The sequence below is a fragment of the Aegilops tauschii genome, chromosome 2 (assembly GCF_002575655.3).
Source record: "Aegilops tauschii subsp. strangulata cultivar AL8/78 chromosome 2, Aet v6.0, whole genome shotgun sequence".
Taxonomy (NCBI): domain Eukaryota; kingdom Viridiplantae; phylum Streptophyta; class Magnoliopsida; order Poales; family Poaceae; genus Aegilops; species Aegilops tauschii.
The window spans coordinates 67,196,098-67,266,506 of NC_053036.3; the positions used below are offsets into that span (position 1 = coordinate 67,196,098).

Sequence of the window (70,409 nt, forward strand, 5' to 3'; positions counted from 1 at the left end):
CCTTCATGGCCAGTTCGGCCACCCTATGCAGCTCGACCAGCTGTTTCAGCTGATCGGTAAAGGGCACTGGATGTTCTGACACAGCGTACTGCGTCTAGAACAGCATCTCCGTGGAGCTCCCTTCTTTGGCTCGGAAGAACTCCGCCGCATCGGACACGCTGCATGGTAGATCCGCAAAAGCCCCTGGGCAACTCCGAATCCGGGTTAGTAAAAGGTACTTCCTCTCCGCATATTTGCTTTGCATGTTAAATGCCTTACCCGCTGCGATCTTCTTGGCCTCCTGGATCTCCTGGAGAGTGCCGTGGGCCTCATTCTGTGCGGTGCTCTGGTGAGCCTTGGTAAGTTCGGTCTCTCGAACCGACGCTTCGCGCTCCAAAGCCTCACACTTTTTCACCGCATCCTGGAGCTCCTGCTGGATCTCGTCGACCCGGGCCTTGAGCTTCTTACGGGCGGCTTGCTACTGGATAGCCTTCCCCTCGGCTTCGGTCAAGGCATTTTTCAGGGCCTCGACCTCGGTCGCCGCCCCTACACATATTATGACACTCCGGTCAATACTCACCACTTATTCTTTCCGAATACACAGCAAGTCGTTACTCACCTTGCTTCTTGTGGAGCTAAATCTTCACCTCGCCGAGCTCGTTCTCGGTCAGCTCCAACCTCTGCTTCAGTTCAGAGACTTCGGCAGCATGCGAGGTCGCGGCCAACAGCGACGCCTGCTCATTCATATATATCAAGTTAGTCTCCTACAAAGGGTTGATCCCCTGTCCGGCCTTTCTTTCCGAACACCGGACAGTGTCTCAGAGGCTACTGTCAGCATGGGGCGTTCTCTTTTTACGTGACTTACCTCAAAACCTGTCAACAAGGTGTGGTAGGCCTTGTTTAGTCCGCGCTTGACGGACTGAACTTTCTTGATCACCGTACCCATAAGGACACGGTGCTCGTCCACAATGGAGGCACCTCGTAGTGCCTCCATCAGGTTATCCGGTGCCCCTGGTTGGACAGGGGCCATCGGTGGAACTGGCGCACCCCCTCCTTCGAAGGAAGGTGCGCGCCAGATTCCGGGGCCGTATCGGTCCCTGGGATCGTATTCGGCTGAGGGCCAAATTGAATACGTCCCCCTTCGCCAGCCTCCATGGGGATCTGTTCCCCCATATGTCCAGCAGCGGAGGTCTCGCCTTGCGGCGCCTCCTGGACAGCGTCCTGGGCCCCTCCCCGGCTCGGGGCGGTCCTCCGGGACAACACTTCGGTGTCGTCCTTGGCCTCAGGGGAGTAAGCGGGCGGCGGCAACATACTGGCCATTTCCGCCGGATCCAACGAACTCCCAGATGAGGATCGCTGGATGCTGCCGCGGGCCGGACTGTAATGGCACAATTAACCATGTCAAAACGATAAAAAGGAGGGGCCGGGTACACTTATGTACGGGAGTCATAGTACTTACGATGCGGCCCGGGGCTTAGTGCGGAGCCGTCGCTCCGGACTGCTGTCAACGTCCCACGCGGTGTCGACCGCAGGGGCGCCCTTCCCCTTCTTGGGCGTTCCCACCTCCAGATTCGTGGAGGCCCCCCTCTTCTTCTCCTTAGGGGAAGGTTTCTTCTACTCCTCCCCCTCCTCTTCCTCGTCGTTGTCCTCAGGGACGGAGGAATGGGCTTCCTCGTCTTCGGACGTCACGTCCGAAGTGCCCTTGCGACGGGGACCACTTTTGGCCCCCTTGGCCTTCTTCTCCGGTGCCTTATATGGCGCCGGCACCAGCATCTTCGCCAAACGCGGGATGACCGGTTCTTCAGGCAGCGGAGCCGTACACTGGATCCGCTTTGCCCTCTCCATCCAGTCCTGAAAAAGCAATGATAAAACTCAGACATCATCCTCGAAACAATTAAGTTGGGGATACGTCAAAAATAACATACCTCGCTGGCGGGGTGTTTGCAATCGTGACCACGGTCTGAATCCGTGCCCGGCGGTTTCTCGTTGCCCTTAAAGTGCAACTTCCAGGCACCTTCGTGAGTAGTTTTGAAGAGCCTCTCCAGGGTTTGGTGCTTCTTTGGATTAAACTCCCACAGAGGGCGACTTCTGCGCTCGCACGAGAGGATCCGGCGAACTAGCATCACCTGGATTACATCGACAAGCTTGACGTTCTTCGCTATCATACTTTGAACGCGCGTCTGCAGCGCTATCAGCTCATCGGGCGAACACCAGTTCGGACTCTTCTCGACCCAGGAGGTGAGTCGCATGGGAGCACCAGAGCGGAATTCGGCAGCTGCGGACCAGATGGTGCCGCGGGGTTCTGTGATGTAGAACCATTGTTTCTGCCACTCCTTTACTGTCTCCACGAAAGTGCCTTTTGGCCAAGAGACGTTTGACAGCTTACTCACCATGGCTCCCCCGCACTCCGCGTGCTGGCCATCCACCACCTTCGGCTTCACATTGAAGACTTTAAGCCATAGCCCGAAGTGAGGTTGGATGCGGAGGAAGGCCTCACACACGACGATAAACGCCGAGATGTTGAGGAAGGAGTTCGGGGACAGATCGTGGAAATCAATCCCGTAATAATACATCAGCCCGCGAACAAAAGGGTGGAGTGGGAACCCTAGTCCGCGGAAGAAATGAGGGAGGAATACCACCCTCTCGTTGGGCTCTGGCGTGCGGATGATTTATCCCTCGGCCGGCAGGCGGTGGGCGATTTGCTTCGCCAAGTATCCGGCTGCCCGAAGCTCAGTAATGTCCTCTTCCTTGACGGAGGAGACCATCCACTTGCCCTAACCTCCGGATCCTGACATAGTTGGGTGCTAGCTCAAGTGGGAAGGAGATGAGAACTTGGGCACTGGAGCTCGAAATGGCAGAGATAGAGAGAAGGCGTGGGAGAAGAGGGGCGAGTCCTTATCCCCTTATAAAGGCAGTAAATGTTGAGCGCCTCCCCACTCGCCTTAGAATTCGCCTATTCCCAAGGGCTATATAAACGGCACGGTTGGGTTACCCATACCCGCATTGATGAGAATCCCGCAGTAGAGGGACACGATCTCTGCTTTGACAAGACGTGCCAATGGCAACCGCATCTCGAAACATGGAACGATGAACACAAAACGGTCCGATTATGACCGGGCTGACGTAATGTCATGTTGTAAAAAGCTGTCAGCGGATTGGACTCGTGCAAGTATTATATTCTCTCTGCGGTTGTGTGTGGTACGTGTTACAGGTCCAGATACTATCGCCGCATCCGAAGACTATCTTGGAGTATGGAAAAAAGGGGAACACGCCTTGAAATGCCGAAGACAATCTGCGCGCCGGACTCCTCGTCATTGAAGCCAGGTTCAGGGGCTACTGAGGGAGTCCTGGACTAAGGGGTCCTCGGGCATCCGGCCTGTTATTCATGGGCCGGACTGGTGGGCTGTGAAGATATGAAGACCGAAGACTCTACCCGTGTCCGGATTGGACTCTCCTTGGCGTGGAAGGCAAGCTAGGCGATCGACTATGAAGATTCCTTCTTATGTAACCGACTCTATGTAACCCTAGATCCCTCTGGTGTCTATATAAACTGGAGGGCATAGTCCGGATCGGAGAGACTCATTACCATAGTCATACAGGCTAGACTTCTAGGGTTTAGCCATTATGATCTCGTGGTAGATCAACTCTTGTAACACTCATATTCATCAAGATCAATCAAGCAGGAAGTAGGGTATTACCTCCATAGAGAGGGCCCGAACCTGGGTAAACATCGTGTCCCCCGTCTCCTGCAACCATCGAGCTTAGACGCACAGTTCGGGACCCCTACCCGAGATCCGCCGGTTTTGACACGGACACAAACCTCTGCACTTGGAGGCCCAACAACATCTACAAGAAGAAGGTTGCCTAGTAGACATCAAGCAGTTTCCGGCGCCGTTGCCGGGGAGGTGAGTGCTTGAAGGTATATCTTTAGATCTTGCAATCGAATCTTTTAGTTTCTTGTTTTATCACTAGTTTAGTCTATAAAACAAAATTACAAAAAATGGAATTAAGGTTGCCTCATATGCTTCATCTTTTTAATATCTTTCGTGAAAATGATGGGAAGGAAAATTGTGCTCAAGTACTAGAAGAAGAATTACATAGAATGCTTGGCATAAAATATGTGAATGATGAGCATGATTGCAATATTGTTAGTATGAACTCTTCGAATACCCATGATGCTAATGATATGCAAAGCCACAAGCTTGGGGATGCTATGTTTGATGAAGATGATATGTTTAGTCCCCCAAGTTTTGATGAGCAAATTTATTATGATGAAAGCATGCCTCCTATTTATGATGATTATTGTGTTGACACGTATGCTATAAAGAATAAAGATAACCATGAAACTTGTCATCATGATTTTAATTTTCAATTGGATTATGCTTCACATGATAGTTATTTTGTTGAGTTTGCTCCCACTACTATTCATGAGAACAAATTTGCTTTTGTGGAGAGTAATAAAATTTCTATGCTTGTAGATCATGAAAAGAATGCTTTATGTGATAGTTATATTGTTATATTCATTCATGATGCTACTGAAAATTATTATGAGGGAGGAACATATGCTTGTAGAAATTGCAATATATCAAGTTTCCTCTCTATGTGCTTAAAGTTTTAAAGTTATCCTTGTTTTGCCTTCCTATGCTAGTTGATTATTGTTCCCATAAATTATTTGTTCAAAAAATCCCTACGCATAGGAAGTGGGTTAGACTTAAATGTGCTAGTCATATTCTTCATGATGCTCTCTTTATGTTTCAATTCTTATCTTTTATGAGAGCATCATTGAAATCATCATGCCTAGCTAGGGGCGTTAAACGTTAGCGCTTGTTGGGAGGCAACCCAATTTTATTTTTGTTTCTTGCTTTTTGTTCCTGTTTAGTAATAAATAAATCATCTATCATCTGGTGAGATGGGGTTTTATGTTTTAATTAGTGTTTGTGCCAAGTAAAACCTATAAGATCTTCTTGGGTGATAATTATTTGATCTTGCTGAAAAAGACAGAAACTTTCTGCTCACGAAAACAATTGTTAAAAATCACCAGAAAGTGATAAAATACTGATTCCAATTGCAGTAGAACAATAAATAAATTATCTAGGCCTTCCTATTTTGGTAGATGTTTCTGAGTTACGGAAGTATTCGAATGATACAGATTGCTACAGACTATTCTGTTTTTGACAGATTCTGTTTTCTATGTGTCGTTTGCTTATTTTGATGAATCTATGAGTAGTATCGGGGTGTATGAACCATAGAGAAGTTGGAATACAGTATATATTACATCAATATGAATTCAGAATGATTTCACAACAGTACCTAAGTGGTGATTTATTTTCTTATACTAACGGAGCTTACGAGTTTTCTGTTAAGTTTTGTGTTGTGAAGTTTTCATGTTTTGGGTAAAGATTCGATGGACTATGGAATAACAAGTGGCAAGAGTCTAAGCTTGGGGATGCCCAAGGCACCCCAAGGTAATATTCAAGGACAACCAAGAGCCTAAGCTTGGGGATGCCCCGGAAGGCATCCCCTCTTTCGTCTTCGTTCATCGGTAACTTTACTTGGAGCTATATTTTTATTCACCACATGATATGTGTTTTGCTTGGAGCGTCATTTTATTTTATTTTTTTACTTGCTGTTTGAATAAAATACCAAGATCTGAAATTCTTAAATGTTAGAGATTCTTCACATAGTTACATAATTATTCAACTACTCATTGATCTTCACTTATATCTTTTGGAGTAGTTTGTGATTTGCTCTAGTGCTTCACTTATATCTTCCTAGAGCATGGCAGTAGTTTTATTTTGAAGAAATAGATGAACTCTCATGCTTCACTTATATTATTTTGAGAGTCTTTAGAACAGCATGGTAATTTTCTTTGGTTATGAATTTAGTCCTAATATGATGGGCATCCAAGAAGGATATAATAAAAACTTTCATATAAAGTGCATTGAATACTATGAGAAGTTTGATTCCTTATGATTGTTTTGAGATATGAAGATGATGATATTAGAGTCATGCTAGTTGAGTAGTTGTGGATTTGAGAGATACTTGTGTTAAAGTTTGTGATTCCCGTAGCATGCACGTATGGTGAACCGTTATGTGATGAAGTCGGAGCATGATTTATTTATTGATTGTCTTCCTTATGAGTGGCGGTCGGGGACGAGCGATGGTCTTTTCCTACCAATCTATCCCCCTAGGAGCATGCGCGTAGTACTTTGTTTCGATAACTAATAGATTTTCGCAATAAGTGTGTGAGTTCTTTATGACTAATGTTGAGTCCGTGGATTATACGCACTCTCACCCTTCCACCATTGCTAGCCTCTCTTATACCGCGCACTTTTCGCCGGTATCATACACCCACCATATACCTTCCTCAAAACATCCACCATACCTACCTATCATGGCATTTCCATAGCCATTCCGAGATATATTTTCATGCAACTTTCCACCGTTCTGTTTATTATGACACGCTCCACCATTGTCATATTGCTTTGCATGATCATGTAGTTGACATCGTATTTGTGGCAAAGCCACCGTTCATGATTTTCATACATGTCACTCTTGATTCATTGCACATCCCAGTACACCGCCGGAGGCATTCATATAGAGTCATATTTTGTTCTAAGTATCGAGTTGTAATTCTTGAGTTGTAAGTAAATAAAAGTGTGATGATCATCATTATTAGAGCATTGTACCAGTGAGGAAAGGATGATGGAGACTATGATTCCCCCACAAGTCGGGATGAGACTCCGGACTAAAATAAAAAAAGGAAAAAAGAGGCCATAAAAAAAGAAGCCCCCAAAAAAAAGAAATGAGAGAAGAAGAGAGAAGGGGCAATGCTACTATCCTTTTACCACACTTGTGCTTCAAAGTAGCACCATGATCTTCATGATAGAGAGTCTCCTATGTTGTCACTTTTATATACTAGTGGGAATTTTACATTATAGAACTTGGCTTGTATATTCCGATGATGGGCTTCCTCAAATGCCCTAGGTCTTCGTGAGCAAGCGAGTTGGATGCACACCCACTTAGTTTCTTTTGTTGAGCTTTCATACATTTATAGCTCTAGTGCATCCGTTGCATGGCAATCCCTACTCACTCACATTGATATCTATTGATGGGCATCTCCATAGCCCATCGATACGCCTAGTTGATGTGAGACTATCTTCTCCTTTTTGTCTTCTCCACAACCACCATTCTATTCCACCTATAGTGCTATGTCCATGGCTCACGCTCATGTATTGCGTGAAGATTGAAAAAGTTTGAGAACATCAAAAGTATGAAACAATTGCTTGGCTTGTCATCGGGGTTGTGCATGATTTAAATATTTTGTGTGATGAAGATAGAGCATAGCCAGACTATATGATTTTGTAGGGATAGCTTGCTTTGGCCATGTTATTTTGAGAAGACATGATTGCTTTGTTAGTATGCTTGAAGTATTATTGTTTTCATGTCAATATTAAACTTTTGTTTTCAATCTTATGGATCTGAATAGTCTTGCCACAATAAAGAAGATTGCATTGATAAATATGTTAGGTAGCATTCCACATCAAAAATTCTATTTTGTCATTTACCTACTCAAGGACGAGCAGGAATTAAGCTTGGGGATGCTGATACGTCTCCAACGTATCTATAATTTTTGATTGTTCCATGCTATTATATTATCCATCTAGGATGTTTTATATGCATTTATATGCTATTTTATATGATTTTTGGGACTAACCTATTGACCTAGAGCCCAGTGCCAGTTTCTATTTTTTCCTTGTTTTTGAGTTTTGTAGAAAAGGAAAACCAAACGGAGTCCAATTGACCTGAAAATTGACGGAGCTTATTTTTGGAACAGAAGAAGCCCACGGAGCACCGGAGATGGGCCAGAAGGTTCCCGAGGCACCCATGAGGGTGGGGACGCGCCCCCCTACCTCGTGGCCGCCTCGGAGACCCCCCTGACTTGTTCCCGATACCAACACCTCTTATATATACCCACACTTCCAGAACTTAACCTAGATCGGGAGTTCTGCCGCTGCAAGCCTCTGTAGCCACCAAAAACCAATCGGGACCCTGTTCCGGCACCCTGCCGGAGGGGGAATCCCTCTCCGGTGGCCATCTTCATCATCCCGGCCTCTCCATGATGATGAGGGAGTAGTTCACCCTCGTGGCTGAGGGTATGTACCAGTAGCTATGTGTTTGATCTCTCTCTCTCTCGTGTTCTTGAGGTGGTACAATCTTGATGTATCGCGAGCTTTACTATTATAGTTGGATCTTATGATGTTTCTCCCCCTCTACTCTCTTTTAATGGATTGAGTTTTCCCTTTGAAGTTATCTTATCGGATTGAGTCTTTAAGGATTTGAGAACACTTGATGTATGCCTTGCATGTGCTTATCTGTGGTGACAATGGGATATCACGTGATCTACTTGATGTATGTTTTGGTGATCAACTTGCGGGTTCCGTAACATTGTGAACTTATGCATAGGGGTTGGCACACGTTTTCGTCTTGACTCTCCGGTAGAAACTTTGGGGCACTCTTTGAAGTTCTTTGTGTTGGTTGAATAGATGAATCTGAGATTGTGTGATGCATATTGTATAATCATACCCACGGATACTCGAGGTGACATTGGAGTATCTAGGTGACATTACGATTTTGGTTGATTTGTGTCTTAAGGTGTTATTCTAGTACGAACTCTATGATAGATCAAACGGAAAGAATAGCTTCATGTTATTTTACTACGGACTCTTGAATAGATCGATCAGAAAGGATAACTTTGAGGTGGTTTCATACCCTACAATAATCTATTCGTTTGTTCTCCGCTATTAGTGAGTTTGGAGTGACTCTTTGTTGCAAGTTGAGGGATAGTTATATGATCCAATTATGTTATTATTGTTGAGAGAACTTGCACTAGTGAAAGTATGAACCCTAGGCCTTGTTTCAACGCATTGCAATACCGTTTGTGCTCACTTTTATCATTAGTTACCTTGCTATTTTTATATTTTCAGATTACAAAAACCTATATCTACTATCCATATTGCACTTGTATCACCATCTCTTCGCCGAACTAGTGCACCTATACAATTTACCATTGTATTGGGTGTGTTGGGGACACAAGAGACTCTTTGTTATTTGGTTGCACGGTTGCTTGAGAGAGACCATCTTCATCCTACGCCTCCCACGGATTGATAAACCTTAGGTCATCCACTTGAGGGAAATTTGCTACTGTCCTACAAACCTCTGCACTTGGAGGCCCAACAACGTCTACAAGAAGAAGGTTGCGTAGTAGACATCAATCGTCGTCTGGACCGTCGATGTCTTCAGAGGCGTAGTCGAGCATGTCGGTTAAGTCTTCGACAGTGGCTACCAAGTGGGTGGTGGGTGGGACGCAAAATTCCCCGCACTCAGCCCCTAGTTCGGGCTGGGCGTAATTCGGAGGTGATATCTCCGTGATGGCGAGAGACCGCATTAAGTCCAAGGCCTCGCTTCTGAGTGAAGGCCGGACGGGGAGCCGAGGACCTGCGGAGCTGGGCATGGCAGGTTCTGCCAGGTTGTGCTCGCCAGACGCAGACGTCAAGAGTTCGGAGTTGGCATCCAGAGGCGAGTTCGGCTCTCCGATGACAAGGAGGGTCCTGGTTGAATCCAGGATCGCCGAACATACAGTTGCTTCTAGGTCTTCAACAAAGAGCTCCACGGGAGGGGAGGGTCCCGTGGGTTTTAAGATCCCATCTTCGGATGAGGTGGCCTGCCCTGGATCTATGGCCAGGGAAGGGATGATAGTTGGTCTTTGAGCGGCGCCTGATGACGGATCCGATGGGTTGCCTTCTTGGAGATGAGGTGTGACACCCGGATAATTATGCTACAGTAAACCTACGCTAATGATGCCACGTCACCACAGTTACTGTTGCTAATCTCGTGTTAGTTCGAAACCGATTCAAATTCAAATTCAAAATCAAATCAAACAGTAAAAAATTTCAAAAACTAAAACTAAAATGTGACAAATGTGACAAATAAATTCATGAGTAATAATGTGGAGAAACCAACATTTCTTGTAATATTTAAATGCACTAAAACAACCAAAACAGAGGGCAAAATAATTAATTAAATGCCTTTTATAAAGTTATAATAATATAACTAATTTAGTAGTGTGCCAAAATAATTGTGGCAGTGGACTAATTAGTAATATTAATTTAGGTGCTCATTTGGTATTTTATAAAACTAACATAAAAGAAACTTCAAGTGAAAATAGTAAAGAAATAAAATAAATAAAAAGAAAAGGTCTAAACAAAAACAAAACAAAACAAAGGAAAAGAAAGAAAACACCCCCCAGGCTCCGGCCCAGCAGGCCACCAGCCCAACTAGGCCAACCAGGCCAGCCCAGCCGCGCCCCGACCCTCACTCCCTTATCCCCCGGGGCGACCAAACCCTAACCCCGACCGCACCACTCCCCCCCCCACTCGTCCCACTCCTCCCTCTGCCCCCCCCCGATCCAGATTGGATCAGGCGCTCGGCGGCGCCTCTCGCCGTGCCGGCCGCGTCGGCCATCGACCTGGACCTCGCCGGACCTTCCCCCGCCGTCCTCTACGCTGTCATCCCCGTCTGCCTCCCCGCCGGACTGCACGCCTCCTCGCCTCGTCCTCAACGGCTCCACCGAGCCTCGCCGCCCCTCTTCCCTCCATCGACCGTGAGCGAACCCCCTTCCTCTGTGCCTTCCTCACGCAGGCCCCCCTGCCTCGTCCGGTCACCCCGTGCGGGCCACGCTCACCACGCCCGCGTGCCTCGCACTCGCGTGTCGCGCCTGGCCACCCTGTGCGCATGTGCCCTTGCCTACTCTACGCACGGGCACTGTCGTCACCGCGTTCATCCCATGCTCCAGCTCGCACATCGGCGCCCCGACCGCGCCCTGCCTGCCGAGCCCACGTCCCGCGGCCGAGCCGCCTGGCTCCGCTGCGTGCACGCCGCACGCACACGCGCCCTCGATGTGCCTCTCCTGCTACTGCTTCCGCGGTGCACAAGCGCACCCCGCCGTTTCCGCGCACGGTTGCAGCCTCTCGCGTGCCCGGCCTCGCCCGCTCGCCTACGCGCATCCACCCCGTCGCGCCGCGCCTCCCCCTGTCGCCTCGCCTCCCACCTCGGCTCCGCCGCGCCAGGCCGCGCCGGCGCCGCCCCTTGCTTGCTGCCGCTGCTCCACGCCGGCTCCCGTTCGGCCCCCGCCCGGGTCGGGCGCCAGCCTGCCCCGGCGCCTCCACTGGTTTGGGCAGGAGCGCCATTCGCCCGATGCCCGGCGCCCGTTAGGCCCCTCTAGGCCACAGACACATGGGGCCCACGCCCCTCCCAGAACGATTTTTAAAGGAATTAATAAAAGTGATAATAAATAAATAAAAATATTAATTAATTAATTAACTAAAATAATTAACTTAATTAATTATGTTTAGTTAACCTAATTAACTAATTAAACTAATTAACTACTGTTACTTAATTGAACAGTCAATGACACGTGGGTCCCACTGGACCCACACGTCAGTTTTGACCCAGTCAACCGCACTGTTGACTGCCGACGTCATGATGACGTCAGCATACACTATTCTGGATAATGTTGATTTAAAATGATTAAATAAATTCTAAACATAATTAAAACTTTAGAAAATCATATAAAATAAACCGTAGCTCAGATGAAAATGCTTTCTACGTGAAAGTTGCTCAGAACGACGAGACGATTCCGGATACGTAGCCCGTTCGTCCGCTACACATCCCTAGCATAGCAAACTTGCAACTTTCCCCCTCCGGTCCATCTTTGCGAAAACGCAAAACACCGGCAATACTTTCCCGGATGTTTCCCCCCTTCGCCGGTATCACCTACTACTGCGTTAGGTCACCTCTAGCACCGTGTATTGCCATGTTACGCTTTGTGATGCTATGTTTGCATTATATTTATTGTTTCTCCCCCCTCTTCTCTCGTTAGACACCGAGACCGACGCCGCTGTTGGTGACCCGTTCGACTACGGTGTTGACGACCCCTCCTTGCCAGAGCAACCAGGCAAGCCCCCCCTTGATCACCAGATATCGCCTACTCTACTCTCTACTGCTTGCATTAGAGTAGTGTAACATGTTACTGCTTTCCATTTATCCTATCCTGATGCATAGCCTGTCCTTGCTACTACTGTTGTTACCTTACCTGCAATCCTAAATGCTTAGTATAGGATGCTAGTATTCCATCTGTGGCCCTACATTCTTGTCCGTCTGCCTTGCTATACTATCGGGCCGTGATCACTCGGGAGGTGATCACGGGTATATACTTATATACTTTACATGATACCTGTGGTGACTCGTAGGAGTACCCGCGAGTGATTCACGGATTGGGACCGAAAGGACGTTTCTCCCGACGGCCCTCTGAGTGAACCTTTGTGGCGGAGCGGCAGAGCAGGTTGAGACCACCTAGGTGAGAGGTGGGCCTGGCCCTGCTCGGCGTTCGCGGTTACTTTAATAACACGCTTAACAAGATCTTGGTATTTGATCTGAGTTGGGTCGTTGACCTTATACGCACTAACCGCCACGTGGGACAAGATATGGGCAACCGGCGTCGTGGTATCAGCCGAAGCTCTTTTTGACGTCAGCGACTGAGCGGCGCGCGCCGGATTGGACTGGAACGCCTACTCTTGTATAAGGGAGGCTAGGTCTACTTCCGGCCGCATACGCAACATGCAGGTGTGCAATGGGCGATGGGCCCAGACCTCTGCGCGCATAGGATTTAGACCGACGTGCTGACCTCTCTGTGGAGCCTGGGTGGGGCTGCGACGTGTTGATCTCCCGAGGCCGGACATGACCCAGGAAAGTGTTCCCGGCCAGAGGGATCGAGCGTGTCGGGTAATGTGGTGCACCCCTGCAGGGAAGTTTATCTATTCGAATAGTTGTGATCTTCGGTAACAGGACGACTTGGAGTTGTACCTTGACCTTATGACAACTAGAACCGGATACTTAATAAAACACACCCTTCCAAGTGCCAGATACAACCCGGTGATCGCTCTCTAACAGGGCGACGAGGAGGGGATCGCCGGGTAGGATTATGCTATGCGATGCTACTTGGTGAACTTACCATCTACTCTCTCCTACATGCTGCAAGATGGAGGTGGCCAGAAGTGTAGTCTTCGACAGGATTAGCTATCCCCCTCTTATTCTGGCATTCTGCAGTTCAGTCCACCGATATGGCCCTTTACACATATACCCATGCATATGTAGTGTAGCTCCTTGCTTGCGAGTACTTTGGATGAGTACTCACGGTTGCTTTTCTCCCTCTTTTCCCCCTTTCCCTTCTACCTGGTTGTCGCAACCAGATGCCGGAGCCCAGGAGCCAGACGCCACCGTCGACGACGACTCCTACTACACTGGAGGTGCCTACTACTACGTTCAGGCCGCTGACGATGACCAGGAGTAGTTTAGGAGGATCCCAGGCAGGAGGCCTGCGCCTCTTTCGATTTGTATCTCAGTTTGTGCTAGCCTTCTTAAGGCAAACTTGTTTAACTTATGTCTGTACTCAGATATTGTTGCTTCCGCTGACTCGTCTATGATCGAGCACTTGTATTCGAGCCCTCGAGGCCCCTGGCTTGTATTATGATGCTTGTATGACTTATTTATGTTTTTAGAGTTGTGTTGTGATATCTTCCCGTGAGTCTCTGATCTTGATCGTACACGTTTGCGTGCATGATTAGTGTATGATTGAATCGGGGGCGTCACATGAGGAATGGTGGTCGAGGCCGTGAACCCTTCGAAGATCAAGTCTCCTCGGATATCGGTGACGTAATTCAGGCTCCCAAATCTGATCTGATGACCAAGAGCGTAGCTGTCGATCTGCTCAAGGTGACCAACCGAATTGGCGCATAGAGCGAAGCCCCCGAAAACAAAAAGTTGACCGGGGAGGAAGGTCTCCCTGGAAATAGCATCGTTGTTAATGATCAAACGAGCCATCGAACCTTCTGCCGACGACACAGTGGAACTCTCAATGAAAGCACCAATGTCGGTGTCAAAACCGGCCGATTTCGGGTAGGGGGTCCCGAACTGTGCGTCTGATGATCGAAGGTAACAGGAGACGGGGGACACGATGTTTACCCAGTTCGGACCCTTTTAATGAAGGTAATACCCTACTTCCTGCTTGATTGACTTTGATGAGTATAGGGGTTAAAAAAGTTGATATACCTCGAGATCGTAATGGCTAAACCCTAGATGTCTAGCCTGTATGAATTCTGATAGCCTCTACGGACTAAACCCTCCGGCTTATATAGACACCGGAGGGGGCTAGGGTTGTACAGAGTCGGTTTACAGAGGAAGGAAACTACACATCCGGACGCCAATCTTGCCATCCACGCAAAGGAGAGTCCCATCCGGACACGAAGGAAGGTCTTCTGCCTTGTATCTTCACGGCCCACCAGTCCGCCCCATGTCACATAGCCCGGACGCCCGAGGACCCCTTAATCCAGGACTCCCTCAGTAGCCCCTGAACCGGTCTTCAATGACGAGGTATTCGGCGCGCAGCTTGTCTTCGGCATTGAAAGGCGGGTTCCTCCTCCGAATATTTCAAAGTAATCTTCTGAATAAAAGAACTGTATGCGGCTCTGTATACTAGTCGCAACCCTCAACCTTGAAGGCAAAAACACTTAATTCAAATAAGGTCTGTCAACTGACAACCCTTTCAGCGAAACGTCACGTCTAACCTTTTTATCATTTCAAACCATTTTTTGGACTTCCGCTTCGCGTTTCGAGGCGGCGCCTCCATTGACACGTCTTGTCAAAACAGATATCGTGCTCGCTTATTGCGGGATCCTCATCAATACGGGTTTGGGTAATCCAACCGTGCCATTCGCACGACTCCTTGGGAATAGGCGGGTTTTAAGGCTTGAGGGAGGGTGCTTGATATTCACTGCCTATATAAGTAAGATCCATCTTTTCACCCCACGCCTTCTTCCTTACTCTGCCTTCCCATCCTCGAGCTTCAGCGCCCAAACTTTAATCTTTTTCATTGCTGAAGTCGGCCTCGTTCGTTAAATTTATAGTCAAAGTTAGATTTCGGGAAACGCGTGCGCACAGCTAATCCCACGAGCGAAACACGAGGCGGTGAAGCGCGCGTTTATCCTCTAGTCTCTCTTCTGCGTTGCGTATCTTTTTCCTGAATGACGACGGACGAGGTTAATGGACCGGACAGAGTCAGCTCCAAGCGACAGCAACTGTTCGGCCCGCCGGTCCGCTGCTTGTTTGCTAGTACTACCAGAGCACGCACAGCACAGAGCGCATGGCCATCCATGCGTCGGCTGACAAGAGCATGAGCCAGCCGGATCTACTTGTCGGTGAATGCGCCTGCCTTGCCTGCTGCTCGTCGCTGCCTGTGTGCAGCGTGTGGCCAAACCGCGTCGGTAAAAGCGGCACCCCACTGTGCGGTGCCTGGGCTGGGCGGAGCACCGGGCATGTCATGTGATCGACCACCGGAGCCAGGACGACGATGGCGGCATCGCCACTACCGCCCCTTGCGGTCTCGCGAAGCTTTCCGGCCCGACCTGTGTGCGGCGCAGCTGGCCCTGCGCGTGCACCAGATTAGCAATGTGGCCACAGATAGCCTCCGGTGGTTTGCTTGGTGGACCATTCCGTTTCCTCCATGGCCGCAACCTCACTCCATGCCTCTTCTTCGTGTAATGCCAAGCCACCAGCCCGGTGACAGAAGGGACGCGAGAATCTTGCATCGTTGGTGGCTACGCTACGCTCGCGACACGCGCGGGTCGTCGTCCCGGCAGGTCGTGTACCCTTCTATTGAAGTGCTCCTGCTACTATTAGCATTTTTTAAAGTTTAAAAATTGCAGTGGCGATTCGGAGTATTCGAGTGGCATGTATCCAATTAACTCTAATGTTAATGTAGTGACAGCCGTTCGTTTGCAGCCTCGCAGCGCAGCTCTGCCTATCAGTGGTCATGCGTGGTTGCAGCTTGAAAGCTGTCGTCCATTCATGAATGCAGAGAGATCAGTGCTACTCCAGAGCGATTTTGCCAAAGATTGCTCCTTCCTCTCAGTCTATAAGAAGAAGATTAACCTTGTTTGACTGGACCAGAGCTCCAGTACCAAGTTGATTGATTAAATCATGTCTGTCAGCTGGTCGCGCCCTCCTGCAATCACAAGCTCTTCATTTCCTAGCACCGTACATGCATATGCATGTGTCCACGAGAGTGTCGAGGTTGCTATAAGAAGTGACGCTCCTCCAATCTCCCTCCTCCTCACCGACGCGCACCACGGTCCCTGTCTGTCACGTTCGGCCCCGCTCACTCCCCAGTGATCCCACTCCCACCACGGAATGCCACCTCCAACTCCAAGAACCAAGCGACCGGAAGCGGCCAGGCTCCTCCTCCTCACCACCTTCCTCCTCCTGCTCCTCACATTCCTCTTCGCCCAGAGCGCATTCGCCGCCGACGACCACCACGACGGTGGTCACCACGCACGCATGCTCCTCGACGCCAATGCGGACGCGGATGCCGACGCCGAGCACGCGGCGGCCGTGGACCGGCATTGCGCGGGCATGCTGCACCGGGACGTGTGCGTGTCGACGCTGGCGGGCATCCAGGGGCTCGCGCGGAAGCCGCTCGGGGAGGTGATCTCCAAGGTGGTGGAGCGCGCGGCGTCGGCGGTGCGTGCGGCCGCGTCCAACTGCACGTCCTACCTCTCCCGCCCGCACCGGCTGCGGCTGCGCGACCGCCTCGCGCTCTCCGACTGCCAGGAGCTGTTCGGCCACACGCTCAACCAGCTCGGCACGGCGGCGGCCGAGCTCTCGGCGGGGAACCGCAGCGCGGAGGACTCCATCTCCGGCGTGCAGACGGTGCTGTCGGCGGCCATGACCAACCAGTACACCTGCCTGGAGGGGTTCGCGGGGCCGTCGGCGTCGGAGGACGGGCGCGTGCGGCCCTTCATCCAGGGCCGCATCTACCACGTGGCCCACCTCGTGTCCAACTCGCTCGCCATGGTCCGCCGCCTCCCGCAGCGCCGCCGCGGGCGCGCCCTCAGCGCGAGAGCCACAAGAAGAAGTGCGGCCGAGGCGTTCGAGGGGTACGGGCCGGTGCGGCGCGGGTTCCCGGCGTGGGTGGCGGCGGCGGACCGGAGGCGGCTGCTGCAGCAGCAGGGCGTCGGCGTCGGCGTGCCGGACCTGGTGGTGGCCAAGGACGGGAGCGGCAACTTCACGACGGTGGGGGAGGCGGTGGCGGCGGCGCCCAACAACAGCGATACGCGGTACGTGATCCACATCAAGGCCGGGGGATACTTCGAGAACGTGGAGGTCGGGGCCGAGAAGACCAACATCATGCTCGTCGGCGACGGCATGTGGAGGACCGTCATCAAGGCCAGCCGCAACGTCATCGACAACTACACCACCTTCCGCTCCGCCACGCTAGGTATGTCATGCGAGTCCACGCCCGTGCAGACACAGTCAAATTATTACCGCGCAGCCCCATCTTAGACACGAACAGTGGCGCTGCGCGATCGATCGCGTACTGTTCGGCACGAGCCGATGTCGGCATGCCGACGCCGACGCCGGCATGGGCATGGCCGGCCGGACGGGTGAGTGACGCCGTACTGACACATCGTGGGAATGCAAGTGCACGCGCCTTGGTTGTTTGCGTGGGATGCCGCTCGTGACCGAGCGTCCGTCCGCGGTACATTGATCACGAGTGGCATCGGTCAGGTAACAACGGGGAACAGGCCCTGCTTCCATTGCTTCTTCTAGGAGACTAGGACTAGCGCCCCTCTACCAGTAGCGTACTAGGTGCAGGGACGGACTGGACCACGTCGTGACTGGTTGGACAAATAGTTACAGACAAATATACTAGTGCTAGCTAGGGTGCCATTCGCATTTGGATTGTATCATAACAGTTCATCACGAGCTCTCCTCCCTGCCTCCGGATAAATGGAAGTATTCTAGATACATCCATTTTTTATCCACTTCTTCGACAAGTATTTCAGACGAAGTGAGTACAAATGATGCACTTACACACTCGATGAGAGCTCACGGTTCGGATAGTTTCTGCAATGCAGACTAGAGTAAGTGATCATTGGCATTTGGAGTTGTGGAGCACGGGAGTTAGTTATCATGGGTAGGCTTGGTAGGTGAGGGCGCCGTGAGCTAGCTAGCCATGGACGAGCACGTATGGCAAACCTACACTGACACGCGAGCTAGCTCTGCCGGTGTAGGCTTGTGGAATTGGAAGTGCGACGGCAGGATGTGGTCCATGGTAGCAGAAACCGACCCTGTGATCTGACCGCATTCAACAGCCACTACTGCAAACAAGCAAACAAAGGGCAGCCCATTGTGGCACGATGGAGCACCTTCTTTGGGCGCTTCGATCTCTCTCCTTTTACATTTCTCTTTTTTTCCCCCCTTTTCTCAGTGGACGTGAACTGGTGTCTAGCTCCGATCGATCGAGCTGGTCCCCTACGATCGGAGTGGGGATGGATGGCCCAGCCTCAAATCCTCAATCTTCTGCAGGCACCGACACATAGATTCGTCTGAGTACTCTAGGTTGCCAAACAATGAGCACTCGTCCAGTGGAGGGCAACACTTAGCACATGCACGCATGCCTTTCACAACAGAAAGAAAGTCGTTTTGATAATACTCATGCTCAAGATGAGCAATCCAGCTAGGTCCTCTGATGCCACCTTAAGCCAGGCAACAAGAGCAAGCCGACGCTGGTCGTGACGATCATTCGAGTCGGGCTAGACCGACATGCATGGCCTATGCGGCCGGCCGGACGCGGCCTCGTCCACCACGCCGGTACGCACTTTCCGGCGTTGTCCGGTTGCCCCATCGGTACAAAACACACGCATTTTTAGTTAGGACAGAACATGCATTGCATGCGCGCCTCAAGATAGATAGGGGACGGGTGTGGTGCAGGGAGGGCCCTCCACTGTGATGATTAGCCACAGCGGAGCCTTGATTAACTCCGTCGCCGAATGTGGCACGCGGTGTGGTTGACACGGCGCTGTCGTCGTCCAGACGTCCACGGTGTCGGTGCGACGAGACGACGCATCGCCACCCGCAAGACCGGTACCCTCACGTGCCTCTGTTCCTCGCATTCACTCGTCCATGGCCTGGGCTGGCCAGTGGCCACCCGCGTTCGGCTGCACGACGCGGAGCCGCAGACCGCACACGACACGACTTGCACCACACCAGTGTGGCAACCGGCAATAAGTACGCGGACGCCTTCACGTGCAGCAAGAGCCATAGATAGAATCTACTACTCGCCTGAATGTAATGGCTCATAAAGTTTCAGTTTTGGTAGGTCGATGGATGGATGGCTCTGTACGTAGCTGACCGACATGTGTTAATTTAATGAACCTTAACTTTGCAGCGGTGATCGGGACGGGGTTCCTGGCGCGGGACCTGACGGTGGAGAACGCGGCGGGGCCGGCCAAGCACCAGGCGGTGGCGCTACGGGTGAACGCCGACCTGTCCGCCTTCTACCGCTGCAGCTTCGCGGGGTACCAGGACACGCTCTACGCGCACTCGCTCCGCCAGTTCTACCGCGACTGCGACGTCTACGGCACCGTCGATTTCGTCTTCGGCGACGCCGCCGTCGTGCTCCAGAACTGCAACCTCTACGCGCGCCGCCCGGGCCCCGGCCAGAAGAACGTCTTCACCGCGCAGGGACGCGAGGACCCCAACCAGAACACCGGCATCGCCGTGCAGGGCTGCAAGATCGCTGCCGCCGCCGACCTTGTCCCCGTGCAGGCCAACTTCTCCTCCTACCTCGGCCGGCCCTGGAAGACCTACTCCCGGACCGTGTTCATGCAGTCCAAGATGGAGAGCCTGGTGCACCCGCGCGGGTGGCTCGAGTGGAACGGCACCTTCGCGCTCGACACGCTCTACTACGCCGAGTACATGAACCGGGGCCCCGGCGCCAACACGTCGGCGAGGGTGGCCTGGCCGGGCTACCGGGTGATCACCACCGCCGCCGACGCCGGCAACTTCACCGCGCAGGCGTTCATCCAGGGCGACCTCTGGCTCAACTCCACCTCCTTCCCCTACTCGCTGGGCCTCGGATAGAATAGAAATGAGTGGGTTTTTGAACGACAAAATAAGGGGTGGTTCGTCTCAGGTTTAGTCAGGAAAGGGGTTATACTAGGTTCTCGTTTCTTCCCGTTCGTCTCTACTGTATACACTGAAGAAAAACTGTTAGTGCCAGCCCATGTTCAGATCTGCAATGCCCATTGGTAGTGTATAACTATTGTTCAGATCTGTAATAGTCACTGGTACTCATGTAACTGTGCTGGTAGGGTTGGACTCTTTACAACAGAGGACGAAAATTAAGGATGTGTCATGGTTCTAGTGGGCAAATGACAAGGGAAGCGACAAGGCAAACAGGGAGTGTACATGGAGGAATCTAACGCCACTTATTCACCATGCTATCTACCCGTGACTGATTATGTCCTTAACTGACCTTCTCCAGAGGCTTGCCGTCCCCCTTTTATTGAATCTGGACCTCATCGTCTTCTTACAGCCTTGCCCTTTGCAGCTCCAGCTTCGCGATCGTGCCGAGATGGACTTCATCAGGGCCGTCAGCGAGCCGCAGTGTCCTAGCGGTTGCCCATAGATGGGATAGGGCCGTGTCGGATGAGACCCCGGCGGCGCCGTGGACTTGTATTGCCATGTCAAGCACTTTCAGGGCCATATTTGGAGCCGCCACCTACACAGAGGCCAGATTCACTGAATTTTTGTTGCTACAATTCGTTGAAAATGAAGGTGCTAAAGTGCTGTAACTTTTACCTTGGCCATTGCGAGGATCCCACGGGCCTTCTTGTTCCCATGCCTGTCGAGTTGATCGGCTGCTTCAAGCACCAGAAGCCTAGTTTGCTCCAGTTCTATCCGACACTGGAGTCCACATTCATGTTAGAGCTAGATATACATCATCGCTAAAATGCTTCAAAGAAACAAATGGATGAACAGTTCAATCTGAGAAGCTGAGTGGGGATGTTTATTTGTATGGTCTCTGGACGATTAACATCATAACTCCCTGGGAAACCAAAAAGAACAATAAAATGATATCTAACTAATGTGGTTTTTGACGTCTGAAACAGAAACACTTTTTTTTTGCTTTATTCAAGGTTTTGTAAATAAACCATGTAAACAGTTTATTGGATCATGCAAGCAATCAAAGAGGTTATACCTTTGCCAGGTCTGACTGAAAGGAACCATGCTGTGCAATCTTCTTTCCAAAAGCGGTCCTACTTAAGGCCCTCTCAACCATCATATTCATGCCACGTTCCGCTGCTCCTATTAGTCGCATGCAATGATGTAATCTTCCAGGACCTAGTCTTCCCTGCAGAGCAACATAAATATGACATCGAAAGTACAGGTTGGAAATGATCGATAGTAGTATCAGAACAGTTCTGCTTACTTGAGCAATCTCGAAACCACGTCCTTCTCCGAGGAGGATATTTGTGACAGGAACACGCACGTTATCAAAAGTAATCTCTGCATGTCCATGCGGTGCATCATCGAACCCAAAGACTAACAATGGTCTCTTTATCTGCACTCCGGGTGTGTTGATATCCACTAAGATCATCGACTGCTGTTTATGTCTAGGTGCAGAGAAATCTGTTTTTCCCTGCATGAAATAAACACCGTTTAACATTACAAGAAACATACACATCACCCACAGCACTGCTCTCATGGATAGATGTTGTAGTTACCATTAATATCAGGATTTTACACCTCGGGTCCATAGCCCCACTGGTCCACCATTTCCTGCCATTTATCACATAGAAATCTCCCTGCCTGTCGAGGGAAAAATATTAAAGTAATCAGCAATGCAGAAAGCTCAAAGTAAAGAAAATGATGACATTTTTATAAACTATCAAAAGAGGAGGGGCAGGAAATGTATGCCATGAGGATATCATTGATTTCCTGTTAATACACAAGAATTTGGAGGTCTCCACCAGCATACTATAATTGTTTTTTTGCTGTTAAACTGAAAATAGATTTTGAGATGAGAAAAATAGACAAAAGAAATGCTGGCATCTGTAGGAACGGACCGGCTAAACATAACCACTCCCTCCGCCCATAATATAAGAGCATTTAAACGCTTTTATATTATGGGACGGAGGGAGTATATGATAGCCCATAACAAGGTAATAGCTTTGCAACTAAAGAGAGGCAGAGAGGCAGTAGTAAGCACATGTGACAAGATATCAACAACCTAAAGCAGCAACTATAACATGCTTGTTGCCCACAAATATTTTATTTGTATTATTACCTGGATACTGCACATTCTATGTTTGTTGCATCTGAAGATGCAACTTGTGGTTCTGTCATTGCAAATCCCGAACGAATTTTCCCTTCCAGTAGAGGAACAAGCCACTGCTTCTGTTGCTCCTTAGTCCCATATCTCAACAGGACCTACAATGCGATTTTCATATCATAAAAAATTGTCAGATACAAAATTACTAGCACCAACCATAACAAAGCATTCACAGTTGAAATATATTTAAGATACTGATAAAAATTATTGGCATGCTAAAGATGGCACATTTCCAAGGAGAAACATAAAGATGGCGTCATTCATCGATAATTTGGAGATTTTATACAGATAGATATTTTCAAAACAAGTAATTTCTCAAAATATGTTTGGCTAGTGGGGTAAGATACAGTGACAGCCTTTGAGAATCATGCCTATAAAGGAACATGATGAGAAGCCCTACCTCCATATTACCCGTATCGGGTGCACCACAGTTAAATATTTGTGGAGCCCAAACTGACCGGCCCATAATCTCACATAAATATCCATACTCAAGATTTGTGAGACCAGCACCTAGCAAAAGATCATTTGAACTTCCAGCAGAAACATGAGATTGGTCCTCAAGTAGTAGCTTTCTTGCTCTAGCTGCACTGTCAAGCTGCAGATTAACAATTTTAATCAGCACAGAAGTCCGCATAATATAGAAGCGCCCTTCATTACTATAAGAAATAAAGTTCTTAATTTTCTGGATCAGGTAAATATGAAAGCATGAAAAGAAAATAGTGAGTACCGGAATAAATAAGTTCCACAATCCCTCCTCTTTTGCTAATGCTTTCAAATTTTCTTCTTCAGGATGGATTGTCCACCGTGAGGTTGATTGTGCATGTTTGTATAACTCATCCTCCTTGGGATATATATGATCTTTCATGAACTTCATTATTTTTTGCCGTAGCTGCATAACCTTTTCGCTAGGAACAAATTTGCCTTGACCATTTGTCAAAGTTGAATCTTCCTGCTCTACATGGAAACCTTGCCTGGGAGCCTTCGAGACATGCATACCTGTTAAATGTGAACACTTAGTTAACAACATTTGAGTGCATTAGACTTTACAAGAATGATGATTGCTCCTAAAAGGCGATAAAGGATCATAACCACATTTTCCATGTCTACGTGAAGCAGTTTATTTGGAAACAGGAACAAGGTTTAAGAAAACGAAAAGATCTTGCCCACAAAGCACACTCAAACATGTGGCAGGAAATTTTTAAGACGAAGCTGTGAAATATAATTACCTGTAGCAGGGTGTGCTCGCAGGACATTTTCTCTATTAATGTAATCCCAGGCACAGTCAACCATAACATTGGCAGCCTTGCCGGCAAATCTAGCACGCTCACCACCTGAAGCATTACCCTGTGTGCCAGCTAAAATAAATTAGAATATATAAACAGGCACAGATTTCATGAGTTAAAGACTAGTACCATAGTCCATCTGTGGTATACTCCTGCATAGATAGATGCCCCTCGAAAGAGTGAAAAGGCAATGTAGAACTTCCAATTTGCTGCAGGCCAAGGTCGTGCCTGAGGGAAATTTAGAAGGAGAAAGTGAACGATAAAAAACAGTGAATAAGATTGGCGTTTTATTCAGCCAGCATGAAAAAAGAAGCAACACGATGCTTACAGACATAGAGCAGTACACAGCTAGGTACTCCTCCAGTTGAGGAATGCCATCTGGAATGCCAGAATGTTCAAATCCTCCATACGAACTATTTTCACTGAGTGTTGCATCAATGATATATGGCTGCAAAGATAAATAATAAACAAAGTAAAACATACAAAATCACATGACCTAAATGCTATGCAAACAGGTACAAGAATTTCTATTTTTGGTGAACACATGGTACCGGTACAAATAATGATGAGCAAATAGGACACAAACTTTTCTTCAGAATTACCTAGAAAAAACTTCTCAGACTTAACACATAAAGTTCAGGTATGACCTTTGACCTATGTTGATGGTTGTGACTATCACACAACTCAATTAAAACAGAATATATCCAGAATTCAAGAAAAATAAGCTTGCTGAAAACAAAATATGATATTATGAAATATTCATATCAAAGTGACCCCAAGATATCAAGAGTATATTCATCCTGCATTTATTATAGAACTTCAGTCAAGGGTATAGTAGGGCAATTCCCTACAGTTCTTTCAAGACAACTTCAGCTAAATCATGGTGAGCAAAGTGATATAACGCCCAATGCATAGAGTCACCTAAGCTATAAAATCATATCAGAAGAGCTATAACTGTTTTTAGAGAACATGCAAACAGCACAAGAAAACATGTCGTAAATAGGTGAATAATTCCTAACAATACTATGTATAAGAAGATATTTCACATTTTCCCTAACAGAGTTTCATATTTCATACCATACAGCTGTAAGCAACATCACACATTTGATTCCCCAAAGTAGATAATTCCCAATCAAGTACACCTATCACTCGATCCTGTAGAGAAACAGAAAAGATATTTTAAGATCAATGAAACAGAAGCAATAATCATATGAAATATTTAAATAGTGTAAAGTTGTTAGGAGATTACATAAATACCTCAGTTGGGTGAAAAACAAGGTTATCAACACGATAATCACCATGAACAAGGCCAGTTCCCAATCCTGTCGATGAATCTTCTTCTGGTATATTTTCTTTCAACCAACCAATCAGATCAAGCATCTTCTGATAACGCGCAGGCTTCCCTTCACCGGTTGAATGAAGATATTGTTTTCCCCATCTTTCTACCTACCCAGTAAACAGTAAGCATCTTTAGAAACAAATGGAATATCACATCCACTGGTATCATTATTCATAACAGAGTTCTTAATCAAGTGCCAAAGTGCAAAAAAAAAGACAAGTTAATCAAACTGATTAAGAACTCTATAAGCAAATCGGAAGTGTTTCCGAGTATCATTGCTTTGCTTCGCTGTTGATAGTAACTAATCACAGACCCTCTGGAGGCATATCAAAGGCTTGTTGGTGTTTCATTCATTTATCCTCACAAAACCAGATATTAGATGCACATATAATATGTTAAGTTGATATATGCATGATCCTAGAGCTTCCTACCAGATGATGAGGTGCTTGAAGAGTAGCCCTGTGAAAGCCAAAAGAGCCAACTACTGCATGGCTGTACCAAGCAGGTTGAATTTGATAGGTTATTTGTCAATGAGAAGCTGGACAGCAACATGCTGAAGTTTGAGCATGTCAAGTCCGGTGATCAGTGGCTTACGGTTTCACTAAGCGGATAGATCCCAGTGAGGATAAATGTGTATTTATCTCCATGTTCATCTGTTTTTCCTCTCCGGGACAATAAATAAATGTTCCATGCAAGCCAATGCATAAGGGCATTGATAAACGTTTGAAAGTGCATTAATTATCTCTTTTTATGAAGGACAAACTAGACATGAAATGGCTAAAGTTACATTAGAAGTGTAGAGAAGTATTTTGACAAACGATTGAGAGGTTAAAATGACACATTTCAAAACAGATGGGGTAATAAGTGTTTGAGCGGTGGTCCCATGATGATATGTATTGGAGTCTAGTTGTAATCAAAGAAATGTAAATAAAGAGTGTCGGGTCCTGAAGGACAATACATAATTATCCCCCTAGTTTTCTGTACAATAAGAGGTAGATTGACCTAAAAGCAACACCAAAGTAGTTTATATCGCCCCAAGAGGCATAGTTCATCCTTCAAAATTAAGCTACACGTGAGACTTGTACTTAGTGTGAGAGTACAAAAGCTTTTACTCCCAGCATTGCACCCTGGGAGACTTGTCTTATGCAACTCAATGGTAATGGAAATAAATTTGAGTTACTTTTGTCCTCAGAAAACAGTCAGGGGAGGGAGGTAAATACTCCATAACACTTACTTGTCTTTTGCAATAATTGTCTCTTCTTCCATACTTATGCAATCCAACTGCAGTCGCATCAATTTTGTGTACAGCAGCCAAAGTTTTTGCAGCAGCCAAGTATATATTCCTCCGTTTCTCTGGGGTTACTCCCTGCGTAAGAAATGGGTACAAGAGATCACAAAACTACCATGAATATAACCATTGCCAATTTCACACATTCATTTCCTTAAACTGGAATTATGGGAAATCTGATCCCAGCTCTCAAAGTGGCGTACAGGAGCGAGGGGCTTGGAAAGTGTCATTGCCTTTTACAGTTTGTGTTTAATATAAGTCTTGTGGGTTCAAACCAATGCTAAGGTTTCTAGTTGTCGATGCGATTTTAAGACTGCTCTCTGTATGTTCCCATACATTGGATACCAGCACAATAACACTGTATTTGTGCTATAACTACTACTACCATAACCATAAGCTAGGTAAATGTCTGGTGGCGTGTGTTTGTACTGGGTGCTTGATGATCGGTGCTTTATATATAAAGCGGGGCGAAAGCCTTTTTCGGTAAATGTCTGGTGATGGGCAAATACTGTCCAAACCCCTCATGGAAACATTACCCACTAACAAGTACTACCTATAGGTTGATGAACTGGTCAATAAATCTTAAGAAAGGGCAGAATAAGGACACTCGGTAAGAAGCGTACCGTTAACTTGTTATTAAGATATAATGCTCCTTCCAGATACTCCATTATGTAGAACGGGGTTCCGATCACACTAGCATCAGTGCAAAGGCAAAACACCTTAGGGACAGGAACATCCGTGTAGGCACCCAAAGCTTTGAGAACCTGCTTCCATAAGAAAAGCAGCTCAGACAATAAACTCACATCACTTCAGAGAAGGGAACAGCAACACATAAGATGCATTTCGCACCAACATATCATGTAAACCCTAATCACAATATCGCAATCGTTTTCCTCTAAGCAAATATGACAACTGCTCTGATAAATCTCCTAATCACACAACAGCGGAGTAGAAGGTCCAAATGGGTGTTCATAAGCACCCAAAATGAACTGTTTGGTTAACTGGGACCAAACATTACATGTACTATTTCATCAATCAAACAAGAGGTAGAATTAGTATGGCTCCCTTCCGAGTTCAGAAGTAGACGGTACTTCCACCGGAGCACAACCACATCACCCCGAGCGAGCATAAGCGGCACCTAAGACTGACTAAGAGCGTCTCTATCCCATCCCAGATCGAACCCAGTTTTCACAGCGGATTAAGTTCAACTAAAATCGGGAACCGGGAGCGGGAGCAACAGCAAGCCCGCGGGAACCGAAGTGGGCACCGAGGCGGAGGAGGATCTGGGCCGGACCTGGAACTCGCGCTCGACGGCGTGGGCGGACTGGAGGATGGCGCCGGCGGGCTTCTTCCGCAGCACGTAGCGCCGGGCCTCCCCGCCGGGCGCGGCGGCCTGGATGCAGTAGGTGGGGTTGGACTGGCCGTGGCCGAACTGCGTGAGGGCGAGCGACGGCGCGGGCGCCGGGAAGCCCGGGACGTGCGCGGCCGCGTAGCGCAGCAGCGCCGCCTCGTCCAGCGCCTGCGCCGCGTGCACCGGCCGCAGCAGCTCCGAGGTCAGCGTCGCCATCCCGCTCGCTCGCTACCCACCAGTCCCCGTGATTGGATTGCGAGCGGAGGACGAGGGGGACAGACAGGGGACGACGACTGTGGTGTGGAACAGTTCGCTTCGCCCTCTCTGTTTTTTTTTCTCCTTTCTTGTTTCGGCGGGCCTTGATGGTTGATCGTGGCCGTTGCCGTTGCCGTTGCCGGCCCGCACGGAGTTGCGTGCGCGCCTCGTAAACATCGGCGTATATGCGTACTAGTATCTCGGATGATGCGACTTTGGGCGAAGACGATTGGTTTCGCCATTTGCGTCGCCGGCTTGCCGAACTGGGAGTCCGGAACGCGACGTGACAGGCTTGGATTCGGTACGGTGGTGGCAGGGACAATATCCGGTGGAGCGCCTTTTTTCCCTCAAATGATAAGTGTCACCATGTGACGCCAAGAACTACGGTCATGACGTTTTTACAACTAAAGTTGTCATCCGAAGAGAAAAAAAAAACTGAAACTTGTGTCGGCTTAGTCTATTAGAGGTGCTTATAGGGGTAGGGTGTGCGCGTGTGCGTTCATAGGGGGGTGAGTGTATGCGCGTTTATATGAGCGCTTTGCGTCTGTACTGTGTTAAAAAAAATGCCTCATCCACGCGTCACCAAACTTGTCGTAAAACGTTCGGAGTTGCCATGTGTTCGCGAAATCACTAGTTCAGGAGTACTCGTTGCAAAGATCACTCCAACTTCCCAGGTTGCGACAAATGGCGCACATGCAGCGCGCCACTTGTCGCAACCTGGGAGTTTTTCCTTTTTTCGTAGATCCATTTATTCAAAATGTTTTATCTCTCAAACCGTGCGTCCAAATCTCAAACCGATTTCACCGTTGGATTCTTCTGTTAGAATCAATTGTATAGGGATAGGATTCCGTTTGAATTGTAATCTGTTTCTATCCCTTCTTCTGTTATTTCTTCTGTACACGATGAGATCGATCTCTCCTTCTCTCGGTCGATCTCATCTACCTTGTAAGCCACGGCAAACCCCCAATATATACAAACGCGGCCCAGACGAAGGGTTTTACGCTTCCTCATTATCTTTCATGGTAACAGAGCCTCTTCCTCAGTAGATCGGAATGAGATCGCATCTAGCTACCTCCCGGCGACCAAGCCATGTCGACCACCACCTCCGCTGCCCCGATGTCGAGCACCACGGGAGCACTCACTGATACGTCTCCAACGTATCTATAATTTATGAAGTATTCATGCTATTATATTATCCATCTTGGATGTTTAATGGGCTTTACTATGCACTTTTATATTATTTTTGGGACTAACCTATTAACCCAGAGCTCAGTGCCAGTTTATATTTTTCCCTTGTTTCAGTGTTTCGCAGAAAAGGAATATCAAACGGAGTCCAAACGGAATGAAACCTTCGGGAGAGTTATTTTTGGAACGGAAGCAATCCAGAAGACTTGGAGTGCACGTCAGGGAATCAACGAGGAGAGCACGAGGCAGGGGGCGCGCCCTCCACCCTCGTGGGCCCCTCGTGGCTCCCCTGACCGACTTCTTTCGCCTATATATATCAATATACCCTAAAACCATCGGGGAACAGAATAGATCGGGAGTTCCGCCGCTGCAAGCCTCTGTAGCCACCAAAAACCAATCGGGACCCTGTTCCGGCACCCTGCCGGAGGGGGCAACCCTCACCGGTGGCCATCTTCATATCCCGGTGCTCTCCATGACGAGGAGGGAGTAGTTCACCCTCGGGGCTGAGGGTATGTACCAGTAGCTATGTGTTTGATCTCTCTCTCGTGTTCTTGATTGGCACCATCTTGATGTATCGCGAGCTTTGCTATTATAGTAGGATCTTATGATGTTTCTCCCCCTCTACTCTCTTGTAATGGATTGAGTTTTCCCTTTGAAGTTATCTTATCGGATTGAGTCTTTAAGGATTTGAGAACACTTGATGTATGTCTTGCCGTGCTTATCTGTGGTGACAATGGGATATCACGTGATCCACTTGATGTATGTTTTGGTGATCAACTTGCGGGTTCCGCCCATGAACCTATGCATAGGGGTTGGCACACGTTTTTTTCTTGACTCTCCGGTAGAAACTTTGGGGCACTCTTTGAAGTTCTTTGTGTTGGTTGAATAGGTGAATCTGAGATTGTGTGATGCATATCGTATAATCATGCCCACGGATACTTGAGGTGACATTGGAGTATCTAGGTGACATTAGGGCTTTGGTTGATATGTGTCTTAAGGTGTTATTCTAGTACGAATTCTTGAATAGATCGATCCGAAAGAATAACTTTGAGGTGGTTTCGTACCCTGCCATAATCTCTTCATTTGTTCTCCGCTATTAGTGGCTTTGGAGTGACTCTTTGTTGCATGTTGAGGGATAGTTATGTGATCCAATTATGTTATTATTGTTGAGAGAACTTTCACTAGTGAAAGTATGAACCCTAGGCCTTGTTTCCTAGCATTGCAATACCGTTTACGCTCACTTTTACCACTTGTTACTTTGCTGTTTTTATATTTTCAGATTACAAAAACCTATATCTATCATCCATATTGCACTTGTATCACCATGTCTTCGCCGAACTAGTGCACCTATACAATTTACCATTGTATTGGGTGTGTTGGGGACACAAGAGATTCTTTGTTATTTGGTTGCAGGGTTGTTTGAGAGAGACCATCTTCAACCTACGCCTCCCACGAATTGATAAACCTTAGGTCATCCACTTGAGGGAAATTTGCTACTGTCCTACAAACCTCTGCACTTGGAGGCCCAACAACGTCTACAAGAAGAAGGTTGTGTAGTAAACATCAAGCTCTTTTCTGGCACCGTTGCCGGGGAGGCTAGGTAAGCGGCACTCACACCCTGTCAACTAAGCTCTTTTCTGGCGCCGTTGCCGGGGAGGTGAGTGCTTGAAGGTATATCTTTAGATCTTGCAATCGAATCTTTTTGTTTCTTGTTTTATCACTAGTTTAGTTTATAAAAGAAAACTACAAAAAAATGGAATTAAGGGTGCCTCATATGCTTCATATTTTTAATATCTTTCATGAGTATGATGGAAAGGAAAATTGTGCCAAATTGTTAGAAAAAGAATGCATTAAAATATTTGGCACTAAATATTTAATGATGAGCATGATTGCAATGTTGTTAGTATGAATTCCTTGAATATCCATGATGCTAATGATATGCGAAGCCACAAGCTTGGGGATGCTATGTTTGACGAAGATGATATTTTTTGTCCCCCAAGTTTTGATGAGCAAATTTATTATGATGAAAGCATGCCTCCTATCTATGATGAATATTGTGATGACACGTATGCTATAAAGAATAATGATAACCATGAAACGTGTCATCTTGATCTTAATTTTCAATCACATGATAGTTATTTTGTTGAGTTTGCTCCCACTATTATTGATAAGAATAAATTTGCTTATGTGGAGAGTAGTAAAATTCCTATGCAAGTAGATCATGGAAAGAATGCTTTAGGTGCTGGTTATATTGTTGAATTCATTCATGATGCTACTGAAAATTATTATGAGGGAGGAATATATGCTTGTAGGAATTGCAATAATATCAAGTTTCCTCTCTATGTGCTTACAGTTTTGAAATTATGCTTGTTTTGCCTTCCTATGCTAGCTGATTATTGTTCCCATAGGTTGTTTTCTCACAAAATCCCTATGCATAGGAAGTGGGTTAGACTTAAATGTGCTAGTCATATTCTTCATGATGCTCTCTTTATGTTTCAATTCATATCTTTTATGCGAGCATCATTGAAATCATCATGCCTAGCTAGGGGCGTTAAACGTTAGCGCTTGTTGGGAGGCAACCCAATTTTTATTTTAGTTTCTTGCTTTTTGGTTCTGTTTAGGAATAAATATTTGATCTAGCCTCTGGTTAGATGTGGTTTTAAGTTTTAATTAGTGTTTGTGCCAAGTAAGACCTATAGGATCTTCTTGGATGATAGTTATTTGATCATGCTGAAAATTTCAGAAACTTTTTGTTCACGAAAACAATTGTTAAAAATCACCAGAACGTGATAAAATACTGATTCCAATTGCAGTAGATCAATAAAAAAATTATCTAGGTCGTCCTATTTTGGTAGATTTTTCTGAGTTCCAGAAGTTTGTGTTAGTTACAGATTACTACAGACTGTTCTGTTTTTGACAGATTCTGTTTTCTATGTGTTGTTTGCTTATTTTGATGAATCTATGAGTAGTATCGGAGGGTATGAACCATAGAGAAGTTGGAATACAGTAGGTTTAACACCAATATAAATAAAGAATGAGTTCATTACAGTACCTTGAAGTGGTGTTTTGTTTTCTTTCGCTAACGGAGCTTATGAGTTTTCTGTTGAGTTTTGTGTTGTGAAGTTTTCAAGTTTTGGGTAAAGATTCGATGGACTATGGAATAAGGAGTGGCAAGAGCCTAAGATTGGGGATGCCCAAGGCACCCCAAGGTAATATTCAAGGACAACCAAGAGCCTAAGCTTGGGGATGCCCCGGAAGGCATCCCCTCTTTCGTCTTCGTTCATCGGTAACTTTACTTGAAGCTATATTTTTATTCACCACATAATATGTGTTTTGCTTGGAGCATCATTTTCTTTTGTTAGTATTTGCTTGCTGTTATTTATAATAATGTTTTGAATCTTTATTTTCAATAAAAATGTCAAGGACAACTTTTACCATGCTTATTTTGCAAGTATACATGTTGCTGTTTCAAAACAGAAAGTTTACCGCTGTTGCAAAAATTCCCTAGAAAAGTCAGAATGTGATAAAATGTTGAAACCTTTTGCATAATAAGCTATGATAAATTTACTACAGTGGGAATTTTCTTTCATAATGTTTGGAGTTAGGGAAGTATGATGAATCTTGCATTCTTTACAGACTGTACTGTTTTGGCAGAATGTTGTTATGTTTGCATATGTTTGCTTGTTTAATGATTCTATTTAAGGATAGGAGTATTAAATATGCAGAGGCATTTAGTATGCAATGTTGAATAATAATTTTAGTGATTTCCTACAGTAGAAAATGATAAGGTTTTTGCATTGGTTTATACTAACTTATCTCACGAGTTTTTGTTGAGTTTGGTGTGGATGAAGCTTTCGAGATTTAGGAAACCGTGATATGAGAGGAATTAAGGAGACACGAAAGCTCAAGCTTGGGGATGCCCAAGGCACCCCAAGATAATATTTCAAGAAGTCTCAAGCATCTAAGCTTGGGGATGCCCCGGTAGGCATCCCACCTTTCTTCTTCAACAATTATCGGTTAGTATCGGTTGAGCCTAAGTTTTTGCTTCTTCACATGATGAGTGCTATCCTTGAAATGTCGTTTTATTTTGTTTTGCTTGCTGTATGAATAAAACACCAAGATCTGAAATTCTTAAATGATAGAGAGTCTTCACATAGCTACATAATTATTTAACTACTCATTGATCTTCACTTATATCTTTTGGAGTAGTTTGTCATTTACTCGTGTGCTTCACTTATATCCTATGAGTAAATGGTTGAATGATTTGAATGTCATAAACCTAAAATTAAATATGTTTCATATGCCTTTCCCATGGGGAGTAATGCCTTCACATATAAGAAGTAGAGGTGGTAAAGTTATTGAAGGTTAGCAAGCATTGTATTGGTCACTTGAACAATTTATGAAAGAATATTGAAGGAAGAGAGATTTCACATATAAATATACTATCTTGGACATCTTCTATGATTGTGAGCCCCATTAATTATTTTCGAACCTGAGCAAATTAGTTGAAGTTGGACAAGGAAGACAACATAATGAGTTATGCTTGGGTATATTTGTATAGAAGTTATATTGTTATGGATCCTCTAACATGTGGTGCTTGCTATTTAGAATCCTTTGCTAGCCAAAATATCTGTACTAAGCGGGAATACTGCTTGTGCATCCAATTCCTTGAACCAAGTTTCTTCCATGAGTGTCCACCATATCTACCTATATGCGGTATTTACCTGCCGTTCCAAGTAAATTTGCATGTGCCAAACTCTAATCCTTCAAATAATAATCTGTTTTGTATGCCTGAATCGCTCATGTAGCGACTAGGGGCTGTCAGTATCTTCCATGCTAGGTGGGTTATTCTCACGATGAGTGGACTCCGCTCATCATTCACGAGAAAATGGCTGGTAACTGGGATGCCCAGTCCTATGATCAAAAGATCAAAAACAAATTCGCAAATAATTTAAACAAAACTCCCCCAGGAATGTTGATAGTTGGACGGCACCCGTTGTTTCGGACAAGCCGTGGAGTGTGAATGTTGGTGGAGGGGGAGTAAAAACTTTACCTTTCTGCGTGGGAACCGCCTATAATGTATGTAGTATGTGTGACGCCCTCGATTCAATCATACACTAATCATACACGCAAATGTGTACGATCAAGATCAAGGACTCATGGGAAGATGTCACAACACAACTTTAGACACAAATTAAAATAATACAAGCTTTATATTACAAGCCAGGGGCCTCGAGGGCTCGAATACATAAGCTCGATTACACAAGAGTCAGCGGAAGCAACAATATCTGAGTACAGACATAGGTTAGACAAGTTTGCCTTAAGAAGGCTAGCACAAAAACAACGTCGATCGAAAAGGCAAGGCCTCCTGCCTGGGAGCCTCCTAACTACTCCTGGTCGTCGACGGTCTCCACGTAGTAGTAGGCATCGGCGGTGGCATCTGGCTCCTGGGCTCCGACATCTGGTTGCATCAACCGGAAAGAAGAAGAAAGGGGGAAAGAGGGAGCAAAGCAACCGTAAGTACTCATCCAAAGTACTCGCAAGCAAGGATCTACACTACATATGCATCGGTATCAATGAAATGGGTTGTATCTGTGGACTGGACTACAGAATGCCAGAAGAGAACGGGAAAGCCTAGCCTATCGAAGACTAGCATCTTCAAGCAGCTCCAAGCATCTTGCAGCATCAGAAGAGATAAGAGTAGCATAAAGTAAAGTAGTAGAAGTGTTATCAACCTCGGCCAGAGATCCTTTCTCGACTCCCTGCGAGAAAGCAATCCCAGAGCCATACTATCTAGTTCTCATCATAATCCAATTCTCATCACAAGTATCCAGTTCTAGTTGTATCGATCGGGATACAACTCCAAGTGTCTGTTACCGTAGGACAGGCTATCGACAGATGTTTTCTTCCCTGCAGGGGTGCACCAACTTACCCACCACGCTCGATTAACTCCGGCCGGACACACTTTCCTGGGTCATGCCCGGCCTCGGCCAAACAATACGCCGCAACCCGACCTAGGCTTAATAGAGAGGTCAGCACGCCGGACTAAACCTATGCCCCCAGGGGTCATGGGCCATCTCTCCGGGAACTCTGCACGTTGCGAACGCGGCCGGTGAGCAGACCTAGCTACCTCCTTAAAAAGGCAGGTGCTTACCAGTCCAACCCGGCGTGCGCCGCTCAGTCGCTGACGTCTATTAAGCTTCAGCTAATGCATACGACGCAGAACGCCCATACTATGCCCACGTGATGGTTAGTGCCATCAGGCCAGAGGCCCCTTGGATCAAATATCCAAATCGTAGTGGATTAGGAACGCGCGGTAACAAGCAGAGACTCACGAAAGATGTGACCCCGTCGCCCGTCTCGAGGACTTGCGGCAAGGGCTAGGAATGCCCGGCCACGCCTCGTAATTATCTCGTGGGCACCCTCCAGGTCAACCCGTCTCCACATCACTCACGGGTACCCCTCAGGGTCGACCCGCCTTTCCAAGTAACAGTGGTAAAGTCCAAGTATCCGTGTGTCCAAACATCAAGGGGAAAACCCGAGGAATCACCCCCGGTGAATTCCACTCGATGTAATCATCAAGGTGAACGTAAGAGGAATCACCCCTGAGGTTCACACTTGAGGGGTTGCACGACAGAGTCGTATCGGAAGTGGTTAAGGCGGAATCACCCTCGATGACCATGACCGAACAGCTACACTACAGGGTTAACATCAGAAATGCTGTAGAGGTCTCACCCTCGGCACTCGATAGTAACCCAGCAGTGTCGAGCAACTAAGGGGAAAGTGATGTGCGGTGCCGGGGCCTGGTCTTCGATCCCGTTGATCGGGTCTTCGAACATAAAGCAGGGCAACTGGGACAAGGTGGGGGTCACTGATGGATCACTAACCAACCTATACTAAGCAGTTTAGGATAAGCAGGTAAGGTACAATGAGCAGGTTACAAAAGCAGGCTATGCATCAGAATAGGAGCAAACAATAGCAATAGCAAAATCTAATGCAAACATGAGAGAATGGAATGGGCGATATCGGGATGATCAAAGGGGGGCTTGCCTGGAAGCTCTGCTGAAAGGGGAGAAGGATCGTCGTCGACGTAGTTGATCACAATGGCATCATCAGCGGTCTCGGGGTCTACCGGAGAGAAGAGGGGGAAGAAACAATAAATATAAAGCAAACAAAGCATCATAAAGCATAACATGGCAATACGCGGTGCTAGGGGTGAACTAACGCGGTACTACACGTTGCAGACGGAGGGGATAAACATCCGAGGATGAATTCCCGACGTTAGGCGGATTCCGGAGAGAGGAAAAGAGGGGGAAAATTCCATGTTCAACATGCTAGGGGCATGTGACAGATGAACGGACCGCGTATTCGGATTCGTTGGATTTTTCTGAGCAACTTTCATGTAGTAAACATTTTCATCGGAGTTACAAATTATTTTCTAATAATTTTCAAAGTTTTATTGATTTTTAAAATTTTCTTTATCTAGTTAATTCAAACATTAAATATGTCAGATTACTTTTTATACCCACTAGCGGTTAGCCTAAGTGTATGACAGTGGGGTCCAGTCAAACAGTTGACCAGTCAAACTTTGACTGGTTAACAGGGTCAATGGACCCACATGTCATAGACTAAAATTTTAACAGATTTGCTTGTTTAGTTTAATTTAGCAGTGATCCATTGACATAGACTATTTACCTAATTAGATAAATAAAGCAATACTAGTTAGAGGGGAGGCCACATGTCTTAGGATAGCAATTGATTTAAGTAATAGTACTGATTAGCCTAACTAGCAACAAAATTAGCCGTAACTAATTCTTGGGCCGGCCACCCACACACACAGAACACACACGCCACACACACCACACAACACACACTCAGCCATGGCCATGGCCATGGCCGATAGCAGCAGCAGGCAGCACTAAGCGCATTAGCAATTGGCAACGGGCAGGAGCTATCAGCAGCAGTACGCAGCGCTAGCAGCGGCAACAGAAGCGGCGCAGTACCACACAGAGATAGTAGAGACAGTAGCGACAGTAGTCAACAGCAGCGGCATGTAGTAGCAGAAAGCAGTCACCTAAGAGCACAACAGGCACGACAACAAGCAGCGCCGAGCGCGTTGTCGCGTCCATGGACATCGCCGGCTAGCAACGGCGGACACAACCAGGATGCGGCCAGACGGCAGCGGCGCACGGGGAGCAGTGGTAGCAGCAGGCAGTAGCACAAGCAGTGGCAGGGGAAGGCAGCAGCATGCGATAGCAGAAGCAAGGCAGGCAACGGCGAGCGGGGGCGACGCAACTGGGCGAGGCCAGAGGCGAGCGCGGCCCCGGGGCAGGCAGAGCGCAGCAGGTGATGTGACCAGCGTGCGGGAGCGAAGCTCCGGGCGCGGGTATGGCAGGCTTCGGCCACGGCGGGCGCGAACTCACGAGGTGACACTACGGCGACGGATCGACGGGGTAAACGAGGGGAATCAGTCGAGGAGCTCACCACAGAGGCACACGGAGGCCGTTGGGAGGCTTAGGAGCTGCAGGCTTCGTCGGAATCGACGACGACGCCGGCGACCGAAGAGGAAGAAGACGACGGCGATCTCGTGATGCAGAGATGAGGAGCTCCAACGCGCGGCACCAACCGATGGAGAGGGCGACGGTGGACCTCGTAGATGTGTCGACGAGGTGCGGGGGCGGCGGTGGTCGCGGCGGGGCGAAGTGGCCGGCGACGAGCGCGTCGTGGAGGTGGAGGGAAAGGGGATCTGGGGAGAGCCCAGAGGGGAGTGGGGCGACAGAGGAGCGAGGTGAGTGGAGGCGGGGATCGAGGAGGCGGGGAGGCGCGGGGGCCTTATCCGCCATTGTCGGCGGCGAGGTGGTGCGGCTGGGCGCACTCGGCCTTGCCCCGGTCGGCTATACAGGGAAGGCGACCGGGGAGGCAGGCTGGCTCGGGTGAGGTTAGGTGGGCCGGTTGGGCCGACCCAAGTAGGTTAGGTCCAGGGGCAAGGGCCTCCTTTCCTTTTAAAAAAACTTCTCTGCTTTCTTTTATTTCAAAAAGCAAAACAGTTATATAATTTATAAAACTTACACCTAAAATATTAGTATAACTCAGGCTACTGCCACATTAAGTCTAACATTATAATAAACTAGTTTAGCATTTTCTTAACTCAAAAAGCATTTAATTTAATTATTTTTAGCCACTGTTATATACACAAAAGGGCATTTAAAATACTTTACAAAAGTGTTGGGTCACCACCATAATTAGTTATGGAATATTTGCCACACTTTGAACATTTTACTTTGCATGTTTGAGAAATTTAAATTTTGGGCTTTAATTTGAATTTGAGTTTGAACTAAGATTCGGATCAAGCGAGGATTAGCAACTGTAATGTGATGACATGGCATCATTAGCGGGGGATTACTGTAGCTTAATTATCCAGGCGTCACAATTCTCCTCCACTACAAGAAATCTCGTCCCAAGATTTAAGGGGTGTAGTAGGGGGAAAGGCTCGGAAAGGACGGAGCTCAACACAAGATAGGTAACTGGGGGCTATCTCTCGAGTTGAATTTCAAGAAAGTCATTGAGAGCAAGATAAGAAGGTGCAATAAGAAGCTTCAAGTGGGTAGGCAATTGTTCGTTGCCTGAAACAAAGGGGTAAAGGGGTTCAGAGCAATGGGAATAAATATTACGCCTGATACTAGAATAGATCACTAGGAATGTGGCTCGTGATTTACATACGAAGCCAAGTGCAAGAAATAATTTTGGAAAACAGGGATGTATAGGAGAGTTAGGTTTCGATCCTGTGGAACTATGGGTTATGGGCCCACCATGTGGGTTAACACCAGGAAGGCGCTAATCATTTTGCACGGTCATGATAGCAAGGCAGGTCAGAGGATAGCCTGTCAATTATGTTGGCAACAACATTGGTACCAAGGGCAAGGGATGAAGAGAACCATTTTCCTGCTCGTTGAAACGAGGCGGACCAATAGGCAAAGTTCTCGTCCATCGGTGGTTACCAAAATGTCATCAACAATAGTAACAGGGTCTTACTGAAAAATTATACACCAAGGTGTTTACATAAGTAGGGAACTATTACTGCTTAGATCATATAGATCACAAGAAAGGTTAAACAAAACAATGGAAAGGAAAATGTGGTTATTAGTTTAACCAGACCAATGGCAAGGAAAAGGTGCTTATACAAAAGCATTAGAGTATATGCTTCCCAAGAACAAACAGAGCATGATATACATGACAGGACATCAAGTACTTATCCATTTAGTTAATGGGGCAAGGAGAATCATGATGTTTACCCATACAGCGGTGTTTGGTTAATTGATGAAGAAACATTTAGCATTGCGCCTCCAATGTTCTTAACGATGTTCGGAGTAACACAGTCATACTTTTGGATGGCATTGACATGGTCATCAGGTAAAGGACGGACCTTGGGAACACAAAGGATCCATCGGGAATTACTTGAACACCTCATGCAATTTTATCAGGGAAGACGAGGAGGTGGCCGATGGATTCAACAAAAATCCATCGACATGTCAAAAAGGATATATTTCCATAATTTATATGAACAAATTTGTGTTGGGGGGAAGGGAAAAATGTTGTCAATGATAACCCAAATCATCGAGGGGCAAGGGTGGTATTTCTCATCATGAATTCAAATAATATCCTGGAAGAGCTCAGAATGTTGATGATGATCACGACACATTTGCCGAGAGATTTCATGAAGATGTAATCGATCGGCGATGACATCAAGTCAACAAAATGGTGAAGCGAAAGGTTATTGGAACCACGGGTACGACACAAACTCGAAATCGAACTTGCTGTTCAAGGTGAAATTATATGACGAGGAAGATCCATGTAAGCTTAGCTCATCATCGAAAATTATGCTTCGGGAAGAAGGACCAGGTAGCACAGTTAAAATTTAGCACGATAATAATATAGCCGATCAGGCTAGGGATGACTTGAAGGATTAATAAACTCATAAGTAATGAAAATGACTTAGAGTTATTGAATCGGAGTGCGAGGAATCGATTCACTTATCGGTGTTCTTGAGTGGCTAATAACGCAGAACCCGGGGGAAATCTAAAATCGATGAGAAGCAATACTAGCAGATGAAGACTCATAGGAAGCAACACAGTTCTTTGATATTCTCGAGATACCGAAGGGTAATACTTGAAGGAAGATCAAAATAGAGGTTGTGGAGTTGCATTGATCTGCAGAAGACAAGTGTGTGAACTTGTCCGAGAAATGGAATCAAAGGGGAACAATCATGGTTAGAACCACGGTTGCAAAGTACCAAACATAGATACCAGATGAACTTATAACAAGGGGATTATTATTATCACAAGAAGCTTCCATGATAAGTGCCACATCGGGTCCATGGGCATGAACACAAAGTTCAAGGTCGACTCCCAGTTCATCAATGCATAACCTTTCATTCACTCCTCGTTTTCAAAGAAATTGTAGTGCTGAAGATTTATCTAGTGAAGCACCAGAAGAGTATGACTCGCATAACTTTCGAGTTCACACGAATTAGGAAAAGCATAGGTTCAACCCATCGGGACATTTTTACGAAGCTATACAACACAATAACAGGAGCGACAGGTACACGCTCGAAAGCAAAGGGCTGGCAATACGGAGTAGATGATACAATTCGCCAGAGGCATTTTCTATCATGGGAAAGTCGTCAATGATTTAAAATATGAAGGAGCTGCCAAATAGTAATCCACCAAAAGATCAGGTGGTCCGCAAAGGATCTGATGTGAATATCAGTACTCAACCAGAAGAAGAAGGAATGCAAAGTAATCGGTTTATGGAAACATCTGAATAAGCCGAAGCTTGAATACGAAGGGTTTACGATCCCAAAATCGGGGGATCAGAGGCAGAGGCTCTGATAAAAAAAGATGAGTATGTTGAATAGAATTAGATGGCCAATCAATCAAGGATTGATTTACCGAGAACCAGCTCATATCCAGAATGATGTCTGAGCCGGAAAAGATGAATTCTAGGAATCGACGGATGAAAGGGATTATTCTTATTCATATTGAATCAATAGACTCGGAATGACAATGACAAGGAATGCTAATGAATATTGCGATACATATGGATGTATCCATAAAGCAGGCTGACAAGACCTTCGGGAGCAATAGGCTGCGGACGATCTTCAGGAGATTGAATAGCATTTTGAAGAATTTCGTGAGACATATGATCAACTGGGGATGAACGAATCCCCGATAAGAGTGAGGAATTATTCGTAGGGTTATTCAGGAGGAAAAGAGCTACAAGGCAGTCGGAAAAAGGATTCTCGAAAGTCGGAGAATACTTTCCGGTATCTTGCAATAACAAGAACAACTAGGGATGGAAGTATGAATGGCGAGGGTACGTAGTTATCCATAAGGATTCAACGGTGTTAAGGGATTGCAAAAGAAATGAACACAAGTTCTGGGGAATAGATCGGAGAGTATCTTCGAAGTCTTCTAGTGAAGCAGGTGATCATCTGTAGTGAAGGGGCTCTCCGGGAGGAAGTGGTTACGAGATCCTAGAGTCAGAGTTAGTAAAATCTTTAACCCGAATAGACGAGAGATCAGAGTCCCAGAGTATAGACGAGGAATAAAAAGATCCTAATACCACCCAATGGCAACGTGGGTCCGTAAGACACACAACCAATGTTACTAAAAGTTTTTCAGTGACTAGACTCAACTTCGGCCAAGGAGTTGGAAAGGGGGCTACCTACAGGCAGTCGGCTCTGATACCAACTTGTGACGCCCTTGATTCAATCATACACTAATCATACACACAAATGTGTACGATCAAGATCAAGGACTCATGGGAAGATATCACAACACAACTTTAGACACAAATTAAAATAATACAAGCTTTATATTACAAGCCAGGGGCCTCGAGGGCTCGAATACATAAGCTCGATTACACAAGAGTCAGCGGAAGCAACAATATCTGAGTACAGACATAGGTTAGACAAGTTTGCCTTAAGAAGGCTAGCACAAAAGCAACATTGATCGAAAAGGCAAGGCCTCCTGCCTGGGAGCCTCCTAACTACTCCTGGTCGTCGGCGGTCTCCATGTAGTAGTAGGCATCGGCGGTGGCATCTGGCTCCTGGGCTCCGACATCTGGTCGCATCAACCGGAAAGAAGAAGAAAGGGGGAAAGGGGGAGCAAAGCAACCGTGAGTACTCATCCAAAGTACTCGCAAGCAAGGATCTACACTACATATGCATCGGTATCAATGAAATGGGCTGTATCTGTGGCTGGACTACAGAATGCTAGAAGAGAACGGGAAAGCCTAGCCTATCGAAGACTAGCATCTTCAAGCAGCTCCAAGCATCTTGCAGCATCAGAAGAGATAAGAGTAGCATAAAGTAAAGTAGTAGAAGTGTTATCAACCTCGGCCAGAGATCCTTTCTTGACTCCCTGCGAGAAAGCAATCCCAGAGCCATACTATCCAGTTCTCATCATAATCCAATTCTCATCACAAGTATCCAGTTCTAGTTGTATCGATCGGGATACAACTCCAAGTGTCCGTTACCGTAGGACAGGCTATCGATAGATGTTTTCTTCCCTACAGGGGTGCACCAACTTACCCACCACGCTCGATTAACTCCGGCCGGACACACTTTCCTGGGTCATGCCCGACCTCGGCCAAACAATACGCCGCAACCCGACCTAGGCTTAATAGAGAGGTCAGCACGCCGGACTAAACCTATGCCCCCAGGGGTCATGGGCCATCTCCCCGGGAACTCCTGCATGTTGCGAACGCGGCCGGTGAGCAGACCAAGCTACCTCCTTAAAAAGGCGGGTGCTTACCAGTCCAACCCGGCGCGCGCCGCTCAGTCGCTGACGTCTATTAAGCTTCGGCTGATGCATACGGCGCAGAACGCCCATACTATGCCCACGTGATGGTTAGTGCTATCAGGCCAGAGGCCCCTCGGATCAAATATCCAATTTGTAGTGGATTAGGAACGCGCGGTAACAAGCAGAGACTCACGAAAGATGTGACCCCGTCGCCCCGTCTCGAGGACTTGCGGCAAGGGCTAGGAATGCCCGGCCACGCCTCGTAATTATCTCGCGGGCACCCACCAGGTCAACCCGTCTCCACATCACTCGCGGGTACCCCTCAGGGTCGACCCGCCTTTCCAAGTAACAGTGGTAAAGTCCAAGTATTCTTTTGTCCAAATATCAAGGGGAAAACCCGAGGAATCACCCCCGGTGAATTCCACTCGATGTAATCATCAAGGTGAACGTAAGAGGAATCATCCCCGAGGTTCACACTTGAGGGGTTGCACGACAGAGTCGTATCGGAAGTGGTTAAGGCGGAATCACCCTCGATGACCACGACCGAACATCTACACTACAGGGTTAACATCAGAAGTGCTATAGAGGTCTCACCCTCGGCACTCGATAGTAACCCAACAGTGTCGAGCAACTAAGGGGAAAGTGATGTGCGGTGCCGGGGCCTGGTCTTCGATCCCGTTGATCGGGTCTTCGAACATAAAGCGGGGCAACTGGGACAAGGTGGGGGTCACTGATGGATCACTAACCAACCTATACTAAGCAGTTTAGGATAAGCAGGTAAGGTACAATGAGTAGGTTACAAAAGCAGGCTATGCATTAGAATAGGAGCAAACAATAACAATAGCAAAATCTAATGCAAACATGAGAGAATGGAATGGGCGATATCGAGATGATCAAAGGGGGGGCTTGCCTGGAAGCTCTGCTGAAAGGGGAGAAGGATCGTCGTCGACGTAGTTGATCACAATGGCATCATCAGCGGTCTCGGGGTCTACCGGAGAGAAGAGGGGGAAGAAACTATAAATATAAAGCAAACAAAGCATCAGAAAGCATAACATGGCAATACGCGGTGCTAGGGGTGAACTAACGTGGTACTACACGTTGCTGACGGAGGGGATAAACATCCGAGGATGAATTCCCGGCGTTAGGCGGATTCCGGAGGGAGGAAAAGAGGGGGGAAATTCCATGTTCAACATGCCAGGGGCATGTGACAGATGAACGAACCGCGTATTCGGATTCGTTGGATTTTTCTGAGCAACTTTCATGTAGTAAACATTTTCATCGAAGTTATGAATTATTTTCTAATAATTTTCAAAGTTTTATTGATTTTGAAATTTTCTTTATCTAGTTAATTCAAACATTAAATATGTCAGATTACTTTTTATACCCACTAGCGGTTAGCCTAAGTGTATGACAGTGGGGTCCAGTCAGCAGGCCAGTCAAACAGTTGACCAGTCAAACTTTGACTGGTCAACAGGGTCAATGGACCCACATGTCATAGACTAAAATTTTAACAGATTTGCTTGTTTAGTTTAATTTAGAAGTGATACATTGACATAGACTATTTACCTAATCAGATAAATAAAGCAATCCTAATTAGAGGGGAGGCCACATGTCTTAGGGTAGCAATTGATTTAAGTAATAGTACTGATTAGCTTAACTAGCAACAAAATTAGCCGTAACTAATTCTTGGGCCGGCCACCCACACAGACAGAACACACACGCCACACACACCACACAGCACACACTCAGCCATGGCCATGGCCATGGCCGATAGCAGCAACAGGCAACACTAAGCGCATTAGCAATTGGCAACGGGCAGGAGTTATCAGCAGCAGTACGCAGCGCTAGCAGCTGCAACAGAAGCGGCGCAGTACCACACAGAGATAGTAGAGACAGTAGCGACAGTAGTCAACAGCAGCGACATGTAGTAGCAGAAAGCAGTCACCTAAGAGCACAACAGGCACAACAACAAGCAGCGCCGAGCGCGGCGTCGCGTGCATGGACATCGTCGGCTAGCAACGGCGGACACAACCAGGATGCGGCCAGACGGCAGCGGCGCGCGGGGAGCAGTGGTAGCAGCAGGCAGTAGCACAAGCAGAGCAAGCAGCGGCAGGGGAAGGCAACAGCATGCGATAGCAGAAGCAAGGCAGGCAACGGCGAGCGGGGGCGATGCAACTGGGCGAGGCCAGAGGCGGGCGCGGCCCCGGGGCAGGCAGAGCGCAGCAGGTGATGTGACCAGCGTGCGGGAGCGGAGCTCCGGGCGCGGGTATGGCAGGCTTCGGCCACGGCGGGTGCGAACTCACGAGGTGACACTACGGCGACGGATCGACGGGGTAAACGAGGGGAATCAGTCGAGGAGCTCACCACAGAGGCACACAGAGGCCGGTGGGAGGCTTAGGAGTTGCAGGCTTCGTCGGAATCGACGACGACGCCGGCGATCGAAGAGGAAGAAGACAACGGCGATCTCGCGATGCAGAGCTGAGGAGCTCCAACGCGCGGCACCAACCGATGGAGAGGGCGACGGTGGACCTCGTAGACGTGTCAACGAGGTGCGGGGACGGCGGTGGTCGCGGCGGGGTGAAGTGGTCGGCGACGAGCGCGTCGTGGAGGTGGAGGGAAAGGGGATCTGGGGAGAGCCCAGAGGGGAGTGGGGCGACAGAGGAGCGAGGTGAGTGGAGGCGGGGATCGAGGAGGCGGGAAGGCGCGGGGGCCTTATCCGTCGTTGTCGGCGGCGAGGTGGTGCGGCTGGGCGCACTCGGCCTTGCCTCGGTCGGCTGTACAAGGAAGGCGACCGGGGAGGCAGGCTGGCTCGGGTGAGGTTAGGTGGGCCGGCTGGGCCGGCCCAGGTAGGTTAGGTCTAGGGGGCAAGGGCCTCCTTTCCTTAAAAAAAACTTCTCTGCTTTCTTTTATTTCAAAAAGCAAAACAGTTATATAATTTATAAAACTTACACCTAAAATATCAGTATAACTCAGGCTACTGCCACATTAAGTTTAACATTATAATAAACTAGTTTAGCATTTTCTTAACTCAAAAGCATTTAATTTAATTATTTTTAGCCACTGTTATATACACAAAAGGGCATTTAAAATACTTTACAAAAGTGTTGGGTCACCACCATAATTAGTTATGGAATATTTGCCACACTTTGAACATTTTACTTTGCATGTTTGGGAAATTTGAATTTTGGGCTTTAATTTGAATTTGAGTTTGAACTAAGATTCGGATCAAGCGAGGATTAGCAACAGTAATGTGATGACATGGCATCTTTAGCGGGGGATTACTGTAGCTTAATTATCCGGGCGTCATAGTATGGAAGATATTGGGAACTCTTGGTCGTTATGTTGACAATGAAAGCATACCTCTCAAAATTCTTTTCATCTCTGTTTTAGCTTCGAGCTCTGGCACCTCTGCAAATCCCTGCTTCCCTCTGCGAATGGCCTATCTTTTACTTTTATGCAAGAGTCAGTAGTATTCCTTCTCATTCCAACCTACTCTTTAGTTGGCAAGCATCATGTGATGGAAAGATCTAAACATATATGGCCATTCAAATATATTTGAGCATGAATTATTACTGTTGACATTACCCTTGAGGTAAAAGGTTGGGAGGCGAAACATTAAGCCCCTATCTTTCTCTGTGTTCGATGAATACTATTTGTTCTAAAAATATGCTTTGAGTGGTAGCAATCATGGAAGACTAAATGATAGTTGAGTATGTGAAGTTTGTTGAATCAAAGCTCTGAAATAGACTCTTCCTGAAAATAAGATGAATTGCAATTGTTTGATGACTGAGAACATAGTTTGTTAGTTTTCAAGAAAGTTTATGATCTATACTTTAACATGTGAATAGTTTGTTACTTGATCATGAAAAGTTCTGTGAGTTGAGATACTGTTATGACATATAATGATGCTAGAAAAGGTGATTGAAATTATCATTGATCAAACTTATGCACCTGCTAGCATTCACACTTCCATAAATTCTTTCTTTTATCATTTACCTACTCGAGGACGAGCAAGAATTAAGCTTGGGGATGCTGATACGTCTCCAACGTATCTATAATTTATGAAGTATTCATGCTATTATATTATCCATATTGGATGTTTAATGGGCTTCACTATGCACTTTTATATTATTTTTGGGACTAACCTATTAACCCAGAGCCCAGTGCCAGTTTCTGTTTTTCCCTTGTTTTAGTGTTTCGCCATAAAAGGAATATCAAACGGAGTCCAAACGGAATGAAACCTTCGGGAGAGTTATTTTTGGAACGGAAGCAATCCAGGAGACTAGGAGTGCACGTCAGGAATCAACGAGGAGAGCGCGAGGCAGGGGGCGCGCCCACCCCCCTGGGCGCGCCCTCCACCCTCGTGGGCCCCTCGTGTCTCCCCTGACCGACTTCTTTCGCCTATATATATCAATATACCCTAAAACCATCGGGGAACAGAATAGATCGGGAGTTCCGCCACCGCAAGCCTCTGTAGCCACCAAAAACCAATTGGGACCCTGTTCCGGCACCCTGCCGGAGGGGGTAACCCTCACCGGTGGCCATCTTCATCATCCCGGCACTCTCCATGACGAGGAGGGAGTAGTTCACCCTCGGGGCTGAGGGTATGTACCGGTAGCTATGTGTTCGATCTCTCTCTCTCTCTCTCTCTCTCGTGTTCTTGATTGGCACGATCTTGATGTATCGCGAGCTTTGCTATTATAGTTGGATCTTATGATGTTTCTCCCCCTCTACTCTCTTGTAATGGACTGAGTTTTCGCTTTGAAGTTATCTTATCGGATTGAGTCTTTAAGGATTTGAGAACACTTGATGTATGTCTTGCCGTGCTTATCTGTGGTGACAATGGGATATCACGTGATCCACTTGATGTATGTTTTGGTGATCAACTTGCGGGTTCCACCCATGAACCTATGCATAGGGGTTGGCACACGTTTTCGTCTTGACTCTCCGGTAGAAACTTTGGGGCACTCTTTGAAGTTCTTTGTGTTGGTTGAATAGATGAATCTGAGATTGTGTGATGCATATCATATAATCATGCCCACGGATACTTGAGGTGACATTGGAGTATCTAGGTGACATTAGGGTTTTGGTTGATATGTGTCTTAAGGTGTTATTCTAGTACGAACTCTTGAATAGATCGATCCGAAAGAATAAGTTTGAGGTGGTTTCGTATCCTACCATAATCTCTTCGTTTGTTCTCCGCTGTTAGTGGCTTTCGAGTGACTCTTTGTTGCATGTTGAGGGATAGTTATGTGATCCAATTATGTTATTATTGTTGAGAGAACTTGCACTAGTGAAAGTATGAACCCTAGGCCTTGTTTCCTAGCATTGCAATACCGTTTACGCTCACTTTTACCACTTGTTACCTTGCTGTTTTTATATTTTCAGATTACAAAAACCTATATCTATCATCCATATTGCACTTGTATCACCATGTCTTCGCCGAACTAGTGCACCTATACAATTTGCCATTGTATTGGGTGTGTTGGGGACACAAGAGACTCTTTGTTATTTGGTTGCAGGGTTGTTTGAGGGAGACCATCTTCAACCTACGCCTCCCACGGATTGATAAACCTTAGGTCATCCACTTGAGGGAAATTTGCTACTGTCCTACAAACCTCTGCACTTGGAGGCCCAACAACGTCTACAAGAAGAAGGTTGTGTAGTAGACATCACTCACCACCGCCTCGTCCTCCACCTTCGCCCCATCCTCCACCTCCAGCAATTCTTTTCTCGGATCGCCGCCCCAAGAGAAGCTCACGAGGGGAAATTTCCTGCTCTGGAAGGCCATTGTTTTGCCCATGATCAAGGGCGCGCAGATGGAGCATCATCTCGATGCGACGAGTCCGGCACCGCCGACCACCCTCACCATCACCAAGGGCGGCAAGGAAGAACAAGTTGTCAACTTCGCACGCTCCCCCTGATACGCACAGTAGCAACAACTCCAAGGCTACTTGATGGGCTCCCTCTCCGGCGACATCCTTGCGCAGGTCGCCATGCTCCAGACGCCGGCACAAGTATGGAGCGCCATCCACGCCATGTTCGCTGCCCAAAGTCAAGCTCAAGCAATCAATACCCGCATCGAGCTGACCAACCTGCAAAAAGGTAGTATGACAATGGCTGAATATCTTGGAAAGATCATAAGCCTCACTGATGAGGTTGCCTGCACCGCTGCCGCGCTTTCTGATCCGGAGATGGTGTGCAAGATCCTGGCTGGGCTGGACATGGAGTACAATCCGGTCGTCTCGGCTCTTGCTGCTCGAGTTGAACCCATCACCGTCCAGGAGCTTTACAGCCAGCTTCTTAGCTTCGACGCTCGCCTTAGCCTTCTCCACGGCACCAACATCCGGCAGTCTTCTGCCAATTCTGTCTCCCGTGGCCGCAGTCGTGGGCGCGGTCACCAGGGGCAGCGCGGCGGCGGGCGTGGGCGCGACACCAACCAGCAAGGCGATGGCGGCTACAGCAACTACAACAACTCCAGCGGCGGCGGCAGCTACAACAACAAAACAGGGGGAGGCGGCTTCAACAACAACAACAGCCGCCGCCCCTCGTCCTCTCGTCCGCGCCCTCGCTGCCAACTCTGCAAGAAGGCGGGCCACGAAGTCATGGATTGCTGGCACCGCTTTGATGAAGATTTCGTCCCCGATGCTCGTCACGTTGTTGTGGCCATGCGTGAGCAAGGAGGAGACGGAGTTTGGTATGTCGACTCCGGGGCAACGGACCACGTCACAAGCGAACTAGAGCAACTTGCTCTCCGTGAAAAGTACCTCGGCAACGACCAAATTCACACCGCAAGGGTGGAGGTATGGATATTACACACATTGGTCAAGCTTTTATTAATTCACCCACTCTCAAACGTGATCTAGTCTTAAAAGACGTCCTTCATGTTCCACAAGCCGACAAAAACCTTGCATCCATGTCTCGTTTAGCCACTGATAATAATGTCTTCTTTGAAACTCACCCTCGTTACTTTTTTATAAAGGATCGGGCAACGAGGGAACTCCTCCATCACGGTAGATGCATTGGAGGTCTCTACCCCATCACATCCGGAGCACTTAGCCGCAAGCGTCGTCAAGTCTACTCCGTCATCAAGCCCTCCTTGGCAAGGTGGCATCAAAGATTAGGACATCCGTCACTGATCATAGTCAAGCAAGTAGTTAATAAAGGCAATCTCTTATTGTCAGATAGCCAAGTTAGTGAGTCTGTGTGTGAAGCTTGTCAATGTGCTAAGAGTCATCAACTCCCTTATCCTAAGTCAACTAGTGTGTCTCATGCTCCTTTAGAGCTTATTTTCAGTGATGTATGGGGTCATGCAAGAGATTCTTTTGTTAGAAAGAAATATTATGTCAGTTTCATTGATGACTACAACAAGTTTACTTGGATTTATTTGCTTAAGTACAAATCTGAAGTTTTCTCTATTTTCCAAGAATTCCAAAAACTTGTTGAAAGACATCTTGATAAAAAAATCCTAACAGTCCAAAGTGACTGGGGGGGATAGTATGAGAAACTCAATTCTTTCTTTCGTAGCATGGGCATTGAGCATCATGTCTCTTATCCTCATGCTCACCAACAAAACGGCTCCGCTGAGCGGAAACATCGCCACATTGTTGAAGTTGGTCTCTCCCTTCTTGCTCATGCCTCTATGCCTCTAAAGTATTGGGATGAAGCATTCATCACTGCCACCTATCTTATTAATTGTCTCCCTAGTAAGGTCATTGGAAACACTACTCCATTGGAGCGGTTATATCAAAAAAAAACTGACTACAACTCTCTTCAAATTTTCGGGTGCGCTTGCTATCCCAATTTTCGTCCATATAATCGTCATAAACTCGAGCTTCGCTCCACTCAATGTGTTTTTCTTGGCTATAGTAATCTCCACAAAGGGTACAAGTGCTTAGAAATTGCCACTGGCCGGATTTATATTTCCAGAGATGTTGTTTTTGATGAAACATTTTTCCCGTTTGCCAAACTTCATCCAAACGCGGGGGCTCTCCTTCGTGCTGAAATAGCAGTCCTTCCTGATTACGAGGGTGAATTACATAAAACTGATCATGTGAAAAATTCCATACAAAATTGTGGTTCTAATGATATATGTGCAGATTTGGGTCATCATTTTATGTGTACAGATGTGGACAAAGCAGGCACACGATCTGAGGCTGATTTGCCTGGCAGCGGTGCGTGATTCGGTGCAGATTCCCGCGTCAGTCTTGCTGTCCCGATCCGCGCCAGATCCGAGGCAACCATGTGTGCAACCAATCGCGTGCGGGAGGAACCGTCCAGCCCGGTCGCGGAGGTAGCTGACAGCCCACCAGAGGTGGATCCCACCAGCCCAGGCGCGGGGGGGGGGGGAGCACGTTGTCGCGTCATACCACGGGCCCGCGAATCGAGCCGATCGAGCCAGCCGCCGACCGTGCTGACGGGGGCGCACCTGCGGTGTCAGGGGGGTCCTCCTTGAATCGGGAGCCTGGATCGCCTGCGCCTCGGTCCTCCTCAGATCAGGAGCTAGGATCTTCTGCGGCAACTCACACAGAATTTTCTCAGCCAGGATCTTCTGCGCCTACAGCATCAGCTCTTCACCAACCTCTTCGCCGACACACTAGATCGCAGTCAGGAATTGTCAAAGGGAAAGAGTATACTGACGGTACTATAAGGTATGATAGAGTCAAGCGTGCTTTTCTTACCAGTGTTGGTGAACCAACTCACGTGCATGATGCTCTTGCTCATAAGGATTGGAAAAAGGCTGGATAATGAGTATGATGCACTGATAAAAAATAATACTTGGCATTTAGTACCACCAAAGAAAGGTAGTAATGTTATAGACTGCAAATGGGTATACAAAATAAAGAGAAAATCTGATGGAAGTATAGACAGATATAAAGCTAGGCTGGTTGCAAAGGGTTTCAAACAGAGGTTTGGTATTGATTATGAGGATACATTCAGCCCTGTTGTTAAGTCAGCTACTATTCGACTTGTGTTGTCTATTGCTGTTTCTAGAGGGTGGAGTTTACATCAGATAGATGTTCAGAACGCGTTTCTTCATGGTGTTCTTGAGGAAGAAGTGTTCATGCGGCAGCCACCAGGATATGAGGATCAAAGCAGACCACATTATGTCTGTAAGTTGGATAAAGCTTTGTATGGTTTAAAACAGGCCCCAAGAGCTTGGTACTCAAGGTTGAGCATGCAGTTACAACAACTTGGGTTTACACCATCTAAAGCAGACACCTCATTGTTCTTTTACAATAAAGACAGTATCACTATATCTGTTCTTGTTTATGTTGATGATATAATTGTTGCTAGTTCAAGTTCAGGTGCTACCACTTGTTTGCTTAAGGATCTAAAGATGGAGTTTGCTCTCAAGGACTTGGGTAATCTTCATTATTTTCTTGGCATAGAGGTCAAACAAGTGAAGGATGGTATACTTCTCACATAGGAAAAATACACCACTGACATACTCAGGAGAGTAGGATTGGAAAATTATAAACCTGTGAGTACACCAATGTCAACCTCAGAACAACTTACAATTGAAAGTGGAGAAACACTTGGACCAGAAGATGCAATCAATTACAGAAGTGTTGTAGGTGCTTTATAGTATTTGACTCTTACACGTCCTGATATTTCCTATTCTGTGAAGGTATGTCAATATTTACATGCACCTAGGACAACTCATTGGACTGCAGTCAAGAGAATTTTGAGGTATCTTAAATATTCAGAAGGACTTGGAATTCAAATTACCAAGTCTTTGTCTATGCTTGTCACTGCATATTCTGATGCAGATTGGGTAGGGTGTGCTGATGATAGAAGATCCACAGGTGGTTTTGCTGTGTTTCTGGGTACAAATCTTGTGTCATGGAGTGCAAGAAAACAAGCCACTGTTTCAAGGTCCAGTACAGAAGCTGAATATAAGGCTCTAGCAAATGCTACTGCTGAGGTAATGTGGATACAGACATTACTCTATGAACTTGGAATTAAGGCTCCTCAAGCTGCAAGGTTATGGTGTGATAATATTGGTGCAACCTACCTCTCAGCTAATCCTGTTTTTCATGCACGCACAAAACATATCAAAACTGATTTCCACTTTGTCAGAGAAACGGTAGCTCGAAAGCTACTTGATATTCGGTTCATACCAACTGGTGATCAACTTGCTGATGGATTCACAAAACCTCTTACTACGAGAAGGTTGAATGAGTTTAAGTACAATCTTAACCTTGGTGTTAGGGCATTATTTGCCCTAGTTTGTTTTGGTGATTGATGACAATACTTTTGCAGACTAATCGTGTGCTTTAGGCTTTTCAGGTTATCTAATTTAAGGGCTCTTTGCGATTGTTTCCCCTCGAGGACTTCACGTTAGATGGATTATTTTCCCTCCTTTCTTTTGGTGGAATTGAGTCGTAGGGATAACCGTACTATCAAGAGGGGATCCGTTTCGGAAGAGTATGGGTGGAATCATCGTTCACACTTTCCTTGCACCCTCCCCTTCTTCTTGCTTCTTTGGGGTTTCCGCGCGGTGCAAAACAAGGGGTGCTATGTGCTAAGCGGTAGTACCGCGGCCAGGGCGGTAGTACCGCTGGTACTACCACCCCTGCTGTGGTCTCGATTTTTTCGTGTCGGGTTTCGTAAAAGACCACGCAGGGGAGCGGTAGTAGGGACGGGAGTAGGGTGCGGTAGTACCGCTTATTAGCGGTAGTACCTCTCCTACGACCGCTCCTGCTGCCGCTCTGCTCGCTGCCCTCCTCTGTTTTCCAGCGGCTGTAGGGAGTGGCAGTATCGCTTATTGGCGGTAGTACCGCCCAGTTGGCGGTAGTACCGCCCTAGTGCGTGTACTTCTCCTTCCTCAGCCCTGGTTGCCATGTGCCTGCTTGTGGCAGCGGTAGTACCGCTCCGGCAGTGGTAGTACAGCCCAGATGCGGGCTGCGGGATGCATAACGGTTGGATGTGTTCCCCCACTATATAAAGGGGTCTTCTTCTCCAAGAAGACTTACCTCTTCTTCCCAACACTCAATTGTTGCTCCACAAGCTCATTTCTGCCCGATCTCTCTCCCTAGCCAATCAAACTTGTTCATTTTCTAGGGATTGGTTGAGAAGGCCCAGATCTACACTTCCACCAAGAGAAATTTGATTCCCCCCACTCATCCCTTGCGGATCTTGTTACTCTTGGGTGTTTGAGCACCCTAGACGGTTGAGGTCACCTCGCCATATTCCATTGTGGTGAAGCTCCGTGGTTTCATTGGGAGCCTCCAATTCGGTTGTGGAGAGAGCCCCAACCTTGTTTGTAAAGGTCCGGTCGCCGCCTCCAAGGGCACCAATAGTGGAATCACGGCATCTCGCATCGTGTGAGGGCGTGAGGAGAATACGGTGGCCCTAGTGGCTTCTTGGGGAGCATTGTGCCTCCACACCGCTCCAACGGAGACGTACTTCCCTTCAAAAGGAAGGAACTTCGGTAACACATCCTCGTCTTCACCGGCTCCACTCTTAGTTATCTCGTGCCTTTACTTGTGCAAGCTTATTTGTGTTATATCCCTTGCTTGCTTGTGTGCTTGTTGTTGTTGCATTATATAGGTTGCTCACCTAGTTGCATATCTAGACAACCTACTTTGATGCAAAGTTTAATTTGGTAAAGAAAAGCTAAAAATTGTTAGTTGCCTATTCACACCCTCCTCTAGTCAACTATATCGATCCTTTCAATTGGTATCAGAGCCTCCTCTCTTTATTAAGGACTTTGCCGTCCGAAGAGTATGGTTGACACCGTAGATGGTGTGGAGGAGCACTCCGTTGTGAATCCGGTCTCGTCTACGGCCGATGGGGGAGCTGTTGGAAATATGCCCTAGAGGCAATAATAAATGGTTATTATTATATTTCTTTGTTCATGATAATTGTCTATTGTTCATGCTATAATTGTGTTATCCGGAAATCGTAATACATGTGTGAATATATAGACCACAACGTGTCCCTAGTAAGCCTCTAGTTGACTAGCTCGTTGATCAACAGATAGTCATGGTTTCCTGACTATGGACATTGGATGTCATTGATAACGGGATCACAGCATTAGGAGAATGATGTGATGGACAAGACCCAATCCTAAGCATAGCTCAAAGATCGTGTAGTTCGTTTGCTAGAGCTTTTCCAATGTCAAGTATCTTCTCCTTAGACCATGAGATCGTGCAACTCCCGGATACCGTAGGAGTACTTTGGGTGTGCCAAATGTCACAACGTAACTGGGTGACTATAAAGGTACACTACGGGTATCTCCGAAAGTGTCTGTTGGGTTGGCACAGATCGAGACTGGGATTTGTCACTCCGTATGACGGAGAGGTATCTCTGGGCCCACTCAGTAATGCATCATCATAATGAGCTCAATGTGGCTAAGGAGTTAGTCACGGGATCATGCATTGCGGTACGAGTAAAGAGACTTGCCGGTAACGAGATTGAACAAGGTATTGGGATACCGACGATCGAATCTCGGGCAACTAACATACCGATTGACAAAGGGAATTGTATACGGGATTGATTGAATCCTCGACATCGTGGTTCATCCGATGAGATCATCGTGGAACATGTGGGAGCCAACATGGGTATCCAGATCCCGCTGTTGGTTATTGACCGGAGAGGCGTCTCGGTCATGTCTGCATGTCTCCCGAACCCGTAGGGTCTACACACTTAAGGTTCGGTGACGCTAGGGTTGCAGAGATATGAGTATGCGGAAACCCGAAAGTTGTTCGGAGTCCCGGATGAGATCCCGGACGTCACGAGGAGTTCCGGAATGGTCCGGAGGTGAAGAATTATAGATAGGAAGTCAAGTTTTGGACACCGGGAAAGTTTCGGGGGTCACCGGTATTGTACCGGGACCACCGGAAGGGTCCCGGGGGTCCACCGGGTGGGGCCACCTATCCCGGAGGGCCCCATGGGCTGAAGTGGGAAGGGAACCAGCCCTTAGTGGGCTGGGGCGCCCCCCATGGGCCTCCCCCCTGCGCCTAGGGTTGGAAACCCTAGGGTAGGGGGGGCGCCCCACTTGCCTTGGGGGGCAAGTCTCCCCCTGGCCGCCGCCCCCCCATGCAGATGGGCTCCTGGCCGGCGCCCCCCCTCCCAGGGGGCCTATATAAATGGGGGGAGGGAGGGCAGCACTACAACAGCCTTTGGCGCCTCCCTCCTCCCCTAGAACACCTCTCCCTCTCGCAGAAGCTCGGCAAAGCCCTGCCGAGATCCCGCTACATCCACCACCACGCCGTCGTGCTGCTGGATCTCCATCAACCTCTCCTTCCCCGTTGCTGGATCAAGAAGGAGGAACGTCGCTGCTCCGTACGTGTGTTGAACGCGGAGGTGCCGTCCGTTCGGCACTCAATCATCGGTGATTTGGATCACGGCGAGTACGACTCCATCAACCTCGTTCTTTGGAACGCTTCCGCTCGCGATCTACAAGGGTATGTAGATGCACTCCTTTTCCCTCGTTGCTAGTATACTCCATAGATGGATCTTGGTGATGCGTAGGAAATTTTAAAATTCTGCTACGATCCCCAACAGTGGTATCAGAGCCAGGTTTATGCATAGTTACTATGCACGAGTAGAACACAAAGCAGTTGTGGGCGTAGATGTTGCCAATTCTTGTTGCCGCTACTAGTCTTATCTTGTTTCGGCGGTATTGTGGGATGAAGCGGCCTGGACCGACCTTACACGTACGCTTACGTGAGACAGGTTCCACCGACTGACATGCACTAGTTGCATAAGGTGGCTAGCGGGTGTCTGTCTCTCCCACTTTAGTCGGAACGGATTCGATGAAAAGGGTCCTTATGAAGGGTAAATAGAAATTGGCACATCACGTTGTGGTTTTACGTAGGTAAGAAACGTTCTTGCTAGAAACCTATACAAGCCACGTAAAAACTTGCAACAACAATTAGAGGACGTCTAACTTGTTTTTGCAGCATGTGCTATGTGATGTGATATGGCCAGAAGATGTGATGAATGATATATGTGATGTATGAGATTGATCATATTCTTGTAATAGGAATCACGACTTGCATGTCGATGAGTATGACAACCGGCAGGAGCCATAGGAGTTGTCTTTATTATTTTGTATGACCTGCGTGTCATTGAATAACGCCATGTAAATTACTTTACTTTATTGCTAAACCCGTTAGCCATAGAAGTAGAAGTAATCGTTGGCGTGACAACTTCATGAAGACACAATGATGGAGATCATGATGATAGAGATCATGGTGTCATGCCGGTGACGAAGATGATCATGGTGCCCCGAAGATGGAGATCAAAGGAGCAAAATGATATTGGCCATATCATGTCACTATTTGATTGCATGTGATGTTTATCATGTTTTGCATCTTATTTGCTTAGAACAACGGTAGTAAGTAAGATGATCCCTTATAATAATTTCAAGAAAGTGTTCACCCTAACTGTGCACCGTTGCGAAGGTTCGTTGTTTCGAAGCACCACGTGATGATCGGGTGTGATAGATTCTAACGTTCGCATACAACGGGTGGTGACGAGCCTAGCATGTACAGACATGGCCTCGGAACACACGCAATACACTTAGGTTGACTTGACGAGCCTAGCATGTACAGACATGGCCTCGGAACACGGAGGACCGAAAGGTCGAGCATGAGTCGTATAGAAGATACGATCAACATGGAGATGTTCACCTATCTTGACTAGTCCGTCTCACGTGATGATCAGACACGGCCTAGTTAACTCGGATCATGTTTCACTTAGATGACTAGAGGGATGTCTATCTGAGTGGGAGTTCATTGAATAATTTGATTATATGAAATTAATTATCATGAACTTAGTCTGAAATCTTTACAATATGTCTTGTAGATCAAATGGCCCACGTTGTCCTCAACTTCAATGCGTTCCTAGAGAAAACCAAGCTGAAAGATGATGGCAGCAACTATACGGACTGGGTCCGGAACCTGAGGATCATCCCCATAGCAGCCAAGAAAGATTATGTCCTAGAAGCACCGCTAGGTGAAGCACCAATCCCAGAGAACCAAGACGTTATGAACGCTTGGCAATCACGTGCTGATGATTACTCCCTTGTTCAGTGTGGCATGCTTTACAGCTTAGAACCGGGTCTCCAAAAGCGTTCTGAGAAACATGGAGCATATGAGATGTTCGAAGAGCTGAAAATGGTTTTCCAAGCTCATGCCCGGGTCGAGAGATATGAAGTCTCCGGCAAGTTCTTCAGCTGTAAAATGGAGGAGAATAGTTCTGTTAGTGAGCACATACTCAGAATGTCTGGGTTGCACAACAGCTTGTCTCAGCTGGGAGTTAATCTCCCGGATGACGCGGTCATTGACAGAATCCTTCAGTCGCTTCCACCAAGCTACAAGAGCTTTGTGATGAACTTCAATATGCAGGGGATGGAAAAGACCATTCCCGAGGTATATTCAATGCTGAAATCAGCGGAGGTGGAGATCAGAAAAGAACATCAAGTGTTGATGGTGAATAAAACCACTAAGTTCAAGAAGGGCAAGGGTAAGAAGAACTTCAAGAAGGACGGCAAGGGAGTTGCCGCGCCCGGTAAGCCAGTTGCCAGGAAGAAGTCAAAGAATGGACCCAAGCCTAAGACTGAGTGCTTTTATTGCAAGGGAAGTGATCACTGGAAGCGGAACTGCCCCAAATACTTAGCGGACAAGAAGGCCGGCAACACCAAAGGTATATGTGATATACATGTAATTGATGTGTACCTTACCAGTACTCGTAGTAGCTCCTGGGTATTTGATACCGGTGCGGTTGCTCATATTTGTAACTCAAAACAGGAACTGCGGAATAAACGGAGACTGGCAAAGGACGAGGTGACGATGCGCGTCGGGAATGGTTCCAAGGTCGATGTGATCGCCGTCGGCACGCTACCTCTGCATCTACCTACGGGACTAGTTTTAAACCTCAATAATTGTTATTTAGTGCCAGCTTTGAGCATGAACATTGTATCTGGATCTCGTTTAATTCGAGATGGCTACTCATTTAAATCCGAGAATAATGGTTGTTCTATTTATTTGAGAGATATGTTTTATGGTCATGCCCCGCTGGTCAATGGTTTATTCTTGATGAATCTCGAACATGATGTTACACATATTCATAGTGTGAATACCAAAAGATGTAAAGTTGATAACGATAGTCCCACATACTTGTGGCACTGCCTCCTTGGTCACATTGGTGTCAAGCGCATGAAGAAGCTCCATGCAGATGGACTTTTGGAGTCTCTTGATTACGAATCATTTGACACGTGCGAACCATGCCTCATGGGTAAGATGACCAAGACTCCGTTCTCCAGAACAATGGAGCGAGCAACCAACTTATTGGAAATCATACATACCGATGTGTGCGGTCCAATGAGTGTTGAGGCTCGCGGAGGATATCGTTATGTTCTCACTCTCACTGATGATTTAAGTAGATATGGGTATGTCTACCTAATGAAACACAAGTCTGAAACCTTTGAAAAGTTCAAGGAATTTCAGAGTGAGGTTGAGAATCAACGTGACAGAAAAATAAAATTCTTACGATCAGATCGTGGTGGAGAATATTTAAGTCATGAATTTGGTGCGCACTTAAGGAAATGTGGAATAGTTTCACAACTCACGCCGCCTGGAACACCTCAGCGAAACGGTGTGTCCAAACGTCGTAATCGCACTCTATTGGATATGGTGCGATCTATGATGTCTCTTACCGATTTACCGCTCTCATTTTGGGGCTATGCTTTAGAGACTGCCGCATTCACTTTAAATAGGGCTCCGTCGAAATCCGTTGAGACGACACCATATGAATTATGGTTTGGGAAGAAACCTAAGCTGTCGTTTCTAAAAGTTTGGGGATGCGATGCTTATGTCAAGAAACTTCAACCTGAAAAGCTCGAACCCAAGTCGGAGAAATGCGTCTTCATAGGATACCCTAAGGAAACTATTGGGTATACCTTCTACCTCAGATCCGAAGGCAAGATCTTCGTTGCCAAGAACGGGTCCTTTCTGGAGAAAGAGTTTCTCTCAAAGAATTGAGTGGGAGGAAAGTGGAACTTGATGAGGTGATAGCCACCCCTTCCGTACCGGAAAGTAGCGCAGCGCGGGAAGATGTTCCTGTGGTGCCTACACCGACTGGGGAGGAAGTTAATGATGATGATCATGAAGCTTCGGATCAAGTTACTACTGAACTTCGTAGGTCCACAAGGACACGTTCCGCACCAGAGTGGTACGGCAACCCTGTCCTGGAAATCATGTTGTTAGACAACGGTGAACCTTCGAACTATGAAAAGCGATGGCGGGCCCGGATTCTGACAAATGGCTAGAAGCCATGAAATCCGAGATAGGATCCATGTATGAAAACGAAGTATGGACTTTGACTGACTTGCCCGATGATCGGCGAGCCATAGAAAACAAATGGATCTTTAAGAAGAAGACAGACGCGGATGGTAATGTGACCATCTATAAGGCTCGACTTGTCGCTAAGGGTTCGACAAGTTCAAGGGGTTGACTACGATGAGACTTTCTCACCCGTAGCAAAGCTGAAGTCCGTCCGAATCATGTTAGCAATTGCCGCATACTATGATTATGAGATATGGCAGATGGACGTCAAAACGGCATTCCTTAATGGCTTCCTTAAGGAAGAATTGTATATGATGCAGCCGGAAGGTTTTGTCGATCCTAAGAATGCTAACAAAGTATGCAAGCTCCAGCGCTCAATGTATGGGCTGGTGCAAGCATCTCGGAGTTGGAACATTCGCTTTGATGAGATGATCAAAGCGTTTGGGTTTACACAGACTTATGGAGAAGCCTGTGTTTACAAGAAAGTGAGTGGGAGCTCTGTAGCATTTCTCATATTATATGTGGATGACATACTATTGATGGGAAATGATATAGAATTCTTGGAAAGTATAAAGGCCTATTTGAATAAGTGTTTTTCAATGAAGGACCTTGGAAAAGCTGCTTATATATTAGGCATCAAGATCTATAGAGATAGATCAAGACGCCTCATTGGTCTTTCACAGAGTACGTACCTTGACAAGATATTGAAGAAGTTCAATATGGATCAGTCCAAGAAGGGGTTCTTGCCTGTATTGCAAGGTGTGCAATTGAGCACGGCTCAATGCCCGACCACGGCAGAAGATAGAGAAAAGATGAGTGTCATCCCCTATGCCTCGGCCATAGGGTCTATTATGTATGCCATGCTGTGTACCAGACCTGATGTAAACCTTGCCGTAAGTTTGGTAGGAAGGTACCAAAGTAATCCCGGCATGGAACACTGGACAGCGGTCAAGAATATCCTGAAGTACCTGAAGAGGACTAAGGATATGTTTCTCGTTTATGGAGGTGACGAAGAGCTCGTCGTAAAGGGTTACGTCGACGCTAGCTTCGACACAGATCTGGATGACTCGAAGTCACAAACCGGATATGTGTATATTTTGAATGGAGGAGCAGTAAGCTGGTGCAGTTGCAAGCAAAGCGTCGTGGCGGGATCTACATGTGAAGCGGAGTACATGGCAGCCTCGGAGGCAGCACAGGAAGCAGTCTGGATGAAGGAGTTCATTACCAACCTAGGGGTGATTCCCAATGCGTCGGGCCCGATGACTCTCTTCTGTGACAACACTGGAGCTATTGCCCTTGCCAAGGAGCCCAGGTTTCACAGGAAGACCAGGCATATCAAGCATCACTTCAACTCCATTCATGAAAGTGTTCAAAATGGAGACATAGATATTTGTAAAGTACATACGGACCTGAATGTAGCAGATCCATTGACTAAACCTCTCCCTAGAGCAAAACATGATCAACACCAGGACGCAATGGGTGTTCGATTCATCACAATGTAACTAGATTATTGACTCTAGTGCAAGTGGGAGACTATTGGAAATATGCCCTAGAGGCAATAATAAATGGTTATTATTATATTTCTTTGTTCATGATAATTGTCTATTGTTCATGCTATAATTGTGTTATACGGAAATTGTAATACATGTGTGAATATATAGACCACAACGTGTCCCTAGTAAGCCTCTAGTTGACTAGCTCGTTGATCAACAGATAGTCATGGTTTCCTGACTATGGACATTGGATGTCATTGATAACGGGATCACATCATTAGGAGAATGATGTGATGGACAAGACCCAATCCTAAGCATAGCTCAAAGATCGTGTAGTTCGTTTGCTAGAGCTTTTCCAATGTCAAGTATCTTCTCCTTAGACCATGAGATCGTGCAACTCCCGGATACCGTAGGAGTACTTTGGGTGTGCCAAACGTCACAACGTAACTGGGTGACTATAAAGGTACACTACGGGTATCTCCGAAAGTGTCTGTTGGGTTGACACGGATCGAGACTGGGATTTGTCACTCCGTATGACGGAGAGGTATCTCTGGGCCCACTCGGTAATGCATCATCATAATGAGCTCAATGTGGCTAAGGAGTTAGTCACGGGATCATGCATTGCGGTATGAGTAAAGAGACTTGCCGGTAACGAGATTGAACAAGGTATTGGGATACCGACGATCGAATCTCGGGCAAGTAACATACCGATTGACAAAGGGAATTGTATACGGGATTGATTGAATCCTCGACATCGTGGTTCATCCGATGAGATCATCGTGGAACATGTGGGATCCAAGATGGGTATCCAGATCCCGCTGTTGGTTATTGACCGGAGAGGCGTCTCGGTCATGTCTGCATGTCTCCCGAACCCGTAGGGTCTACACACTTAAGGTTCGGTGATGCTAGGGTTGTAGAGATATGAGTATGCGGAAACCAGAAAGTTGTTTGGAGTCCCGGATGAGATCCCGGACGTCACGAGGAGTTCCGTAATGGTCCGGAGGTGAACTATTATATATAGGAAGTCAAGTTTCGGCCACCGGGAAAGTTTCAGGGGTCACCGGTATTGTACTGGGACCACCGGAAGGGTCCCAGGGGTCCACCGGGTGGGGCCACCTATCCCGGAGGGCCCCATGGGCTGAAGTGGGAAGGGAACCAGCCCTTAGTGGGCTGGGGCACCCCCCATGGGCCTCCCCCCTGCGCCTAGGGTTGGAAACCCTAGGGTGGGGGCGCCCCACTTGCCTTGGGGGGCAAGTCTCCCCCCTGGCCGCCGCCCCCCCATGCAGATGGGTTCATGGCCAGGGCCCCCCCTCCCAGGGGGCCTATATAAAGGGGGGAGGGAGGGCAGCACTACAACAGCCTTTGGCGCCTCCCTCCTCCCCTGCAACACCTCTCCCTCTCGCAGAAGCTTGGCAAAGCCCTGCCGAGATCCTGCTACATCCACCACCACGCCGTCGTGCTGCTGGATCTCCATCAACCTCTCCTTCCCCCTTGCTGGATCAAGAAGGAGGAGAACGTCGCTGCTCCGTACGTGTGTTGAACGCGGAGGTGCCGTCCGTTCGGCACTCGGTCATCGGTGATTTGGATCACGGCGAGTACGACTCCATCAACCTCGTTCATTGGAACGCTTCCGCTCGCGATCTACAAGGGTATGTAGATGCACTCCTTTCCCCTCGTTGCTAGTATACTCCATAGATGGATCTTGGTGATGCGTAGGTTATTTAAAATTCTGCTACGATCCCCAACAGGAGCCGCGGTCTCTCGTGAGGAATTCAATGTGGCTTTGGACACATTGAAAACCTCCATGACGACCGAGGTTGAAAGCATGTTTAATAAATTCATAGAAGGGCTTAAATTATCCACCGCACCGTTGAAAGTGGGTGATCCCACTAACAAGGTGACAGATGCTAACTCCGCCAAGGGGGAAGCTTCTAGTGAAAAGGCTCCTTCTTCTAGTGGTAAAAATGGCACCGACATCTTTGCCCATGTGGAATCTCCACTTGTTTATGGTGGACCGATTCCTTCCACTCATTTGAATCATGCCGGTCCCCCCCCCCTAAGATTGTGAAAAATGAGGACTTTGATTCTTGGGTTTATCGTTTTAAGAGTCATTTGAACCATGTTAATACTAACCTTTGGAGAATCATTGAAGAAGGTTTTTATCCGCATGACCGAAGCAACTTCACCCCTAGAGAAGCCGCGGATAATCAATTCAATGAGAATGATCTCTTCATCATCCAAGATGCAATTCCTCCCGAAGATCTTGCTCACCTCCGGCCATTCACCGTGGCCAAGGATGCATGGCGCCACGTTGTGTCCCTCTACCGGGGAAGCGCAAGCATTCAACGCTCCAACTATGAAGTGGTGCAAGATGAGGCCGATGAGTTTGCAATGAAAGAAGATGAAGAACCTTGTGAGCTTTATCGGAGATTGACTACTCTCTTGGTCTCACTCCGAGACCATGGGAGCAAGGATACGGATGACAATTGGATCAAGCGCAAATTCCTCAAGGCCATGATGCCTTACCACAAGGCCATGTCCTCCGTCATTCGTCAAAGGCCGGACTTCCACACCTTGTCCTCAAGTGAAGTGTTGGATGAGTTTGTGGCTATGAGCATCTTGGACAAGACCGCCGACAATGCGGTGTTACGTGCACAAAGAGCAAAGAAGCCCAACCTTGCATTGAAGGCCAAGGTTAGTGTGGAAGAAGAGGACGAAGAGGATGAAGAGGAGAGCAACCCCGAAGATACAAAGTATGACTATCATGAACACATGGCTCTTGCTTCAAGGCAATTTTGGAGCAAGAAGAACTCAAGGCCCAACTTCAACAAGACCAACTCAAGTGGCGCAAAGGTCAAGCAACGAGTGAGGACTTGCTATAATTGTGGCAATGTGAGCCACTTTGTTGCGGAATGTCCTTATGAGAAGAGGGAAGACAATGGTGGCAAGCTCATCCGAAAAGACAAGGCCAAGTCTTTCCCCAATAAGAGCAACTTCACCAAGAAGACTCCTCCCAAGGGGTTGGTGGCCCAAGAAGAGTACCATGAGGATGATGATGATGAAGATGGTGAGTCGGCTGCCATGGCCTCCGTTGCCATTGCGACAACTCCACGGGTGTCTCTATTTGACTCACCCAATGAGAACATCACCGCCAAGTGCCTCATGGCTAAAGCCACCAACAAGGTAACCCCCAACATCAAAACTACCATCATTAATAATCCTTCTTTGATGGATTGCATTGATGAACATGAGGTGCCTAATGAGGAGGTTAATGAATTTGAGTCTTTTATGAGTAAGCTCAAGGGTAAATCCAAGAAGCACTCCGTTGCTCTCTTGGAACAACTTGGTGAAGCCAATGACATGATCGAGGCTCACGAAGAAACCATCTCTAAGATGGAGGGGCATAGCCGTGACTATGCCAATGAGATATCGGATCTCTCTAATGCCCTTGAGGAAGAGCGCGGTCATCGTTTGGCTCTTGAGGAGTCATACAACGTTGATCAATCTAAATTAAAGAAAGATCTTGATCATGCTCTTGTTGTATCTCGTGTGCTAAATTCCGAGAAGGCCAAACTTGGGATTGATCTTGCTAAACTCAAGGAGGAGTTTGATACACTTGACAAGGCTCACAAGGCCTTGAAAAGTGTTCATGCTCGCCTCAAAGAGTCTCATGATCAACTCCAAGTGAAGCTAACCAAGGAGAAAGGCACTTTTCCCCACATGGTTTTAATTGATAATGCAAATGCTAGTAACCCCTGTTGTGAGCATGTGCATCTTGTTGAGGAGAATGCTAAGTTGAAGGAACAACTTGAGAAAGGCCTTGTGTCATGCATACAAGGAGAGAAGAACCTCAACGACCTTTTGAGCAATCAAAAGGAAGTTGTGGCCAAGGAAGGGATTGGGTTCGCACCCATGTCCAAGAACAAGAAGAAGAATGACAAGACAAACGACCTCCTCCTCTCAAGCAAACCTTTGTGAAGGAGGGAAGGGTGCTTCCAAGGAGAAGAAGAACAATGCGAAGGGTGGTGGTGTCAAGAAGAGCAATGCCACCCCTTCCAACAAAGTCGGCGACTTTAACCCTTCTTATGTGTTGTGTCGTGCTAGTGATGGGCATGTTTATGCCAAATTTGTTGGTTCTCCTTATGAGTACATTGAATGGTCTATTTGGGTTCCTAAGACCCTTGTCACTAACATCAAAGGACCCATTACAAAATGGGTACCTAAAACCAAGCATTGATCTCTTGTAGGTGTTTGCTTCCGGTAGGGGATCATGGTTGCTCGATAGTGGAGCTAGAAATCATATGACCGGAAGCAAGGACTTGGTGGTGGATGTTCACAAGATTCCATCTATGCCCACCAATGTAGAGTGGGGTGATGCCTCGTCTTCTAAGGTATTGGGACTTGGCAAGGTTGTCATTTCTCATGATCTCACGATCGAGAAGGTCATGCTTGTTGAGTCCCTTGCATACAATTTACTTTCTGTTTGTCAACTTGCACTCATGGGCTTTGCCACTTTCTTTGATATTGATACCGCGGCCCTCTTGTGGAGCAAGACTCTTAAAGTAGCCTTTGTTGGGTATGTCGAGAACGGTCTCTATGTGATTAACTTTTCGGAGCGGCCCACTAAGACCGTGACATGCCTAATGGCTAAAGTTGACGTGGGATGGCTTTGGCATCGCCGTTTAGCCCATGTCAATATGAGATCTTTGCAAAGTCTTCTCAAGGGGGACCATGTCCGTGGACTAACAAATGTTAGTTTTGCTAAAGATCGTGCTTGCAGTTCTTGTATCGAAGAAAAGCTTCATGAAAAGGCTCACCCTCCCACGACTATCATTTACTCAAAAAGGCCCTTGGAGCTCCTTCACTTGGATCTCTTTGGGCCTCCATCCTTTGATAGCCTTGGGGGTAGGAAGTATTGCTTGGTGATTGTGGATGACTATTCAAGATACACTTGGGTATATTTCTTCAAGAGGAAGAGCGAGACCCAACAAACCGTCATTGACTTTGCAAATGAAGCCCAACGCCAACACAATGCAAAGATCTTGACCATAAGAAGTGAAAACGGCACCGAGTTCAAGAACTACACCTTGGATGAGTTTCTTAGTGATGAGGGGATCAAGCATCAATATTCCGCACCATACACCCCTCGACAAAATGGTGTAGCAGAGAGGAAGAACCGGACGTTGATGGATGCGGCAAGGACCATGATGGCGGAGTTCAAGTCTCTATACAACTTTTGGGCCGAAGCCATCAACACCGCGTGTCATGCATCCAATCGGCTCTACCTCCGCAAGGGCTTGAACAAGACTCCATATGAGATACTCACCGGGAATAAGCCCAATCTCAAGTACTTTCAGGTGTTCGGGTGTAAGTGTTTCATTCTCAAGAAAGGTGTTCGTTTGTCTAAATTTGAGGCTAGAGCTTATGAGGGCATATTTGTTGGTTATGCTACAAACTCTCATGCTTACCGTGTCCTCAATAAGTCCACGGGACTTATTGAGGAGACGTGTAATGTGGAGTTTGATGAGAATAACGGCTCCCAAGTGGAGCAAAGTGGCACTTGTGATGTAGGTGATGAAATTCTTCCTCAAGCCATAAGAAGAATGGGTGTTGGTTTTATCCTACCCATTGAGGAACCCCTTGTGGCCGAAGGAGAAGGACAATGCTCCACTCAAGTGGAGCCATCACCAACCCAAGGCCCACACGCTTCCGAAGAACAAAGTGAAGGCCCTCAACATCATGAACAAGACCAAGGGCAAGATCAATCTCAAGACGGTGTTGGATCACCAAGTGATGCCTAAGGTCAAGTTCTCTCCTCCGAGCATGTTCAAGGTCAAGAGCAAGCTCAAGATCAAGAACAAGCTCAAGACGGTGCTCAAGATGATCAAGTGACCGCTCCTCATCTCACCCCCGAGGAGGAATTGGAGCGTCGTGCCGCCAAGATTGCATCCAAGCTCTCCACCAAGGGTCATCTCATGAAGAATGTGCTTGGAAGCATTCAAAAGGGGGTAAGCACTCGTAGACAATTGGCAAACTATTGTGAACGTCACGCGTTTGTCTCTTGTGTTGAACCCCAAAAGGTCTATGAGGCGCTCGAAGATCCGGATTGGCTCAATGCCATGCATGAAGAGCTCAACAACTTCGAGTACAAAAAGGTGTGGAGATTGGTGCCAAGGCCATCGGGGAACCACAATGTCATTGGAACCAAGTGGATATTCAAGAACAAGCAAGATGCTCATGGGACAATAGTTCGCAACAAGGCAAGATTGGTAGCACAAGGCTACTCCCAAGTCGAGGGTATCGACTACGGTGAAACCTTTGCTCACGTTGCTCACCTTGAATCCATTCGTTTGTTGATTGCTTATGCTTCTCATCATAACTTTAAGTTGTAACAAATGGATGTGAAGAGTGCTTTTCTTAATGGTCCTATTAATGAGTTGGTTTATGTCAAACAACACCCCGGGTTCGAGGATCCCTACTTCCCGGATCATGTGTACCAACTCGATAAGGCACTCTATGGCCTTAAACAAGCCCCACGTGCGTGGTATGACCATCTTACCGAGTTGTTGCAAGACCGTGGATTTGAAGTTGGGAAAATTGACCCCACTCTTTTTACTAAGAAGGTCAAAGGGGAGTTGTTTGTGTGCCAACTATATGTTGATGATATTATCTTTGGTTCCCCTAACAAAGCTTTCAATGAGGAATTTGCCGCTCTCATGACCTCTAAGTTCAAGATGTCTTCGATGGGAGAGTTGAAGTTCTTCCTTGGATTCGAAGTCAGACAAAGAAGAGAAGGAATCTTCATCAACCAAGCCAAATACACTCAAGACATGCTAAAGAGATTCAAGATAAGTGATGTCAAGCCGGCCTCCACTCCAATGCCCACCAAGTGCCAACTTGACATTGATCCCAATGGTAAAGCGGTGGATCAAAAGGTATATCGCTCCATGATTGGCTCCTTGCTTTACCTTTGTGCATCTAGACCGGATATCATGTTGAGTGTGGGAATTTGTGCACGGTTTCAAGCCGCACCTAAGGAAAGCCACTTTGTGGCGGTCAAACAAATCTTTCGATACTTGGCTCATACCCCAAACTTTGGCTTATGGTACCCACGAGGAGCAAACTTCAAGCTTACATGATATTCGGACTCAGATTGGGCGGGAGACAAAGTGGATAGGAAGTCCACTTCCGGAGGGTGCCAATTTCTTGGTTGCTCTTTGGTAAGTTGGTCTTCTAAGAAGCAAAGTTGTGTGTCTCTCTCGTCCACCGAAGCGGAGTATGTGGCGGCCGGTAGTTGTTGTGCACAACTTCTTTGGATGAGGCAAACTTTAAAGGATTACGGTGTCATTTGTGACAAAGTGCCTCTTTGGTGTGACAATGAAAGTGCCATCAAGATTTCTCTCAACCCGGTTCAACACTTCAAGATGAAGCATATTGAGATTCGGCATCACTTCATCCAGGATCACATTAGGCGAGGGGAGATCGAGCTCAACTACGTCAACACTCATGATAACCTTGCAAATATTTTCACGAAGCCCTTGGATGAAGCAAGATTTCGCGAGTTAAGGCATGAGCTAAATATCATTGATTCGAGCAATGTTGCTTGAACCCTTGCACACCCCACCATACTCAACTTGTTGTCTTGTTTAGATGTAGGCATGGACATAGGGGGAGTGGTGTTCTCTCAATGAACTCTTCCTCCCCACATTATGCATAAATTGAGTGTTGGTCATTTTTTATGGTACTTGTGCTTCAAAGATGAGTGTTGGTCATGGGCCCAAGGTTAAAATCTTCGCGGTGCCATACCATATAGCTCAAACATAGGTGGTCTCGACCACCGCCCTTTCTTCTAGAGAGTTTGTCTGTGTGTTGTTTCCTCTTGCTTGTGCTTCTTTCTTTTGAGTGGTTGTGGTCTGGTGGTGTAGTGTTCGGGGTTGTCTTGGTCTGTCTCGTGTCCGGTGTGCGCGTTTTGGTTTTTATTTTGTGTGCATAAGCCAATTTTCCCCCCTTGATCCTGCTTTGGGGCGTCTGAGCGGTACTACCGCGGCCGTAGGGCGGTACGACCGCTTATAAGCGGTACTACCACCCCTGTCGACGCGGTACTACCGTGGAGCGGTACTGCGGGGCACGTCGCGCTCCAGATCTGTGCCAGAGCGGTACTACCGCGTCATGCACGGTACTGCCGCTTAGGGCTAGGGGCGTGGGATTTGTATCAGGCAGGGGGAGTTTCCACTTCCCCATACTCGTTCAGTTTGCCCCATCCCCTCGTCCTGTCCTCTCTCAGGTGACTCCCCAAGCATCGGAGGTCCGCCGGATCCAGGTCGTCTCCCTCGGTTCCAACCGGTGGGATCGTTCCCCACCTTCTCCTCTTGCCATGGATGCCAGTATTTATCCCGTTCTCCTCTCCCTTGGTTCTCTTTCTTGAATCTAGGTTTTGGGTTATATTCGTTGCATTCTTCGATTATTTTGTTGAATCGAGGCTTAGGAAGGACTTGGGAGACTGCTAGACTAGGTAGATTGTTGATTAGGCATAGAAATATGGACATTTGCATCCCCGGTAGTACCGGATCTTGCCGCGGTAGGTGTTAGCCCGCTGAAATCCGCTCCAACGGTACTTCCGCTGAACCCTAGCGGTACTACCGCTTATAAGCGGTACTACCGCTCTAAGATGCCAATGCCCATGTTTCTCTTCCTAATTTTCTATCTTTGGTGTTTTTCTTTCCTTGGCTTATGCACTCTTTCTCCTGTGGTTCTTGTGTGTGTGTTTCAGGTGGTAGTAGCTCCGGGCATCAGGCTCGCCGCAAGAATCCAGAACGTGCAACAGGTTCCAAGCGTTATCG

At 47.1% G+C, this 70,409-nt stretch overlaps 3 protein-coding genes and 1 long non-coding RNA gene across 4 annotated transcripts; 1 reads left to right on the forward strand and 3 right to left on the reverse strand.

Moving 5' to 3' along the window:
- The first annotated feature begins 16,123 nt into the window (after nt 1–16,123).
- Nucleotides 16,124–20,286, forward strand: LOC109781257 (pectinesterase). The gene is made up of 2 exons (XM_020339861.4): nt 16,124–17,371; nt 19,325–20,286. The coding sequence occupies exons 1-2, from the start codon at nt 16,285–16,287 to the stop codon at nt 20,017–20,019; spliced, it is 1,782 nt and encodes a 593-aa protein (XP_020195450.1). The 5' UTR covers nt 16,124–16,284; the 3' UTR covers nt 20,020–20,286.
- Nucleotides 20,165–27,958, reverse strand: LOC109781256 (probable acyl-CoA dehydrogenase IBR3). Its single transcript, XM_020339859.4, has 16 exons — nt 27,478–27,958; nt 26,807–26,947; nt 26,130–26,261; nt 24,814–25,002; nt 24,634–24,711; nt 23,885–24,004; nt 23,686–23,784; nt 23,500–23,617; nt 23,001–23,269; nt 22,674–22,868; nt 22,229–22,371; nt 21,666–21,750; nt 21,371–21,580; nt 21,140–21,292; nt 20,740–20,844; nt 20,165–20,659 (listed from the first exon to the last, which is right to left on the reverse strand). Exons 1-16 carry the CDS (start codon nt 27,748–27,750, stop codon nt 20,468–20,470), a joined length of 2,502 nt encoding a protein of 833 aa, XP_020195448.1. The 5' UTR covers nt 27,751–27,958; the 3' UTR covers nt 20,165–20,467.
- A 6,186-nt stretch (nt 27,959–34,144) lies between these two features.
- LOC141041952 (uncharacterized) lies at nt 34,145–36,130 on the reverse strand. The gene is made up of 2 exons (XR_012203725.1): nt 36,025–36,130; nt 34,145–34,435 (listed from the first exon to the last, which is right to left on the reverse strand). It is a non-coding gene; the product is annotated as an uncharacterized lncRNA (long non-coding RNA).
- A 5,674-nt stretch (nt 36,131–41,804) lies between these two features.
- Nucleotides 41,805–48,567, reverse strand: LOC109781241 (uncharacterized). The gene is made up of 4 exons (XM_073506863.1): nt 48,475–48,567; nt 45,141–45,550; nt 43,687–43,790; nt 41,805–42,095 (listed from the first exon to the last, which is right to left on the reverse strand). Exons 1-4 carry the CDS (start codon nt 48,565–48,567, stop codon nt 42,022–42,024), a joined length of 681 nt encoding a protein of 226 aa, XP_073362964.1. The 3' UTR covers nt 41,805–42,021.
- Nucleotides 48,568–70,409: the final 21,842 nt, after the last annotated feature.

Coding starts and splice junctions, on each gene's coding strand:
- LOC109781257 (XM_020339861.4), top strand. CDS start 16,285: ATGCCACCTCCAACTCCAAGAACCAAGCGACCGGAAGCGGCCAGGCTC. Junction 17,372..19,324: donor CTTCCGCTCCGCCACGCTAG/GTATGTCATGCG, acceptor TTAACTTTGCAG/CGGTGATCGGGACGGGGTTC.
- LOC109781256 (XM_020339859.4), bottom strand. CDS start 27,750: ATGGCGACGCTGACCTCGGAGCTGCTGCGGCCGGTGCACGCGGCGCAG. Junction 26,948..27,477: donor CCGTCGAGCGCGAGTTCCAG/GTCCGGCCCAGA, acceptor TTATGGAAGCAG/GTTCTCAAAGCTTTGGGTGC. Junction 23,270..23,499: donor GCGAGCACACCCTGCTACAG/GTAATTATATTT, acceptor CACATTTAACAG/GTATGCATGTCTCGAAGGCT.
- LOC109781241 (XM_073506863.1), bottom strand. CDS start 48,567: ATGGCCTTCCAGAGCAGGAAATTTCCCCTCGTGAGCTTCTCTTGGGGC. Junction 43,791..45,140: donor GGCCTCTGTGTGCCTCTGTG/GTGAGCTCCTCG, acceptor TTATATTTATAG/TTTCTTCCCCCTCTTCTCTC. Junction 42,096..43,686: donor CCTTTCAGCAGAGCTTCCAG/GCAAGCCCCCCC, acceptor TGATGCGACCAG/ATGTCGGAGCCCAGGAGCCA.